This window comes from Ranitomeya imitator, chromosome 4 (assembly GCF_032444005.1).
Source record: "Ranitomeya imitator isolate aRanImi1 chromosome 4, aRanImi1.pri, whole genome shotgun sequence".
Classification (NCBI taxonomy): Eukaryota; Metazoa; Chordata; class Amphibia; order Anura; family Dendrobatidae; genus Ranitomeya; species Ranitomeya imitator.
Genome location: NC_091285.1, coordinates 723,344,928 through 723,417,016, shown reverse-complemented (window position 1 = coordinate 723,417,016; position 72,089 = coordinate 723,344,928). Strand labels below are relative to the sequence as shown.

Genomic DNA, 72,089 nt, shown 5'->3' with positions numbered 1-72,089 from the left:
GGAAAAATCGAGATATACCACGTCCAATGACTCACCGTGGTCCAGCCTATAGCTTACCTCTTCATAAAAACTGATTAGATTGGTTTGACAGGAGCGATTTCTCATAAACCCATGCTGATATGGAGTTAAACAGTTATTCTCATTGAGATAATCCAGAATAACATCCCTCAGAAACCCTTCAAATATTTTACCAACAATAGAGGTTAGACTTACTGGCCTATAATTTCCAGGTTCACTTTTAGAGCCCTTTTTGAATATTGGCACCACATTTGCTATGCGCCAGTCCTGCGGAACAGACCCTGTCGCTATAGAGTCACTAAAAATAAGAAATAATGGTTTATCTATTACATTACTTAGTTCCCTTAGTACTCGTGGGTGTATGCCATCCGGACCCGGAGATTTATCTATTTTAATCTTATTTAGCCGGTTTCGCACCTCTTCTTGGGTTAGATTGGTGACCCTTAATATAGGGTTTTCATTGTTTCTTGGGATTTCACCTAGCATTTCATTTTCCACCGTGAATACCGTGGAGAAGAAGGTGTTTAATATGTTAGCTTTTTCCTCGTCATCTACAACCATTCTTTCCTCACTATTTTTTAAGGGGCCTACATTTTCAGTTTTTATTCTTTTACTATTGATATAGTTGAAGAACAGTTTGGGATTAGTTTTACTCTCCTTAGCAATGTGCTTCTCTGTTTCCTTTTTGGCAGCTTTAATTAGTTTTTTAGATAAAGTATTTTTCTCCCTATAGTTTTTTAGAGCTTCAATGGTGCCATCCTGCTTTAGTAGTGCAAATGCTTTCTTTTTACTGTTAATTGCCTGTCTTACTTCTTTGTTTAGCCACATTGGGTTTTTCCTATTTCTAGTCCTTTTATTCCCACAAGGTATAAACCGCTTACACTGCCTATTTAGGATGTTCTTAAACATTTCCCATTTATTATCTGTATTCTCATTTCTGAGGATATTGTCCCAGTCTACCAGATTAAGGGCATCTCTAAGCTGTTCAAACTTTGCCTTCCTAAAGTTCAATGTTTTTGTGACTCCCTGACAAGTCCCCCTAGTGAAAGACAGGTGAAACTGCACAATATTGTGGTCGCTATTTCCTAAATGCCCAACCACCTGCAGATTTGTTATTCTGTCAGGTCTATTAGATAGTATTAGGTCTAAAAGTGCTGCTCCTCTGGTTGGATTCTGCACCAATTGTGAAAGATAATTTTTCTTGGTTATTAGCAGAAACCTGTTGCCTTTATGGGTTTCACAGGTTTCTGTTTCCCAGTTAATATCCGGGTAGTTAAAGTCCCCCATAACCAGGACCTCATTATGGGTTGCAGCTTCATCTATCTGCTTTAGAAGTAGACTTTCCATGCTTTCTGTTATATTTGGGGGTTTGTAACAGACCCCAATGAGAATTTTGTTACCATTTTTCCCTCCATGAATTTCAACCCATATGGACTCGACATCCTCATTCCCTTCGCTAATATCCTCCCTTAAAGTGGACTTTAGACAAGACTTTACATAGAGACAAACCCCTCCTCCTCTCCGATTTTTACGATCCTTTCTAAACAGACTGTAACCCTGTAAGTTAACTGCCCAGTCATAGCTTTCATCTAACCATGTCTCGGTTATTCCCACTATGTCAAAGTTACCTGTAGATATTTCTGCTTCTAGTTCTTCCATCTTGTTTGTCAGGCTTCTGGCGTTTGCGAGCATGCAGTTTAGAGGATTTTGTTTTGTTCCAATCTCCTCACTGTGGATTGTTTTAGAAATGTTCTTACCTCCCTTCTGAATATGTTTTCCTGGGTCGTCTTTGTTCGAGTCTAATGTTTTTCTTCCCGTCCCCTCTTCTTCTAGTTTAACGCCCTCCTGATGAGTGTAGCGAGTCTTCTGGCGAATGTGTGTTTCCCAGGTTTGTTGAGGTGTAGTCCGTCTCTGGCGAGGAGTCCATCATACCAGTAATTCACACCGTGGTCCAGGAATCCAAATCCTTGTTGTCTGCACCATCGTCTTAGCCAGTTGTTTGCATCAAGGATCCTGTTCCATCTCCTGGTGCCATGCCCGTCTACTGGAAGGATAGAAGAAAAAACTACCTGTGCATCCAGTTCCTTTACTTTCTTCCCCAACTCTTCAAAGTCCTTGCAGATTGTCGGTAGGTCCTTCCTTGCCGTGTCATTGGTGCCAACATGTATCAGAAGAAATGGGTGGACGTCCTTGGAGCTGAAGAGCTTTGGTATCCTATCGGTCACATCCTTGATCATCGCACCTGGAAGGCAGCATACTTCTCTTGCAGTTATGTCCGGTCTGCAGATGGCTGCTTCTGTGCCTCTCAGTAGTGAGTCTCCCACCACCACCACTCTTCGTTGCTTCTTGGCTGTACTTTTTGCTGTCACTTGTTGCTGTGTGCCCTTTTCTTTTTTGCTTGCTGGTATTGCTTCATTCTTAGGTGTGCCATCTTCATCCTCTACAAAGATTTGATATCGGTTCTTCAGTTGTGTGGTTGGTGATTTCTCCATGGTCTTCTTGCTTCTTTTGGTCACATGCTTCCACTCATCTGCTTTTGGAGGTTCCCTGACACTTTTTTCACCTTCTGTGACCAGTAGAGATGCTTCTGTTCTGTCTAGAAAGTCTTCATTCTCTTTGATGAGTTTCAAAGTTGCTATTCTTTCTTCCAGACCCCGCACCTTTTCTTCTAAAAGAGCCACTAGTCTACACTTCTGACAGGTGAAATTGGATTCTTCTTCTGGTCGATCTGTGAACATGTAGCACATGCTGCAGCTCACCATGTAGGTTGTCACATCTGCCATGTTGCTCCTAGATCCTGCTGACTTGCTGTGTGTTTTCCTTCTTGTGTAATCTACTCAGCCAAGCTCTCTTGCAATAATGTCCTACAGGCAAAAATTTGGTGGTTTGGTGATGCTTTCGAAGCAGCTGGTCCCGGCTGTACCCAACGATCTTCTAGCTTAGGGAGACTTCGCTTCTCCCAGAAGGCACCTGGAATATGCAAATTAGCCTCCTGAAGCTTGAATCCCTGGTTTGGTGATGCTTTCGAAGCAGCTGGTCCCGGCTGTACCCAACGATCTTCTAGCTTAGGGAGACTTCGCTTCTCCCAGAAGGCACCTGGAATATGCAAATTAGCCTCCTGAAGCTTGAATCCCTGGTTTGGTGATGCTTTCGAAGCAGCTGGTCCCGGCTGTACCCAACGATCTTCTAGCTTAGGGAGACTTCGCTTCTCCCAGAAGGCACCTGGAATATGCAAATTAGCCTCCTGAAGCTTGAATCCCTGGTTTGGTGATGCTTTCGAAGCAGCTGGTCCCGGCTGTACCCAACGATCTTCTAGCTTAGGGAGACTTCGCTTCTCCCAGAAGGCACCTGGAATATGCAAATTAGCCTCCTGAAGCTTGAATCCCTGGTTTGGTGATGCTTTCGAAGCAGCTGGTCCCGGCTGTACCCAACGATCTTCTAGCTTAGGGAGACTTCGCTTCTCCCAGAAGGCACCTGGAATATGCAAATTAGCCTCCTGAAGCTTGAATCCCTGGTTTGGTGATGCTTTCGAAGCAGCTGGTCCCGGCTGTACCCAACGATCTTCTAGCTTAGGGAGACTTCGCTTCTCCCAGAAGGCACCTGGAATATGCAAATTAGCCTCCTGAAGCTTGAATCCCTGGTTTGGTGATGCTTTCGAAGCAGCTGGTCCCGGCTGTACCCAACGATCTTCTAGCTTAGGGAGACTTCGCTTCTCCCAGAAGGCACCTGGAATATGCAAATTAGCCTCCTGAAGCTTGAATCCCTTCCTCTCTCCTCCACTAGATGACAGTAATGAGCCTGTTCTTCCGCTCTCCTCCACTAGATGACAGTAATGAGCCTTTTCATCCTCTCTCCACCACTAGATGACAGTAATGAGCCTGTTCTTCCTCTCTCCTCCACTAGATGACAGTAATGAGCCTGTTCTTCCTCTCTCCTCCACAAGATGACAGTAATGAGTCTGTTCTTCCTCTCTCCTCCACTAGATGACAGTAATGAGCCTGTTCTTCCACTCTCCTCCACAAGATGACAGTAATGAGTCTGTTCTTCCTCTCTCCTCCACTAGATGACAGTAATGAGCCTGTTCTTCCTCTCTCCTCCACTAGATGACAGTAATGAGTCTGTCCTTCCTCTCTCCTCCACTAGATGGCAGTAATGAGCCTGTTCTTCCTCTCTCCTCCACTAGTTGACAGTAATGAGCCTGTTCTTCCTCTCTCCTCCACTAGATGACAGTAATGAGCCTGTTCTTCCTCTCTCCTCCACTAGATGACAGTAATGAGCCGGTTCTTCCTCTCTCCTCCACTAGATGACAGTAATGAGCCTGTTCTTGCCCTCTCCTCCACTAGATGACAGTAATGAGCCTGTTCTTCCTCTCTCCTCCACTAGATGACAGTAATGAGCCTTTTCATCCTCTCTCTTCCACTAGATAACAGTAATGAGCCTGTTCTTCCTCTCTCCTCCACTAGATGACAGTAATGAGCCTGTTCTTCCTCTCTCCTCCACTAGATGACAGTAATGAGCCTGTTCTTCCTCTCTCCTCCACTAGATGACAGTAATGAGCCTGTTCTTCCTCTCTCCTCCACTAGATGACAGTAATGAGCCTGTTCTTCCGCTCTCCTCCACTAGATGGCAGTAATGAGCCTGTTCTTCCTCTGTCCTCCACTAGATGACAGTAATGAGCCTGTTCTTCCTCTCTCCTCCACTAGATGACAGTAATGAGCCTTTTCTTCCTCTCTCCTCCACTTGATGACAGTAATGAGCCTGTTCTTGCTCTCTCCTCCACTAGATGACAGTAATGAGCCTGTTCTTCCTCTCTCCTCCACTAGATGACAGTAATGAGCCTTTTCATCCTCTCTCTTCCACTAGATGACAGTGATGAGCCTGTTCTTCCTCTCTCCTCCACTAGATGACAGTAATGAGCCTGATCTTCCACTCTCCTCCACTAGATGACAGTAATGAGCCTGTTCTTCCTCTCTCCTCCACTTGATGACAGTAATGAGCCTGTTCTTGCTCTCTCCTCCACTAGATGACAGTAATGAGCCTGTTCTTCCTCTCTCCTCCACTAGATGACAGTAATGAGCCTTTTCATCCTCTCACTTCCACTAGATGACAGTAATGAGCCTGTTCTTCCTCTCTCCTCCACTAGATGACAGTAATGAGCCTGATCTTCCACTCTCCTCCACTAGATGACAGTAATGAGCCTGTTCTTCCTCTCTCCTCCACTAGATGACAGTGATGAGCCTGTTCTTCCTCTCTCCTCCACTAGATGACAGTAATGAGCCTGATCTTCCACTCTCCTCCACTAGATGACAGTAATGAGCCTGTTCTTCCTCTCTCCTCCACTAAATGACAGTAATGAGCCTGTTCTTCCTCTCTCCTCCACTAGATGACAGTAATGAGTCTGTTCTTCCTCTCTCCTCCACTAGATGACAGTAATGAGTCTGTTCTTCCTCTCTCCTCCACTAGATGACAGTAATGAGCCTGTTCTTCCACTCTCCTCCACTAGATGACAGTAATGAGCCTGTTCTTCCTCTCTCCTCCACTAGATGACAGTAATGAGCCTGCTCTTCCTCTCTCCTCCACTAGATGACAGTGATGAGCCTGTTCTTCCTCTCTCCTCCACTAGATGACAGTAATGAGCCTGATCTTCCACTCTCCTCCACTAGATGACAGTAATGAGCCTGTTCTTCCTCTCTCCTCCACTAGATTACAGTAATGAGCCTGTTCTTCCTCTCTCCTCCACTAGATGACAGTAATGAGCCTGTTCTTCCTCTCTCCTCCACTAGATGACAGTAATGAGCCTGTTCTTCCTCTCTCCTCCACTAGATGACAGTAATGAGTCTGTTCTTCCTCTCTCCTCCACTAGATGACAGTAATGAGCCTAGTCTTCCTCTCTCCTCCACTAGATGACAGTAATGAGCCTGTTCTTCCTCTATCCTCCACTAGATGACAGTAATAAGCCTGTTCTTCCTCTCTCCTCCACTAGATGACAGTAATGAGTCTGTTCTTGCTCTCTCCTCCACTAGATGACAGTAATGAGCCTGTTCTTCCTCTCTCCTTCACTAGATGACAGTAATGAGCCGGTTCTTCCTCTCTGCTCCACTAGATGACAGTGATGAGCCAGTTCTTCCTCTCTCCTCCACTAGATGACAGTAATGAGCCTGTTCTTCCTCTCTCCTCCACTTGATGACAGTAATGAGCCTGTTCTTGCTCTCTCCTCCACTAGATGACAGTAATGAGCCTGCTCTTCCTCTCTCCTCCACTAGATGACAGTGATGAGCCTGTTCTTCCTCTCTCCTCCACTAGATGACAGTAATGAGCCTGATCTTCCACTCTCCTCCACTAGATGACAGTAATGAGCCTGTTCTTCCTCTCTCCTCCACTAGATTACAGTAATGAGCCTGTTCTTCCTCTCTCCTCCACTAGATGACAGTAAAGAGCCTGCTCTTCCTCTCTCCTCCACAAGATGACAGTGATGAGCCAGTTCTTCCTCTCTCCTCCACTAGATGACAGTAATGAGCCTGTTCTTCCTCTCTCCTCCACTTGATGACAGTAATGAGCCTGTTCTTGCTCTCTCCTCCACTAGATGACAGTAATGAGCCTGCTCTTCCTCTCTCCTCCACTAGATGACAGTGATGAGCCTGTTCTTCCTCTCTCCTCCACTAGATGACAGTAATGAGCCTGATCTTCCACTCTCCTCCACTAGATGACAGTAATGAGCCTGTTCTTCCTCTCTCCTCCACTAGATTACAGTAATGAGCCTGTTCTTCCTCTCTCCTCCACTAGATGACAGTGATGAGCCTGTTCTTCCTCTCTCCTCCACTAGATGACAGCACTGAGCCTGTTCTTCCTCTCTCCTCCACTAGATGACAGTAATGAGCCTGTTCTTCCTCTCTCCTCCACTAGATGACAGTAATGAGCCTGTTCTTCCTCTCTCCTCCACTAGATGACAGTAATGAGTCTGTTCTTCCTCTCTCCTCCACTAGATGACAGTAATGAGCCTAGTCTTCCTCTCTCCTCCACTAGATGACAGTAATGAGCCTGTTCTTCCTCTATCCTCCACTAGATGACAGTAATAAGCCTGTTCTTCCTCTCTCCTCCACTAGATGACAGTAATGAGCCTTTTCATCCTCTCTCCTCCACCTAGATGACAGTAATGAGCCTGTACTTCCTCTCTCCTCCACTAGATGACAGTAATGAGCATGTTCTTCCTGTCTCCTCCACTAGATGACAGTAATGAGCCTGTTCTTCCTCTCTCCTCCACTAGATGACAGTAATGAGCATGTTCTTCCTGTCTCCTCCACTAGATGACAGTGATGAGCCTGTTCTTCCTCTCTCCTCCACTAGATGACAGTAATGAGCCTGTTCTTCCTCTCTCCTCCACTAGATGACAGTAATGAGCCTGTTCTTCCTCTATCCTCCACTAGATGACAGTAATAAGCCTGTTCTTCCTCTCTCCTCCACCTAGATGACAGTAATGAGCCTGTACTTCCTCTCTCCTCCACTAGATGACAGTAATGAGCATGTTCTTCCTGTCTCCTCCACTAGATGACAGTAATGAGCCTGTACTTCCTCTCTCCTCCACTAGATGACAGTAATGAGCATGTTCTTCCTGTCTCCTCCACTAGATGACAGTAATGAGCCTGTTCTTCCTCTCTCCTCCACTAGATGACAGTAATGAGCATGTTCTTCCTGTCTCCTCCACTAGATGACAGTAATGAGCCTGTTCTTCCTCTCTCCTCCACTAGATGACAGTAATGAGCATGTTCTTCCTGTCTCCTCCACTAGATGACAGTGATGAGCCTGTTCTTCCTCTCTCCTCCACTAGATGACAGTAATGAGCCCGTTCTTCCTCTCTCCTCCACTAGATGGCAGTAACGACCATTTCTTCCTCTCTCCTCCACTAGATGACAGTAATGAGCCTGTTCTTCCTCTCTCCTCCACTAGATGACAGTGATGAGCCTGTTCTTCCACTCTCCTCCACTAGATGACAGTAATGAGCCTGTTCTTCCTCTCTCCTCCACTAGATGACAGTAATGAGCCTGTTCTTCCTCTCTCCTCCACTAGATGACAGTAATGAGCCTAGTCTTCCTCTCTCCTCCACTAGATGACAGTAATGAGCCTGTTCTTCCTCTCTCCTCCACTAGATGACAGTGATGAGCCTGTTCTTCCTCTCTCCTCCACTAGATGACAGTAATGAGCCTGATCTTCCACTCTCCTCCACTAGATGACAGTAATGAGCCTGTTCTTCCTCTCTCCTCCACTAAATGACAGTAATGAGCCTGTTCTTCCTCTCTCCTCCACTAGATGACAGTAATGAGTCTGTTCTTCCTCTCTCCTCCACTAGATGACAGTAATGAGTCTGTTCTTCCTCTCTCCTCCACTAGATGACAGTAATGAGCCTGTTCTTCCACTCTCCTCCACTAGATGACAGTAATGAGCCTGTTCTTCCTCTCTCCTCCACTAGATGACAGTAATGAGCCTGCTCTTCCTCTCTCCTCCACTAGATGACAGTGATGAGCCTGTTCTTCCTCTCTCCTCCACTAGATGACAGTAATGAGCCTGATCTTCCACTCTCCTCCACTAGATGACAGTAATGAGCCTGTTCTTCCTCTCTCCTCCACTAGATTACAGTAATGAGCCTGTTCTTCCTCTCTCCTCCACTAGATGACAGTAATGAGCCTGTTCTTCCTCTCTCCTCCACTAGATGACAGTAATGAGCCTGTTCTTCCTCTCTCCTCCACTAGATGACAGTAATGAGTCTGTTCTTCCTCTCTCCTCCACTAGATGACAGTAATGAGCCTAGTCTTCCTCTCTCCTCCACTAGATGACAGTAATGAGCCTGTTCTTCCTCTATCCTCCACTAGATGACAGTAATAAGCCTGTTCTTCCTCTCTCCTCCACTAGATGACAGTAATGAGTCTGTTCTTGCTCTCTCCTCCACTAGATGACAGTAATGAGCCTGTTCTTCCTCTCTCCTTCACTAGATGACAGTAATGAGCCGGTTCTTCCTCTCTGCTCCACTAGATGACAGTGATGAGCCTGTTCTTCCTCTCTCCTCCACTAGATGACAGTAAAGAGCCTGCTCTTCCTCTCTCCTCCACAAGATGACAGTGATGAGCCAGTTCTTCCTCTCTCCTCCACTAGATGACAGTAATGAGCCTGTTCTTCCTCTCTCCTCCACTTGATGACAGTAATGAGCCTGTTCTTGCTCTCTCCTCCACTAGATGACAGTAATGAGCCTGCTCTTCCTCTCTCCTCCACTAGATGACAGTGATGAGCCTGTTCTTCCTCTCTCCTCCACTAGATGACAGTAATGAGCCTGATCTTCCACTCTCCTCCACTAGATGACAGTAATGAGCCTGTTCTTCCTCTCTCCTCCACTAGATTACAGTAATGAGCCTGTTCTTCCTCTCTCCTCCACTAGATGACAGTAAAGAGCCTGCTCTTCCTCTCTCCTCCACAAGATGACAGTGATGAGCCAGTTCTTCCTCTCTCCTCCACTAGATGACAGTAATGAGCCTGTTCTTCCTCTCTCCTCCACTTGATGACAGTAATGAGCCTGTTCTTGCTCTCTCCTCCACTAGATGACAGTAATGAGCCTGCTCTTCCTCTCTCCTCCACTAGATGACAGTGATGAGCCTGTTCTTCCTCTCTCCTCCACTAGATGACAGTAATGAGCCTGATCTTCCACTCTCCTCCACTAGATGACAGTAATGAGCCTGTTCTTCCTCTCTCCTCCACTAGATTACAGTAATGAGCCTGTTCTTCCTCTCTCCTCCACTAGATGACAGTGATGAGCCTGTTCTTCCTCTCTCCTCCACTAGATGACAGCACTGAGCCTGTTCTTCCTCTCTCCTCCACTAGATGACAGTAATGAGCCTGTTCTTCCTCTCTCCTCCACTAGATGACAGTAATGAGCCTGTTCTTCCTCTCTCCTCCACTAGATGACAGTAATGAGTCTGTTCTTCCTCTCTCCTCCACTAGATGACAGTAATGAGCCTAGTCTTCCTCTCTCCTCCACTAGATGACAGTAATGAGCCTGTTCTTCCTCTATCCTCCACTAGATGACAGTAATAAGCCTGTTCTTCCTCTCTCCTCCACTAGATGACAGTAATGAGTCTGTTCTTGCTCTCTCCTCCACTAGATGACAGTAATGAGCCTGCTCTTCCTCTCTCCTCCACAAGATGACAGTGATGAGCCAGTTCTTCCTCTCTCCTCCACTAGATGACAGTAATGAGCCTGTTCTTCCTCTCTCCTCCACTTGATGACAGTAATGAGCCTGTTCTTGCTCTCTCCTCCACTAGATGACAGTAATGAGCCTGTTCTTCCTCTCTCCTCCACTAGATGACAGTAATGAGCCTTTTCATCCTCTCTCCTCCACCTAGATGACAGTAATGAGCCTGTACTTCCTCTCTCCTCCACTAGATGACAGTAATGAGCATGTTCTTCCTGTCTCCTCCACTAGATGACAGTAATGAGCCTGTTCTTCCTCTCTCCTCCACTAGATGACAGTAATGAGCATGTTCTTCCTGTCTCCTCCACTAGATGACAGTGATGAGCCTGTTCTTCCTCTCTCCTCCACTAGATGACAGTAATGAGCCTGTTCTTCCTCTCTCCTCCACTAGATGACAGTAATGAGCCTGTTCTTCCTCTATCCTCCACTAGATGACAGTAATAAGCCTGTTCTTCCTCTCTCCTCCACCTAGATGACAGTAATGAGCCTGTACTTCCTCTCTCCTCCACTAGATGACAGTAATGAGCATGTTCTTCCTGTCTCCTCCACTAGATGACAGTAATGAGCCTGTACTTCCTCTCTCCTCCACTAGATGACAGTAATGAGCATGTTCTTCCTGTCTCCTCCACTAGATGACAGTAATGAGCCTGTTCTTCCTCTCTCCTCCACTAGATGACAGTAATGAGCATGTTCTTCCTGTCTCCTCCACTAGATGACAGTAATGAGCCTGTTCTTCCTCTCTCCTCCACTAGATGACAGTAATGAGCATGTTCTTCCTGTCTCCTCCACTAGATGACAGTGATGAGCCTGTTCTTCCTCTCTCCTCCACTAGATGACAGTAATGAGCCCGTTCTTCCTCTCTCCTCCACTAGATGGCAGTAACGACCATTTCTTCCTCTCTCCTCCACTAGATGACAGTAATGAGCCTGTTCTTCCTCTCTCCTCCACTAGATGACAGTGATGAGCCTGTTCTTCCACTCTCCTCCACTAGATGACAGTAATGAGCCTGTTCTTCCTCTCTCCTCCACTAGATGACAGTAATGAGCCTGTTCTTCCTCTCTCCTCCACTAGATGACAGTAATGAGCCTAGTCTTCCTCTCTCCTCCACTAGATGACAGTAATGAGCCTGTTCTTCCTCTCTCCTCCACTAGATGACAGTAATGAGCCTGTTCTTCCTCTCTCCTCCACTAGATGACAGTGATGAGCCTGTTCTTCCTCTCTCCACTAGATGACAGTAATGAGCCTGTTCTTCCTCTCTCCTCCACTAGATGACAGTAATGAGCCTAGTCTTCCTCTCTCCTCCACTAGATGACAGTAATGAGCCCGTTCTTCCTCTCTCCTCCACTAGATGACAGTAATGAGCCTGTTCTTCCTCTCTCCTCCACTAGATGACAGTAATGAGCCTGTTCTTCCTCTCTCCTCCACTAGATGACAGTAATAAGCCTGTTCTTCCTCTCTCCTCCACTAGATGACAGTAATGAGCCTGATCTTCCACTCTCCTCCACTAGATGACAGTAATGAGCCTGTTCTTCCTCTCTCCTCCACTAGATGACAGTAATGAGCCTGTTCTTCCTCTCTCCTCCACTAGATGACAGTAATGAGCCTGTTCTTCCTCTCTCCTCCACCAGATGACAATAATGAGTCTGTTCTTCCTCTCTCCTCCACTAGATGACAGTAATGAGCCTGTTCTTCCTCTCTCCTCCACTAGATGAAATTAATGAGCCTGTTCTTCATCTCTCCTCCACTAGTTGACAGTAATGAGCCTGTTCTTCCTCTTTCCTCCACTAGATGACAGTGATGAGCCTGTTCTTCCACTCTCCTCCACTAGATGACAGTAATGAGCCTGTTCTTCCTCTCTCCTCCACTAGATGGCAGTAATGAGCCTGTTCTTCCTCTCTCCTCCACTAGATGACAGTACTGACCCTGTTCTTCCTCTCTCCTCCACTAGATGACAGTAATGAGCCCGTTCTTCCTCTCTCCTCCACTAGATGACAGTAATGAGCATGTTCTTCCTGTCTCCTCCACTAGATGACAGTAATGAGCCTGTTCTTCCTCTCTCCTCCACTAGATGACAGTACTGACCCTGTTCTTCCTCTCTCCTCCACTAGATGACAGTAATGAGCCCGTTCTTCCTCTCTCCTCCACTAGATGACAGTAATGAGCATGTTCTTCCTCTCTCCTCCACTAGATGACAGTGATGAGCCTGTTCTTCCTCTCTCCTCCACCTAGATGACAGTAATGAGCCTGTTCTTCCTCTCTCCTCCACTAGATGACAGTAATGAGCCTGTTCTTCCTCTCTCCTCCACTAGATGACAGTAATGAGCCTGTATCTTCCTCTCTCGTCCACTAGATGACAGTGATGAGCCTGTTCTTCCTCTATCCTCCACTAGATGACAGTAATAAGCCTGTTCTTCCTCTCTCCTCCACTAGATGACAGTAATGAGTCTGTTCTTGCTCTCTCCTCCACTAGATGACAGTAATGAGCCTGCTCTTCCTCTCTCCTCCACAAGATGACAGTGATGAGCCAGTTCTTCCTCTCTCCTCCACTAGATGACAGTAATGAGCCTGTTCTTCCTCTCTCCTCCACTTGATGACAGTAATGAGCCTGTTCTTGCTCTCTCCTCCACTAGATGACAGTAATGAGCCTGTTCTTCCTCTCTCCTCCACTAGATGACAGTAATGAGCCTTTTCATCCTCTCTCCTCCACCTAGATGACAGTAATGAGCCTGTACTTCCTCTCTCCTCCACTAGATGACAGTAATGAGCATGTTCTTCCTGTCTCCTCCACTAGATGACAGTAATGAGCCTGTTCTTCCTCTCTCCTCCACTAGATGACAGTAATGAGCATGTTCTTCCTGTCTCCTCCACTAGATGACAGTGATGAGCCTGTTCTTCCTCTCTCCTCCACTAGATGACAGTAATGAGCCTGTTCTTCCTCTCTCCTCCACTAGATGACAGTAATGAGCCTGTTCTTCCTCTCTCCTCCACCTAGATGACAGTAATGAGCCTGTACTTCCTCTCTCCTCCACTAGATGACAGTAATGAGCATGTTCTTCCTGTCTCCTCCACTAGATGACAGTAATGAGCCTGTACTTCCTCTCTCCTCCACTAGATGACAGTAATGAGCATGTTCTTCCTGTCTCCTCCACTAGATGACAGTAATGAGCCTGTTCTTCCTCTCTCCTCCACTAGATGACAGTAATGAGCATGTTCTTCCTGTCTCCTCCACTAGATGACAGTAATGAGCCTGTTCTTCCTCTCTCCTCCACTAGATGACAGTAATGAGCATGTTCTTCCTGTCTCCTCCACTAGATGACAGTGATGAGCCTGTTCTTCCTCTCTCCTCCACTAGATGACAGTAATGAGCCCGTTCTTCCTCTCTCCTCCACTAGATGGCAGTAACGACCATTTCTTCCTCTCTCCTCCACTAGATGACAGTAATGAGCCTGTTCTTCCTCTCTCCTCCACTAGATGACAGTGATGAGCCTGTTCTTCCACTCTCCTCCACTAGATGACAGTAATGAGCCTGTTCTTCCTCTCTCCTCCACTAGATGACAGTAATGAGCCTAGTCTTCCTCTCTCCTCCACTAGATGACAGTAATGAGCCTGTCCTTCCTCTCTCCTCCACTAGATGACAGTAATGAGCCTGTTCTTCCTCTCTCCTCCACTAGATGACAGTGATGAGCCTGTTCTTCCTCTCTCCTCCACTAGATGACAGTAATGAGCCTGTTCTTCCTCTCTCCTCCACTAGATGACAGTAATGAGCCTGTTCTTCCTCTCTCCTCCACTAGATGACAGTAATGAGCCTGTTCTTCCTCTCTCCACTAGATGACAGTAATGAGCCTGTTCTTCCTCTCTCCTCCACTAGATGACAGTAATGAGCCTAGTCTTCCTCTCTCCTCCACTAGATGACAGTAATGAGCCCGTTCTTCCTCTCTCCTCCACTAGATGACAGTAATGAGCCTGTTCTTCCTCTCTCCTCCACTAGATGACAGTAATGAGCCTGTTCTTCCTCTCTCCTCCACTAGATGACAGTAATAAGCCTGTTCTTCCTCTCTCCTCCACTAGATGACAGTAATGAGCCTGTTCTTCCTCTCTCCTCCACTAGATGACAGTAATGAGCCTGTTCTTCCTCTCTCCTCCACCAGATGACAATAATGAGTCTGTTCTTCCTCTCTCCTCCACTAGATGACAGTAATGAGCCTGTTCTTCCTCTCTCCTCCACTAGATGAAATTAATGAGCCTGTTCTTCATCTCTCCTCCACTAGTTGACAGTAATGAGCCTGTTCTTCCTCTTTCCTCCACTAGATGACAGTGATGAGCCTGTTCTTCCTCTCTCCTCCACTAGATGACAGTAATGAGCCTGTTCTTCCTCTCTCCTCCACTAGATGGCAGTAATGAGCCTGTTCTTCCTCTCTCCTCCACTAGATGACAGTACTGACCCTGTTCTTCCTCTCTCCTCCACTAGATGACAGTAATGAGCCCGTTCTTCCTCTCTCCTCCACTAGATGACAGTAATGAGCATGTTCTTCCTGTCTCCTCCACTAGATGACAGTAATGAGCCTGTTCTTCCTCTCTCCTCCACTAGATGACAGTACTGACCCTGTTCTTCCTCTCTCCTCCACTAGATGACAGTAATGAGCCCGTTCTTCCTCTCTCCTCCACTAGATGACAGTAATGAGCATGTTCTTCCTCTCTCCTCCACTAGATGACAGTAATGAGCATGTTCTTCCTGTCTCCTCCACTAGATGACAGTAATGAGCCTGTTCTTCCTCTCTCCTCCACTAGATGACAGTACTGACCCTGTTCTTCCTCTCTCCTCCACTAGATGACAGTAATGAGCCCGTTCTTCCTCTCTCCTCCACTAGATGACAGTAATGAGCATGTTCTTCCTGTCTCCTCCACTAGATGACAGTAATGAGCCTGTTCTTCCTCTCTCCTCCACTAGATGACAGTACTGACCCTGTTCTTCCTCTCTCCTCCACTAGATGACAGTAATGAGCCCGTTCTTCCTCTCTCCTCCACTAGATGACAGTGATGAGCCTGTTCTTCCTCTCTCCACTAGATGACAGTAATGAGCCTGTTCTTCCTCTCTCCTCCACTAGATGACAGTAATGAGCCTAGTCTTCCTCTCTCCTCCACTAGATGACAGTAATGAGCCCGTTCTTCCTCTCTCCTCCACTAGATGACAGTAATGAGCCTGTTCTTCCTCTCTCCTCCACTAGATGACAGTAATGAGCCTGTTCTTCCTCTCTCCTCCACTAGATGACAGTAATAAGCCTGTTCTTCCTCTCTCCTCCACTAGATGACAGTAATGAGCCTGTTCTTCCTCTCTCCTCCACTAGATGACAGTAATGAGCCTGTTCTTCCTCTCTCCTCCACCAGATGACAATAATGAGTCTGTTCTTCCTCTCTCCTCCACTAGATGACAGTAATGAGCCTGTTCTTCCTCTCTCCTCCACTAGATGAAATTAATGAGCCTGTTCTTCATCTCTCCTCCACTAGTTGACAGTAATGAGCCTGTTCTTCCTCTTTCCTCCACTAGATGACAGTGATGAGCCTGTTCTTCCTCTCTCCTCCACTAGATGACAGTAATGAGCCTGTTCTTCCTCTCTCCTCCACTAGATGGCAGTAATGAGCCTGTTCTTCCTCTCTCCTCCACTAGATGACAGTACTGACCCTGTTCTTCCTCTCTCCTCCACTAGATGACAGTAATGAGCCCGTTCTTCCTCTCTCCTCCACTAGATGACAGTAATGAGCATGTTCTTCCTGTCTCCTCCACTAGATGACAGTAATGAGCCTGTTCTTCCTCTCTCCTCCACTAGATGACAGTACTGACCCTGTTCTTCCTCTCTCCTCCACTAGATGACAGTAATGAGCCCGTTCTTCCTCTCTCCTCCACTAGATGACAGTAATGAGCATGTTCTTCCTCTCTCCTCCACTAGATGACAGTGATGAGCCTGTTCTTCCTCTCTCCTCCACCTAGATGACAGTAATGAGCCTGTTCTTCCTCTCTCCTCCACTAGATGACAGTAATGAGCCTGTTCTTCCTCTCTCCTCCACTAGATGACAGTAATGAGCCTGTATCTTCCTCTCTCGTCCACTAGATGACAGTGATGAGCCTGTTCTTCCTCTCTCCTCCACTAGATGACAGTAATGAGCCTGTTCTTCCTCTCTGCTCCACTAGATGACAGTAATGAGCCTGTTCTTCCTGTCTCCTCCACTAGATGACAGAAATGAGCCTGTTCTTCCTGTCTCCTCCACTAGATGACAGTAATGAGCCTGTTCTTCCTCTCTCCTCCACTAGATGACAGTAATGAGCCTGTTCTTCCTGTCTCCTCCACTAGATGACAGTAATGAGCCTGTTCTTCCTCTCTCCTCCACTAAATGACATTGATGAGCCTGTTCTTCCTCTCTCCTCCACTAGATGACAGTAATGAGCCTGCTTTTCCTCTCTCCTCCACTAGATGACAGTAATGAGCCTGTTCTTCCTCTCTCCTCCACTAGATGACAGCACTGAGCCTGTTCTTCCTCTCTCCTCCACTAGATGACAGCAATGAGCCTGTTCTTCCTCTCTCCTCCACTAGATGACAGCACTGAGCCTGTTCTTCCTCTCTCCTCCACTAGATGACAGCACTGAGCCTGTTCTTCCTCTCACCTCCACTAGATGACAGTAATGAGCCTGTTCTTCCTATCTCCTCCACTAGATGACAGGGATGAGCCAGTTTTTCCTCTCTCCTCCACTAGATGACAGTAATTAGCCTGTTCTTCCTCTCTCCTCCACTAGATGACAGTAATGAGCCTGTTCTTCCTCTCTCCTCCACTAGATGACAGTAATGAGCCTGTTCTTCCTCTCTCCTCCACTAGATGACAGTGATGAGTCTGTTCTTCCTCTCTCCTCCACTAGATGACAGCACTGAGCCTGTTCTTCCTCTCTCCTCCACTAGATGACAGTAATGAGCCTGTTCTTCGTCTCTCCCCCACTAGATGACAGTAATGAGTCTGTTCTTCCTCTCTCCTCCACTAGATGACAGTAATGAGCATAGTCTTCCTCTCTCCTCCACTAGATGACAGTAATGAGCCTGTTCTTCCTCTCTCCTCCACTAGATGACAGTGATGAGCCTGTTCTTCCTCTCTCCACTAGATGACAGTAATGAGCCTGTTCTTCCTCTCTCCTCCACTAGATGACAGTAATGAGCCTAGTCTTCCTCTCTCCTCCACTAGATGACAGTAATGAGCCCGTTCTTCCTCTCTCCTCCACTAGATGACAGTAATGAGCCTGTTCTTCCTCTCTCCTCCACTAGATGACAGTAATGAGCCTGTTCTTCCTCTCTCCTCAACTAGATGACAGTAATGAGCCTGTTCTTCCTCTCTCCTCCACTAGATGACAGTAATGAGCCTGATCTTCCACTCTCCTCCACTAGATGACAGTAATGAGCCTGTTCTTCCTCTCTCCTCCACTAGATGACAGTAATGAGCCTGTTCTTCCTCTCTCCTCCACTAGATGACAGTAATGAGCCTGTTCTTCCTCTCTCCTCCACTAGATGACAGTAATGAGCCTGTTCTTCCTCTCTCCTCCACTAGATGACAGTAATGAGCCTGTTCTTCCTCTCTCCTCCACTAGATGACAGTAATGAGCCTGTTCTTCCTCTCTCCTCCACTAGATGACAGTAATGAGCCTGTTCTTCTCTCTCCTCCACTAGATGACAGTAATGAGCCTGTTCTTCCTCTCTCCTCCACTAGATGACAGTAATGAGCCTGTTCTTCCTCTCTCCTCCACTAGATGACAGTAATGAGCCTGTTCTTCTCTCTCCTCCACTGGATGACAGTAATGAGCCTGTTCTTCCTCTCTCCTCCACTAGATGACAGTAATGAGCCTGTTCTTCCTCTCTCCTCCACTAGATGACAGTAATGAGCCTGATCTTCCACTCTCCTCCACTAGATGACAGTAATGAGCCTGTTCTTCCTCTCTCCTCCACTAGATGACAGTAATGAGCCTGATCTTCCACTCTCCTCCACTAGATGACAGTAATGAGCCTGTTCTTCCTCTCTCCTCCACTAGATGACAGTAATGAGCCTGTTCTTCCTCTCTCCTCCACTAGATGACAGTAATGAGCCTGTTCTTCCTCTCTCCTATACTAGATGACAGTAATGAGCCTGTTCTTCCTCTCTCGTCCACTAGATGACAGTAATGAGCCTGTTCTTCCTCTCTCCTCCACTAGATGACAGTACTGACCCTGTTCTTCCTCTCTCCTCCACTAGATGACAGTGATGAGCCTGTTCTTCCTCTCTCCTCCACTAGGTGACAGTAATGAGCCTGTTCTTCCTCTCTCCTCCACTAGATGACAGTACTGACCCTGTTCTTCCTCTCTCCTCCTCTAGATGACAGTGATGAGCCTGTTCTTCCTCTCTCCTCCACTAGATGACAGTAATGAGCCTGTTCTTCCTCTCTCCTCCACTAGATGACAGTAATGAGCCTGTCCTTCCTCTCTCCTCCACTAGATGACAGTAATGAGCCTGTTCTTCCTCTCTCCTCCACTAGATGACAGTAATGAGCCTGTTCTTCCTCTCTCCTCCACTAGATGACAGTAATGAGCCTGTTCTTCCTCTCTCCTCCACTAGATGACAGTAATGAGCCTGTTCTTCCTCTCTCCTCCACTAGATGACAGCAATGAGCCTGTTCTTCCTCTCTCCTCCACTAGATGACAGTAATGAGCCTGTTCTTCCTCTCTCCTCCACTAGATGACAGTAATGAGCCTGTTCTTCCTCTCTCCTCCACTAGATGACAGTAATGAGCCTGTTCTTCCTCTCTCCTATACTAGATGACAGTAATGAGCCTGTTCTTCCTCTCTCGTCCACTAGATGACAGTAATGAGCCTGTTCTTCCTCTCTCCTCCACTAGATGACAGTAATGAGCCTGTTCTTCCTCTCTCCTCCACTAGATGACAGTGATGAGCCTGTTCTTCCTCTCTCCTCCACTAGATGACAGTAATGAGCCTGTTCTTCCTCTCTCCTCCACTAGATGACAGTAATGAGCCTGTTCTTCCTCTCTGCTCCACTAGATGACAGTAATGAGCCTGTTCTTCCTCTCTCCTCCACTAGATGACAGTAATGAGCCTGTTCTTCCTGTCTCCTCCACTAGATGACAGTAATGAGCCTGTTCTTCCTCTCTCCTCCACTAGATGACAGTGATGAGTCTGTTCTTCCTCTCTGCTCCACTAGATGACAGTAATGAGCCTGTTCTTCCTCTCTCCTCCACTAGATGACAGTAATGAGCCTGTTCTTCCTCTCTCCTCCACTAGATGACAGCACTGAGCCTGTTCTTCCTCTCACCTCCACTAGATGACAGTAATGAGCCTGTTCTTCCTCTCTCCTCCACTAGATGACAGTAATGAGCCTGTTCTTCCTCTCTCCTCCACTAGATGACAGTGATGAGTCTGTTCTTCCTCTCTCCTCCACTAGATGACAGCACTGAGCCTGTTCTTCCTCTCTCCTCCACTAGATGACAGTAATGAGCCAGTTCTTCCTCTCTCCTCCACTAGATGACAGTAATGAGCCTGTTCTTCCTCTCTCCTCCACTAGATGACAGTGATGAGCCAGTTCTTCCTCTCTCCTCCACTAGATGACAGTAATGAGCCTGTTCTTCCTCTCTCCTCCACTAGATGACAGTAATGAGCCTGTTCTTCCTCTCTCCTCCACTAGATGACAGTAATGAGCCTGTTCTTCCTCTGTCCTATACTAGATGACAGTAATGAGCCTGTTCTTCCTCTCTCCTCCACTAGATGACAGTAATGAGCCTGTTCTTCCTCTCTCCTCCACTAGATGACAGTACTGACCCTGTTCTTCCTCTCTCCTCCACTAGATGACAGTAAGGAGCCTGTTCTTCCTCTCTCGTCCACTATATGACAGTGATGAGCCTGTTCTTCCTCTCTCCTCCACTAGATGACAGTAATGAGCCTGTTCTTCCTCTCTCCTCCACTAGATGACAGTAATGAGCCTAGTCTTCCTCTCTCCTCCACTAGATGAAAGTACTGACCCTGTTCTTCCTCTCTCGTCCACTAGATGACAGTAATGAGCCCGTTCTTCCTCTCTCCTCCACTAGATGACAGTAATGAGCCTGTTCTTCCTCTCTCCTCCACTAGATGACAGTAATGAGCCTGTTCTTCCTCTCTTCTCCACTAGATGACAGTACTGACCCTGTTCTTCCTCTCTCCTCCACTAGATGACAGTAATGAGCCTGTTCTTCCTCTCTCCTCCACCTAGATGACAGTAATGAGCCCGTTCTTCCTCTCTCCTCCACTAGATGACAGTAATGAGCCTGTTCTTCCTCTCTCCTCCACTAGATGACAGTAATGAGCCTGTTCTTCCTCTCTCCTCCACTAGATGACAGTAATGAGCCTGTTCTTCCTCTCTCCTCCACTAGATGACAGTAATGAGCCTGTTCTTCCTCTCTCCTCCACTAGATGACAGTAATGAGCCTGCTCTTCATCTCTCCTCCACTAGATGACAGTAATGAGCCTGTTCTTCCTCTCTCCTCCACTAGATGACAGTAATGAGCCTGTCCTTCCTCTCTCCTCCACTAGATGACAGTAATGAGCCTGTTCTTCCTCTCTCCTCCACTAGATGACAGTAATGAGCCTGCTCTTCCTCTCTCCTCCACTAGATGACAGTAATGAGCCTGTTCTTCCTCTCTCCTCCACTAGATGACAGTAATGAGCCTGTTCTTCCTCTCTCCTCCACTAGATGACAGTAATGAGCCTGTTCTTCCTCTCTCTTCCACTAGATGACAGCGATTAGCCTGTTCTTCCTCTCTCCTCCACTAGATGACAGTAATGAGCCTGTTCTTCCTCTCTCTTCCACTAGATGACAGTAATGAGCCCGTTCTTCCTCTCTCCTCCACTAGATGACAGCACTGAGCCTGTTCTTCCTCTCTCCTCCACTAGATGACAGTAATGAGCCTGTTCTTCCTCTCTCCTCCACCTAGATGACAGTAATGAGCCCGTTCTTCCTCTCTCCTCCACTAGATGACAGTAATGAGCCTGTTCTTCCTCTCTCCTCCACTAGATGACAGTAATGAGCCTGTTCTTCCTCTCTCTTCCACTAGATGACAGCGATTAGCCTGTTCTTCCTCTCTCCTCCACTAGATGACAGCAATGAGCCTGTTCTTCCTCTCTGCTCCACTAGATGACAGTAATGAGCCTGTTCTTCCTCTCTCCTCCACTAGATGACAGTAATGAGCCTGTTCTTCCTCTCTCTTCCACTAGATGACAGCAATTAGCCTGTTCTTCCTCTCTCCTCCACTAGATGACAGTAATGAGCCTGTTCTTCCTCTCTCTTCCACTAGATGACAGTAATGAGCCTGTTCTTCCTCTCTCCTCCACTAGATGACAGCACTGAGCCCGTTCTTCCTCTCTCCTCCACTAGATGACAGCACTGAGCCTGTTCTTCCTCTCTCCTCCACTAGATGACAGTAATGAGCCTGTTCTTCCTCTCTCCTCCACTAGATGACAGTAATGAGCCTCTTCTTCCTCTCTCCTCCACTAGATGACAGTGATGAGTCTGTTCTTCCTCTCTCCTCCACTAGATGACAGCACTGAGCCTGTTCTTCCTCTCTCCTCCACTAGATGACAGCAATGAGCCTGTTCTTCCTCTCTCCTCCACTAGATGACAGTAATGAGCCTGTTCTTCCTCTCTCCTCCACTAGATGACAGTAATGAGCCTGTTCTTCCTCTCTCGTCCACTAGATGACAGTGATGAGCCTGTTCTTCCTCTCTCCTCCACTAGATGACAGTAATGAGCCTGTTCTTCCTCTCTCCTCCACTAGATGACAGTAATGAGCCTGTTCTTCCTCTCTCCTCCACTAGATGACAGTAATGAGCCTGTTCTTCCTCTCTCGTCCACTAGATGACAGTAATGAGCCTGTTCTTCCTCTCTCCTCCACTAGATGACAGTACTGACCCTGTTCTTCCTCTCTCCTCCTCTAGATGACAGTGATGAGCCTGTTCTTCCTCTCTCCTCCACTAGATGACAGTAATGAGCCTGTTCTTCCTCTCTCCTCCACTAGATGACAGTAATGAGCCTGTCCTTCCTCTCTCCTCCACTAGATGACAGTAATGAGCCTGTTCTTCCTCTCTCCTCCACTAGATGACAGTAATGAGCCTGTTCTTCCTCTCTCCTCCACTAGATGACAGCAATGAGCCTGTTCTTCCTCTCTCCTCCACTAGATGACAGTAATGAGCCTGTTCTTCCTCTCTCCTCCACTAGATGACAGTAATGAGCCGTTTCTTCCTCTCTCGTCCACTAGATGACAGTAATGAGCCTGTTCTTCCTCTCTCGTCCACTAGATGACAGTAATGAGCCTGTTCTTCCTCTCTCCTCCACTAAATGACAGTAATGAGCCTGTTCTTCCTCTCTCCTCCACTAGATGACAGTAATGAGCCTGTTCTTCCTCTCTCGTCCACTAGATGACAGTAATGAGCCTGTTCTTCCTCTCTCCTCCACTAGATGACAGTAATGAGCCTGTTCTTCCTCTCTCCTCCACTAGATGACAGTGATGAGCCTGTTCTTCCTCTCTCCTCCACTAGATGACAGTAATGAGCCTGTTCTTCCTCTCTCCTCCACTAGATGACAGTAATGAGCCTGTTCTTCCTCTCTCCTCCACTAGATGACAGTAATGAGCCTGTTCTTCCTCTCTCCTCCACTAGATGACAGTAATGAGCCTGTTCTTCCTCTCTCCTCCACTAGATGACAGTAATGAGCCTGTTCTTCCTCTCTCCTCCACTAGATGACAGTGATGAGCCTGTTCTTCCTCTCTCCTCCACTAGATGACAGTGATGAGCCTGTTCTTCCTCTCTCCTCCACTAGATGACAGTAATGAGCCTGTTCTTCCTCTCTCCTCCACTAGATGACAGTAATGAGCCTGTTCTTCCTCTCTCCTCCACTAGATGACAGTGATGAGCCTGTTCTTCCTCTCTCCTCCACTAGATGACAGTAATGAGCCTGTTCTTCCTCTCTCCTCCACTAGATGACAGTAATGAGCCTGTTCTTCCTCTCTCCTCCACTAGATGACAGTGATGAGCCTGTTCTTCCTCTCTCGTCCACTAGATGACAGTAATGAGCCTGTTCTTCCTCTCTCCTCCACTAAATGACAGTAATGAGCCTGTTCTTCCTCTCTCCTCCACTAGATGACAGTAATGAGCCTGTTCTTCCTCTCTCGTCCACTAGATGACAGTAATGAGCCTGTTCTTCCTCTCTCCTCCACTAGATGACAGTAATGAGCCTGTTCTTCCTCTCTCCTCCACTAGATGACAGTGATGAGCCTGTTCTTCCTCTCTCCTCCACTAGATGACAGTAATGAGCCTGTTCTTCCTCTCTCCTCCACTAGATGACAGTAATGAGCCTGTTCTTCCTCTCTCCTCCACTAGATGACAGTAATGAGCCTGTTCTTCCTCTCTCCTCCACTAGATGACAGTAATGAGCCTGTTCTTCCTCTCTCCTTCACTAGATGACAGTAATGAGCCTGTTCTTCCTCTCTCCTCCACTAGATGACAGTAATGAGCCTGTTCTTCCTCTCTCCTCCACTAGATGACAGTAATGAGCCTGTTCTTCCTCTCTCCTCCACTAGATGACAGTAATGAGCCTGTTCTTCCTCTCTTCTCCACTAGATGACAGTAATGAGCCTGTTCTTCCTCTCTCCTCCACTAGATGACAGTAATGAGCCTGTTCTTCCTCTCTCCTCCACTAGATGACAGTAATGAGTCTGTTCTTCCTCTCTCCTCCACTAGATGACAGTAATGAGCCTGTTCTTCCTCTCTCCTCCACTAGATGACAGTGATGAGCCTGTTCTTCCTCTCTCCTCCACTAGATGACAGTGATGAGCCTGTTCTTCCTCTCTCCTCCACTAGATGACAGTAATGAGCCGTTTCTTCCTCTCTCGTCCACTAGATGACAGTAATGAGCCTGCTCTTCCTCTCTCCTCCACTAGATGACAGTAATGAGCCTGTTCTTCCTCTCTCCTCCACTAGATGACAGTGATGAGCCTGTTCTTCCTCTCTCCTCCACTAGATGACAGTGATGAGCCTGTTCTTCCTCTCTCCTCCACTAGATGACAGAAATGAGCCGTTTCTTCCTCTCTCGTCCACTAGATGACAGTAATGAGCCTGCTCTTCCTCTCTCCTCCACTAGATGACAGTAATGAGCCTGTTCTTCCTCTCTCCTCCACTAGATGACAGTGATGAGCCTGTTCTTCCTCTCTCCTCTACTAGATGACAGTAATGAGCCTGTTCTTTCTCTCTCCTCCACTAGATGACAGTGATGAGCCTGTTCTTCCTCTCTCCTCCACTAGATGACAGTAATGAGCCTGTTCTTCCTCTCTCCTCCACTAGATGACAGTAATGAGCCTGCTCTTCCTCTCTCCTCCACTAGATGACAGTAATGAGCCTGTTCTTCCTCTCTCCTCCACTAGATGACAGTGATGAGCCTGTTCTTCCTCTCTCCTCCACTAGATGACAGTAATGAGCCTGTTCTTCCTCTCTCGTCCACTAGATGACAGTAATGAGCCTGTTCTTCCTCTCTCCTCCACTAGATGACAGTAATGAGCCTGCTCTTCCTCTCTCCTCCACTAGATGACAGTAATGAGCCTGTTCTTCCTCTCTCCTCCACTAGATGACAGTAATGAGCCTGCTCTTCCTCTCTCCTCCACTAGATGACAGTAATGAGCCTGTTCTTCCTCTCTCCTCCACTAGATGACAGTAATGAGCCTGCTCTTCCTCTCTCCTCCACTAGATGACAGTAATGAGCCTGTTCTTCCTCTCTCCTCCACTAGATGACAGTGATGAGCCTGTTCTTCCTCTCTCCTCCACTAGATGACAGTAATGAGCCTGTTCTTCCTCTCTCCTCCACTAGATGACAGTGATGAGCCTGTTCTTCCTCTCTCCTCCACTAGATGACAGAAATGAGCCGTTTCTTCCTCTCTCGTCCACTAGATGACAGTAATGAGCCTGTTCTTCCTCTCTCCTCCACTAGATGACAGTAATGAGCCTGCTCTTCCTCTCTCCTCCACTAGATGACAGTAATGAGCCTGTTCTTCCTCTCTCCTCCACTAGATGACAGTAATGAGCCTGTTCTTCCTCTCTCGTCCACTAGATGACAGTAATGAGCCTGTTCTTCCTCTCTCCTCCACTACATGACAGCAATGAGCCTGTTCTTCCTCTCCTCCACTACATGACAGCAATGAGCCTGTCCTTCCTCTCTCCTCCACTACATGACAGCAATGAGCCTGTTCTTCCTCTCCTCCACTACATGACAGTAATGAGCCTGTTCTTCCTCTCTCCTCCACTAGATGACAGCAATGAGCCTGTTCTTCCTCTCTCCTCCACTAGATGACAGCAATGAGCCTGTTCTTCCTGTCTCCTCCACTAGATGACAGCAATGAGCCTGTTCTTCCTCTCTCCTCCACTAGATGACAGTAATGAGCCTGTTCTTCCTCTCTCCTCCACTAGATGACTGTAATGAGCCTGTTCTTCCTGTCTCCTCCACTAGATGACAGTAATGAGCCTGTTCTTCCTCTCTCCTCCACTAGATGACAGCAATGAGCCTGTTCTTCCTCTCTCCTCCACTAGATGACAGTGATGAGCCTGTTCTTCCTGTCTCCTCCACTAGATGACAGTAATGAGCCTGTTCTTCCTGTCTCCTCCACTAGATGACAGTAATGAGCCTGTTCTTCCTGTCTCCTCCACTAGATGACTGTAATGAGCCTGTTCTTCCTGTCTCCTCCACTAGATGACAGTAATGAGCCTGTTCTTCCTCTCTCCTCCACTAGATGACAGCAATGAGCCTGTTCTTCCTGTCTCCTCCACTAGATGACAGTAATGAGCCTGTTCTTCCTGTCTCCTCCACTAGATGACAGTAATGAGCCTGTTCTTCCTGTCTCCTCCACTAGATGACAGTAATGAGCCTGTTCTTCCTCTCTCCTCCACTAGATGACAGTAATGAGCCTGTTCTTCCTGTCTCCTCCACTAGATGACAGTAATGAGCCTGTTCTTCCTCTCACCTCCACTAGATGACAGTAATGAGCCTGTTCTTCCTCTCTCCTCTACTAGATGACAGTATATGAGCCTGTTCTTCCTCTCTCCTCCACTAGATGACAGTAATGAGCCTGTTCTTCCTCTCTCCTCCACTAGATGACAGCAATGAGCCTGTTCTTCCTCTCTCCTCCACTAGATGACAGTGATGAGCCTGTTCTTCCTCTCTCCTCCACTAGATGACAGTAATGAGCCTGTTCTTCCTCTCTCCTCCACTAGATGACAGTAATGAGCCTGTTCTTCCTCTCTCCTCCACCTAGATGACAGTAATGAGCCTGTTCTTCCTCTCTCCTCCACTAGATGACAGTAATGAGCCTGTTCTTCCTCTCTCCTCCACTAGATGACAGTAATGAGCCTGTTCTTCCTCTCTCCTCCACCTAGATGACAGTAATGAGCCTGTTCTTCCTCTCTCCTCCACTAGATGACAGTGATGAGCCTGTTCTTCCTCTCTCCTCCACCTAGATGACAGTAATGAGCCTGTTCTTCCTCTCTCCTCCACTAGATGACAGTAATGAGCCTGTTCTTCCTCTCTCCTCCACTAGATGACAGTAATGAGCCTGTTCTTCCTCTCTCCTCCACCTAGATGACAGTAATGAGCCTGTTCTTCCTCTCTCCTCCACTAGATGACAGTAATGAGCCTGTTCTTCCTCTCTCCTCCACTAGATGACAGTGATGAGCCTGTTCTTCCTCTCTCCTCCACTAGATGACAGTAATGAGCCTGTTCTTCCTCTCTCCTCCACTAGATGACAGTGATGAGCCTGTTCTTCCTCTCTCCTCCACTAGATGACAGAAATGAGCCGTTTCTTCCTCTCTCGTCCACTAGATGACAGTAATGAGCCTGTTCTTCCTCTCTCCTCCACTAGATGACAGTAATGAGCCTGCTCTTCCTCTCTCCTCCACTAGATGACAGTAATGAGCCTGTTCTTCCTCTCTCCTCCACTAGATGACAGTAATGAGCCTGTTCTTCCTCTCTCGTCCACTAGATGACAGTAATGAGCCTGTTCTTCCTCTCTCCTCCACTACATGACAGCAATGAGCCTGTCCTTCCTCTCTCCTCCATTACATGACAGCAATGAGCCTGTTCTTCCTCTCCTCCACTACATGACAGTAATGAGCCTGTTCTTCCTCTCTCCTCCACTAGATGACAGCAATGAGCCTGTTCTTCCTCTCTCCTCCACTAGATGACAGCAATGAGCCTGTTCTTCCTCTCTCCTCCACTAGATGACAGTGATGAGCCTGTTCTTCCTGTCTCCTCCACTAGATGACAGCAATGAGCCTGTTCTTCCTCTCTCCTCCACTAGATGACAGTAATGAGCCTGTTCTTCCTCTCTCCTCCACCTAGATGACAGTAATGAGCCTGTTCTTCCTCTCTCCTCCACTAGATGACAGTAATGAGCCTGTTCTTCCTGTCTCCTCCACTAGATGACAGTAATGAGCCTGTTCTTCCTCTCTCCTCCACTAGATGACAGTAATGAGCCTGTTCTTCCTGTCTCCTCCACTAGATGACAGTAATGAGCCTGTTCTTCCTCTCACCTCCACTAGATGACAGTAATGAGCCTGTTCTTCCTCTCTCCTCTACTAGATGACAGTATATGAGCCTGTTCTTCCTCTCTCCTCCACTAGATGACAGTAATGAGCCTGTTCTTCCTCTCTCCTCCACTAGATGACAGCAATGAGCCTGTTCTTCCTCTCTCCTCCACTAGATGACAGTGATGAGCCTGTTCTTCCTCTCTCCTCCACTAGATGACAGTAATGAGCCTGTTCTTCCTCTCTCCTCCACTAGATGACAGTAATGAGCCTGTTCTTCCTCTCTCCTCCACCTAGATGACAGTAATGAGCCTGTTCTTCCTCTCTCCTCCACTAGATGACAGTAATGAGCCTGTTCTTCCTCTCTCCTCCACTAGATGACAGTAATGAGCCTGTTCTTCCTCTCTCCTCCACCTAGATGACAGTAATGAGCCTGTTCTTCCTCTCTCCTCCACTAGATGACAGTAATGAGCCTGTTCTTCCTCTCTCCTCCACTAGATGACAGTGATGAGCCTGTTCTTCCTCTCTCCTCCACTAGATGACAGTAATGAGCCTGTTCTTCCTCTCTCCTCCACTAGATGACAGTGATGAGCCTGTTCTTCCTCTCTCCTCCACTAGATGACAGAAATGAGCCGTTTCTTCCTCTCTCGTCCACTAGATGACAGTAATGAGCCTGTTCTTCCTCTCTCCTCCACTAGATGACAGTAATGAGCCTGCTCTTCCTCTCTCCTCCACTAGATGACAGTAATGAGCCTGTTCTTCCTCTCTCCTCCACTAGATGACAGTAATGAGCCTGTTCTTCCTCTCTCGTCCACTAGATGACAGTAATGAGCCTGTTCTTCCTCTCTCCTCCACTACATGACAGCAATGAGCCTGTCCTTCCTCTCTCCTCCATTACATGACAGCAATGAGCCTGTTCTTCCTCTCCTCCACTACATGACAGTAATGAGCCTGTTCTTCCTCTCTCCTCCACTAGATGACAGCAATGAGCCTGTTCTTCCTCTCTCCTCCACTAGATGACAGCAATGAGCCTGTTCTTCCTCTCTCCTCCACTAGATGACAGTGATGAGCCTGTTCTTCCTGTCTCCTCCACTAGATGACAGCAATGAGCCTGTTCTTCCTCTCTCCTCCACTAGATGACAGTAATGAGCCTGTTCTTCCTCTCTCCTCCACTAGATGACAGTAATGAGCCTGTTCTTCCTGTCTCCTCCACTAGATGACAGTAATGAGCCTGTTCTTCCTGTCTCCTCCACTAGATGACAGTAATGAGCCTGTTCTTCCTGTCTCCTCCACTAGATGACAGTAATGAGCCTGTTCTTCCTGTCTCCTCCACTAGATGACAGCAATGAGCCTGTTCTTCCTCTCTCCTCCACTAGATGACAGCAATGAGCCTGTTCTTCCTGTCTCCTCCACTAGATGACAGCAATGAGCCTGTTCTTCCTGTCTCCTCCACTAGATGACAGTAATGAGCCTGTTCTTCCTGTCTCCTCCACTAGATGACAGCAATGAGCCTGTTCTTCCTGTCTCCTCCACTAGATGACAGTGATGAGCCTGTTCTTCCTCTCTCCTCCACTAGATGACAGTAATGAGCCTGTTCTTCCTCTCTCCTCCACTAGATGACAGTAATGAGCCTGTTCTTCCTCTCTCCTCCACCTAGATGACAGTAATGAGCCTGTTCTTCCTCTCTCCTCCACTAGATGACAGTAATGAGCCTGTTCTTCCTCTCTCCTCCACTAGATGACAGTAATGAGCCTGTTCTTCCTCTCTCCTCCACTAGATGACAGTAATGAGCCTGTACTTCCTCTCTCCTCCACTAGATGACAGTAATGAGCCTGTTCTTCCTGTCTCCTCCACTAGATGACAGTAATGAGCCGGTTCTTCCTCTCTCCTCCACTAGATGACAGTAATGAGCCGGTTCTTCCTCTCTCCTCCACTAGATGACAGTAATGAGCCTGTTCTTCCTCTCTCCTCCACTAGATGACAGTAATGAGCCTGTTCTTCCTCTCTCCTCCACTTGATGACAGTAATGAGCCTGTTCTTCCTGTCTCCTCCACTAGATGACAGTAATGAGCCGGTTCTTCCTCTCTCCTCCACTAGATGACAGTAATGAGCCTGTTCTTCCTCTCTCCTCCACTAGATGACAGTAATGAGCCTGTTCTTCCTCTCTCCTCCACTAGATGACAGTGATGAGCCTGTTCTTCCTCTCTCCTCCACTAGATGACAGCAATGAGCCTGTTCTTCCTGTCTCCTCCACTAGATGACAGTAATGAGCCTGTTCTTCCTGTCTCCTCCACTAGATGACAGTAATGAGCCTGTTCTTCCTCTCTCCTCCACTAGATGACAGTAATGAGCCTGTTCTTCCTCTCTCCTCCACTAGATGACAGTAATGAGCCTGTTCATCCTCTCTCCTCCACTAGATGACAGTAATGAGCCTGTTCTTCCTCTCTCCTCCACTTGATGACAGTAATGAGCCTGTTCTTCCTGTCTCCTCCACTAGATGACAGTAATGAGCCTGTTCTTCCTCTCTCCTCCACTAGATGACAGTAATGAGCCTGTTCTTCCTCTCTCCTCCACTTGATGACAGTAATGAGCCTGTTCTTCCTGTCTCCTCCACTAGATGACAGTAATGAGCCGGTTCTTCCTCTCTCCTCCACTAGATGACAGTAATGAGCCTGTTCTTCCTCTCTCCTCCACTAGATGACAGTAATGAGCCTGTTCTTCCTGTCTCCTCCACTAGATGACAGTAATGAGCCTGTTCTTCCTCTCTCCTCCACTAGATGACAGTAATGAGCCTGTTCTTCCTCTCTCCTCCACTAGATGACAGCAATGAGCCTGTTCTTCCTCTCTCCTCCACTAGATGACAGTAATGAGCCTGTTCTTCCTCTCTCCTCCACTAGATGACAGTAATGAGCCGTTTCTTCCTCTCTCGTCCACTAGATGACAGTAATGAGCCTGCTCTTCCTCTCTCCTCCACTAGATGACAGTAATGAGCCTGCTCTTCCTCTCTCCTCCACTAGATGACAGTAATGAGCCTGTTCTTCCTCTCTCCTCCACTAGATGACAGCAATGAGCCTGTTCTTCCTCTCTCCTCCACTAGATGACAGTAATGAGCCTGTTCTTCCTCTCTCCTCCACTAGATGACAGTAATGAGCCCGTTCTTCCTCTCTCCTCCACTAGATGACAGCAATGAGCCTGTTCTTCCTCTCTCCTCCACTAGATGACAGTAATGAGCCTGTTCTTCCTCTCTCCTCCACTACATGACAGTAATGAGCCTGTTCTTCCTCTCTCCTCCACTAGATGACAGTAATGAGCCTGTTCTTCCTCTCTCCTCCACTAGATGACAGTAATGAGCCTGTTCTTCCTCTCTCCTCCACTAGATGACAGTAATGAGCCTGTTCTTCCTCTCTCCTCCACTAGATGACAGTAATGAGCCTGATCTTCCACTCTCCTCCACTAGATGACAGTAATGAGCCTGTTCTTCCTCTCTCCTCCACTAGATGACAGTAATGAGCCTGTTCTTCCTCTCTCCTCCACTAGATGACAGTAATGAGCCTGTTCTTCCTCTCTCCTCCACTAGATGACAGTAATGAGCCTGCTCTTCCTCTCTCCTCCACTAGATGACAGTAATGAGCCTGTTCTTCCTCTCTCCTCCACTAGATGACAGTAATGAGCCATTTCCGCTTTTGTTTTCCTCCGGGGGGCAGTGATGATAATGTTATTCACTCATGTGACAGGGGGCGTGTCTTCTCGTGTTGTCGTTGCTCTAGTAGCGCCCGGATTGGCTGGATTTTACGTCATTGACAGCGCTGTTGATCTTGGAATGTGATTGGTTATAAGTTGTCGTCGCTTTCGCGGAAGCCGCCATGTTGTTGGAGTTACTTGTGACGTGGGCGGCTGTTGTTGGGCAGTTTGCGCTATAGAGGCGTGTCCTTTTGGTGAAAGGGGCGTGGTGAAGTGCGGAAGCGGAGGGGGCGGGGCTGTTTATCTTCCTCTGTCAGTGTCAGCTGCGGCCGCCAACATGAAGTTCGTTTATAAGGAGGAGCACGCGTTCGAGAAGCGGCGGTCAGAGGGCGAGAAGATCCGGAAGAAGTACCCGGACCGGGTGCCGGTGAGCGGGGGCGGGGGGCGTGGCGGCGGAGGGGGACGGGGCCCCCCCGGGAGAGAGAGGAGGACGGGGCCCCCCCAGAGAGAGAGAAAGAGGAGGACGGGCCCCCCCAGAGAAAGAGGAGGACGGGCCCCCCCAGAGAAAGAGGAGGACGGGGCCCCCCAGAGAGAGAGGAGGACGGGGCCCCCCAGAGAGCGAGGAGGACGGGCCCCCCCACAGAGAGAGGAGGACGGGCCCCCCCCAGAGAGAGAGGAGGACGGGGCCCCCCAGAGAGCGAGGAGGACGGGCCCCCCCACAGAGAGAGGAGGACGGGCCCCCCCCAGAGAGAGAGGAGGACGGGGCCCCCCCAGAGAGGAGGACGGGGCCCCCCCAGAGAAAGAGGAGGACGGGCCCCCCCAGAGAGAGAGAAAGAGGAGGACGGGCCCCCCCAGAGAGAGGAGGAGGACGGGGCCCCCCCCCAGAGAGAGGAGGAGGACGGGGCCCCCCCCGGGAGAGAGAGAGGATGACGGGGGCCCCCCAGAGAGAGGATGACGGGGCCCCCCCAGAGAGAGAGGAGGACGGGGCCCCCCCCCCCCAGAGAGAGGAGGACGGGGCCCCCCCCCCCTCAGAGAGAGAGGAGGACGGGCCCCCCCCCAGAGAGAGAGGAGGACGGGCCCCCCCCCAGAGAGAGAGGAGGACGGGGCCCCCCCCAGAGAGAGAGGAGGACGGGGCCCCCCCAGAGAGAGAGAAAGAGGAGGACGGGCCCCCCCAGAGAAAGAGGAGGACGGGGCCCCCCCAGAGAGGAGAGGAGGACGGGCCCCCCCAGAGAAAGAGGAGGACGGGGCCCCCCCACAGAGAGAGGAGGACGGGCCCCCCCAGAGAGCGAGGAGGACGGGGCCCCCCCCACAGAGAGAGGAGGACGGGCCCCCCCCCAGAGAGAGAGGAGGACGGGGCCCCCCCAGAGAGGAGGACGGGGCCCCCCCCAGAGAGAGAGGAGGACGGGGCCCCCCCCAGAGAGAGAGAAAGAGGAGGGACGGGCCCCCCCAGAGAGAGGAGGAGGACGGGGCCCCCCCCCCAGAGAGAGGAGGAGGACGGGGCCCCCCCCCGGGAGAGAGAGAGGATGACGGGGGCCCCCCCAGAGAGAGGATGACGGGGCCCCCCCCCAGAGAGAGAGGAGGACGGGGCCCCCCCCCCCCAGAGAGAGGAGGACGGGGCCCCCCCCCCTCAGAGAGAGAGGAGGACGGGGCCCCCCCCCAGAGAGAGAGGAGGACGGGGCCCCCCCCCAGAGAGAGAGGAGGACGGGGCCCCCCCCCAGAGAGAGAGGAGGACGGGGGCCCCCCCCCCCCCCCCAGAGAGAGAGGAGGACGGAGCCCCCCCCCCCAGAGAGAGAGGAGGACGGGGCCCCCCCCCCAGAGAGAGGAGGAGGACGGGGCCCCCCCCCCAGAGAGAGGAGGAGGACGGGGCCCCCCCCCGGGAGAGAGAGAGGATGACGGGGCCCCCCCCAGAGAGAGGATGACGGGGCCCCCCCCAGAGAGAGAGAGGAGGACGGGGGCCCCCCAGAGAGAGAGGAGGACGGGGCCCCCCCCCCCCAGAGAGAGGAGGACGGGGCCCCCCCCCCTCAGAGAGAGAGGAGGACGGGGCCCCCCCCAGAGAGAGAGGAGGACGGGCCCCCCCCCCAGAGAGAGAGGAGGACGGGCCCCCCCCCAGAGAGAGAGGAGGACGGGCCCCCCCCCAGAGAGAGAGGAGGACGGGCCCCCCCCAGAGAGAGAGGAGGACGGGGCCCCCCCACAGAGAGAGGAGGACGGGGGCCCCCCCCCAGAGAGGAGGACGGGGCCCTCCCCAGAGAGAGAGGAGGACGGGGGCCCCCCCCAGAGAGAGAGGAGGACGGGCCCCCCCCCCCGAGAGAGGAGGAGGACGGGGGCCCCCCCCAGAGAGAGGAGGACGGGGGCCCCCCCCAGAGAGAGAGAGGAGGACGGGGTCCCCCAGAGAGAGAGAGAGGAGGACGGGGGCCCCCCCAGATAGAGAGGAGGACGGGGGCCCCCCCCAGATAGAGAGGAGGACGGGGCCCCCCCAGAGATAGAGAAAGAGAGGAGGACGGGGCCCCCCGAGAGAGACAGGAGGACGGGGCCCCCCCCAGAGAGAGGAGGAGGACGGGGCCCCCAGAGAGAGAGGAGGAGGACGGGCCCCCCCCCCCCAGAGAGAGAGGAGGAGGACGGCCCCCCCCCCCCAGAGAGAGAGAGGCGGACGGCCCCTCCCCCCCCCCCCCCCAGAGAGAGAGGAGGATGGGTCGCCCCCCCCCAACCCCCCCCTCCCCCCCCCCCCCCCCCATTCCCAGACAGGCGGAGAGAGGGACGGAGCTCCCGAGAATGTGGCACGGAGCTGAGTTAATGGCCGTTGGTTCTTCCTTGACAGGTGATTGTGGAGAAGGCTCCTAAAGCGAGGATTGGAGGACCTTGACAAGAAGAAATACCTGGTGCCCTCCGATTTGACAGGTATCAGTGCTGCCCCCTACACCCCACCCCCCACCCCACTGTCACCACTGCTGACTGATCAACCCCTTCTGGTCAGTCGGCCAGTTCTACTTTCTCATCAGGAAAAGGATTCACTTACGTGCAGAGGACGCCCTGTTCTTCTTCGTCAACAACGTGATCCCCCCAACAAGCGCCACCATGGGACAACTCTATCAGGTGAGCTTGAATAGCAGAGCTGGAAGTGTACAGTACAGGAATAGTAGATACAGGACAGGATGGAGGTGTAGTGTAGAGCTGTGTGTACAGTACAGGAATAGTAGATACAGGACAGGATGGAGGTGTAGTGTAGAGCTGTGTACAGTACAGGAATAGTAGATACAGGACAGGATGGAGGTGTAGTGTAGAGCTGTGTACAGAACAGGAATAATAGATACAGGACAGGATGGAGGTGTAGTGTAGAGCTGTGTGTACAGTACAGGAATAGTAGATACAGGACAGGATGGAGGTGTAGTGTAGAGCTGTGTGTAACAGTACAGGAATAGTAGATACAGGACAGGATGGAGGTGTAGTGTAGAGCTGTGTACAGTACAGGAATAGTAGATACAGGACAGGATGGAGGTGTAGTGTAGAGCTGTGTGTACAGTACAGGAATAGTAGATACAGGACAGGATGGAGGTGTAGTGTAGAGCTGTGTACAGTACAGGAATAGTAGATACAGGACAGGATGGAGGTGTAGTGTAGAGCAGTGTGTACAGTACAGGAATAGTAGATACAGGACAGGATGGAGGTGTAGTGTAGAGCTGTGTGTACAGGAATAGTAGATACAGGACAGGATGGAGTTGTAGTGTAGAGCTGTGTGTACAGTACAGGAATAGTAGATGCAGGACAGGATGGAGGTGTAGTGTAGAGCTGTGTGTACAGTACAGGAATAGTAGATACAGGACAGGATGGAGGTGTAGTGTAGAGCTGTGTGTACAGTACAGGAATAGTAGATGCAGGACAGGATGGAGTTGTAGTGTAGAGCTGTGTGTACAGTACAGGAATAGTAGATACAGGACAGGATGGAGGTGTAGTGTAGAGCTGTGTACAGTACAGGAATAGTAGATACAGGACAGGATGGAGGTGTAGTGTAGAGCTGTGTGTACAGTACAGGAATAGTAGATACAGGACAGGATGGAGGTGTAGTGTAGAGCTGTGTGTACAGTACAGGAATAGTAGATACAGGACAGGATGGAGGTGTAGTGTAGAGCTGTGTACAGTACAGGAATAGTAGATACAGGACAGGATGGAGGTGTAGTGTAGAGCTGTGTACAGTACAGGAATAGTAGATACAGGACAGGATGGAGGTGTAGTGTAGAGCTGTGTACAGTACAGGAATAGTAGATACAGGACAGGATGGAGGTGCAGTGTAGAGCTGTGTATAGTACAGGAATAGTAGATACAGGACAGGATGGAGGTGTAGTGTAGAGCTGTGTGTACAGTACAGGAATAGTAGATACAGGACAGGATGGAGGTGTAGTGTAGAGCTGTGTGTACAGTACAGGAATAGTAGATGCAGGACAGGATGGAGGTGTAGTGTAGAGCTGTGTGTACAGTACAGGAATAGTAGATACAGGACAGGATGGAGGTGTAGTGTAGAGCAGTGTGTACAGTACAGGAATAGTAGATGCAGGACAGGATGGAGGTGTAGTGTAGAGCTGTGTGTACAGTACAGGAATAGTAGATACAGGACAGGATGGAGGTGTAGTGTAGAGCAGTGTGTACAGTACAGGAATAGTAGATGCAGGACAGGATGGAGGTGTAGTGTAGAGCTGTGTGTACAGTACAGGAATAGTAGATACAGGACAGGATGGAGGTGTAGTGTAGAGCTGTGTGTACAGTACAGGAATAGTAGATGCAGGACAGGATGGAGGTGTAGTGTAGAGCTGTGTGTACAGTACAGGAATAGTAGATACAGGACAGGATGGAGGTGTAGTGTAGAGCTGTGTGTACAGTACAGGAATAGTAGATACAGGACAGGATGGAGGTGTAGTGTAGAGCTGTGTGTACAGTACAGGAATAGTAGATACAGGACAGGATGGAGGTGTAGTGTAGAGCTGTGTGTACAGTACAGGAATAGTAGATACAGGACAGGATGGAGGTGTAGGGTAGAGCTGTGTACAGTACAGGAATAGTAGATACAGGAGTGTGTACAGTACAGGAATAGTAGATACAGGACAGGATGGAGGTGTAGTGTAGAGCTGTGTGTACAGTACAGGAATAGTAGATACAGGACAGGATGGAGGTGTAGTGTAGAGCTGTGTACAGTACAGGAATAGTAGATACAGGACAGGATGGAGGTGTAGTGTAGAGCTGTGTACAGTACAGGAATAGTAGATACAGGACAGGATGGAGGTGTAGTGTAGAGCTGTGTGTACAGTACAGGAATAGTAGATACAGGACAGGATGGAGGTGTAGTGTAGAGCTGTGTACAGTACAGGAATAGTAGATACAGGACAGGATGGAGGTGTAGTGTAGAGCAGTGTGTACAGTACAGGAATAGTAGATACAGGACAGGATGGAGGTGTAGTGTAGAGCTGTGTGTACAGGAATAGTAGATACAGGACAGGATGGAGTTGTAGTGTAGAGCTGTGTGTACAGTACAGGAATAGTAGATGCAGGACAGGATGGAGGTGTAGTGTAGAGCTGTGTGTACAGTACAGGAATAGTAGATACAGGACAGGATGGAGGTGTAGTGTAGAGCTGTGTGTACAGTACAGGAATAGTAGATGCAGGACAGGATGGAGTTGTAGTGTAGAGCTGTGTGTACAGTACAGGAATAGTAGATGCAGGACAGGATGGAGGTGTAGTGTAGAGCTGTGTGTACAGTACAGGAATAGTAGATACAGGACAGGATGGAGGTGTAGTGTAGAGCAGTGTGTACAGTACAGGAATAGTAGATGCAGGACAGGATGGAGGTGTAGTGTAGAGCTGTGTGTACAGTACAGGAATAGTAGATACAGGACAGGATGGAGGTGTAGTGTAGAGCTGTGTGTACAGTACAGGAATAGTAGATACAGGACAGGATGGAGGTGTAGTGTAGAGCAGTGTGTACAGTACAGGAATAGTAGATGCAGGACAGGATGGAGGTGTAGTGTAGAGCTGTGTGTACAGTACAGGAATAGTAGATACAGGACAGGATGGAGGTGTAGTGTAGAGCAGTGTGTACAGTACAGGAATAGTAGATGCAGGACAGGATGGAGGTGTAGTGTAGAGCTGTGTGTACAGTACAGGAATAGTAGATACAGGACAGGATGGAGGTGTAGTGTAGAGCTGTGTGTACAGTACAGGAATAGTAGATGCAGGACAGGATGGAGTTGTAGTGTAGAGCTGTGTGTACAGTACAGGAATAGTAGATGCAGGACAGGATGGAGGTGTAGTGTAGAGCAGTGTGTACAGTACAGGAATAGTAGATACAGGACAGGATGGAGGTGTAGTGTAGAGCTGTGTGTACAGTACAGGAATAGTAGATGCAGGACAGGATGGAGGTGTAGTGTAGAGCTGTGTGTACAGTACAGGAATAGTAGATACAGGACAGGATGGAGGTGTAGTGTAGAGCTGTGTATACAGTACAGGAATAGTAGATACTGGACAGGATGGAGGTGTAGTGTAGAGCTGTGTACAGTACAGGAATAGTAGATACAGGACAGGATGGAGGTGTAGTGTAGAGCTGTGTATACAGTACAGGAATAGTAGATACAGGGCAGGATGGAGGTGTAGTGTAGAGCTGTGTGTACAGTACAGGAATAGTAGATACAGGACAGGATGGAGGTGTAGTGTAGAGCTGTGTGTACAGTACAGGAATAGTAGATACAGGACAGGATGGAGGTGTAGTGTAGAGCTGTGTATACAGTACAGGAATAGTAGATACTGGACAGGATGGAGATGTAGTGTAGAGCTGTGTACAGTACAGGAATAGTAGATACAGGACAGGATGGAGGTGTAGTGTAGAGCTGTGTACAGTACAGGAATAGTAGATACAGGACAGGATGGAGTTGTAGTGTAGAGCTGTGTGTACAGTACAGGAATAGTAGATACAGGACAGGATGGAGGTGTAGTGTAGAGCTGTGTGTACAGTACAGGAATAGTAGATACAGGACAGGATGGAGGTGTAGTGTAGAGCTGTGTATACAGTACAGGAATAGTAGATACTGGACAGGATGGAGATGTAGTGTAGAGCTGTGTACAGTACAGGAATAGTAGATACAGGACAGGATGGAGGTGTAGTGTAGAGCTGTGTACAGTACAGGAATAGTAGATACAGGACAGGATGGAGTTGTAGTGTAGAGCTGTGTGTACAGTACAGGAATAGTAGATACGGGACAGGATGGAGGTGTAGTGTAGAGCTGTATGTACAGTACAGGAATAGTAGATACAGGACAGGATGGAGGTGTAGTGTAGAGCTGTGTCCAGTACAGGAATAGTAGATACAGGACAGGATGGAGGTGTAGTGTAGAGCTGTGTACAGTACAGGAATAGTAGATACGGGACAGGATGGAGGTGTAGTGTAGAGCTGTGTGTACAGTACAGGAATAGTAGATACAGGACAGGATGGAGTTGTAGTGTAGAGCTGTGTGTACAGTACAGGAATAGTAGATACAGGACAGGATGGAGGTGTAGTGTAGAGCTGTGTACAGTACAGGAATAGTAGATACAGGACAGGATGGAGGTGTAGTGTAGAGCTGTGTACAGTACAGGAATAGTAGATACAGGACAGGATGGAGGTGTAGTGTAGAGCTGTGTACAGTACAGAAATAGTAGATACAGGGCAGGATGGAGGTGTAGTGTAGAGCTGTGTACAGTACAGGAATAGTAGATACAGGACAGGATGGAGGTGTAGTGTAGAGCTGTGTACAGTACAGGAATAGTAGATACAGGACAGGATGGAGGTGTAGTGTAGAGCTGTGTACAGTACAGGAATAGTAGATACAGGACAGGATGGAGGTGTAGTGTAGAGCTGTGTGTACAGTACAGGAATAGTAGATACAGGGCAGGATGGAGGTGTAGTGTAGAGCCGTGTACAGTACAGGAATAGTAGATACAGGACAGGATGGAGGTGTAGTGTAGAGCTGTGTACAGTACAGGAATAGTAGATACAGGACAGGATGGAGGTGTAGTGTAGAGCTGTGTGTACAGTACAGGAATAGTAGATACAGGACAGGATGGAGGTGTAGTGTAGAGCTGTGTGTACAGGAATAGTAGATACAGGACAGGATGGAGGTGCAGTGTAGAGCTGTGTACAGTACAGGAATAGTAGATACAGGACAGGATGGAGGTGTAGTGTAGAGCTGTGTGTACAGTACAGGAATAATAGATACAGGACAGGATGGAGGTGTAGTGTAGAGCTGTGTACAGTACAGGAATAGTAGATACAGGACAGGATGGAGGTGTAGTGTAGAGCTGTGTACAGTACAGGAATAGTAGATACAGGTCAGGATGGAGGTGTAGTGTAGAGCTGTGTACAGTACAGGAATAGTAGATACAGGGAAGGATGGAGGTGTAGTGTAGAGCTGTGTATACAGTACAGGAATAGTAGATACTGGACAGGATGGAGATGTAGTGTAGAGCTGTGTACAGTACAGGAATAGTAGATACAGGGCAGGATGGAGGTGTAGTGTAGAGCTGTGTGTACAGTACAGGAATAGTAGATACAGGACAGGATGGAGGTGTAGTGTAGAGCTGTGTGTACAGTACAGGAATAGTAGATACAGGACAGGATGGAGGTGTAGTGTAGAGCTGTGTACAGTACAGGAATAGTAGATACTGGACAGGATGGAGATGTAGCGTAGAGCTGTGTACAGTACAGGAATAGTAGATACGGGACAGGATGGAGGTGTAGTGTAGAGCTGTGTACAGTCCAGGAATAGTAGATACGGGACAGGACGGAGGTGTAGTGTAGAGCTGTGTGTACAGTACAGGAATAGTAGATACGGGACAGGATGGAGGTGTAGTATAGAGCCGTGTGTACAGTACAGGAATAGTAGATACAGGACAGGATGGAGGTGTAGTGTAGAGCTGTGTACAGTACAGGAATAGTAGATACAGGACAGGATGGAGGTGTAGTGTAGAGCTGTGTGTACAGTACAGGAATAGTAGATACAGGACAGGATGGAGGTGTAGTGTAGAGCTGTGTGTACAGTACAGGAATAGTAGATACAGGACAGGATGGAGGTGTAGTGTAGAGCTGTGTGTACAGTACAGGAATAGTAGATACAGGACAGGATGGAGGTGTAGTGTAGAGCTGTGTACAGTACAGGAATAGTAGATACAGGACAGGATGGAGGTGTAGTGTAGAGCCGTGTGTACAGTACAGGAATAGTAGATACAGGACAGGATGGAGGTGTAGTGTAGAGCTGTGTACAGTACAGGAATAGTAGATACAGGACAGGATGGAGGTGTAGTGTAGAGCTGTGTGTACAGTACAGGAATAGTAGATACAGGACAGGATGGAGGTGTAGTGTAGAGCCGTGTGTACAGTACAGGAATAGTAGATACAGGACAGGATGGAGGTGTAGTGTAGAGCTGTGTACAGTACAGGAATAGTAGATACAGGACAGGATGGAGGTGTAGTGTAGAGCTGTGTACAGTACAGGAATAGTAGATACAGGACAGGATGGAGGTGTAGTGTAGAGCTGTGTGTACAGTACAGGAATAGTAGATACAGGACAGGATGGAGGTGTAGTGTAGAGCTGTGTGTACAGTACAGGAATAGTAGATACAGGACAGGATGGAGGTGTAGTGTAGAGCTGTGTACAGTACAGGAATAGTAGATACAGGACAGGATGGAGGTGTAGTGTAGAGCTGTGTGTACAGTACAGGAATAGTAGATACAGGACAGGATGGAGGTGTAGTGTAGGGCTGTGTACAGTACAGGAATAGTAGATACAGGACAGGATGGAGGTGTAGTGTAGAGCTGTGTACAGTACAGGAATAGTAGATACAGGACAGGATGGAGGTGTAGTGTAGAGCCGTGTGTACAGTACAGGAATAGTAGATACAGGACAGGATCGAGGTGTAGTGTAGAGCTGTGTATAGTACAGGAATAGTAGATACAGGACAGGATGGAGGTGTAGTGTAGAGCGGTGTACAGTACAGGAATAGTAGATACAGGACAGGATGGAGGTGTAGTGTAGAGCTGTGTGTACAGTACAGGAATAGTAGATACAGGACAGGATGGAGGTGCAGTGTAGAGCTGTGTGTACAGTACAGGAATAGTAGATACAGGACAGGATGGAGGTGTAGTGTAGAGCTGTGTGTACAGTACAGGAATAGTAGATACAGGACAGGATGGAGGTGTAGTGTAGAGCTGTGTGTACAGTACAGGAATAGTAGATACAGGACAGGATGGAGGTGTAGTGTAGAGCTGTGTATAGTACAGGAATAGTAGATACAGGACAGGATGGAGGTGTAGTGTAGAGCTGTGTACAGTACAGGAATAGTAGATACAGGACAGGATGGAGGTGTAGTGTAGAGCTGTGTGTACAGTACAGGAATAGTAGATACAGGACAGGATGGAGGTGTAGTGTAGAGCTGTGTACAGTACAGGAATAGTAGATACAGGACAGGATGGAGGTGTAGTGTAGAGCTGTGTGTACAGTACAGGAATAGTAGATACAGGACAGGATGGAGGTGTAGTGTAGAGCTGTGTGTACAGTACAGGAATAGTAGATACAGGACAGGATGGAGGTGTAGTGTAGAGCTGTGTATAGTACAGGAATAGTAGATACAGGACAGGATGGAGGTGTAGTGTAGAGCTGTGTACAGTACAGGAATAGTAGATACAGGACAGGATGGAGGTGTAGTGTAGAGCTGTGTGTACAGTACAGGAATAGTAGATACAGGACAGGATGGAGGTGTAGTGTAGAGCTGTGTACAGTACAGGAATAGTAGATACAGGACAGGATGGAGGTGTAGTGTAGAGCTGTGTGTACAGTACAGGAATAGTAGATACAGGACAGGATGGAGGTGTAGTGTAGAGCTGTGTGTACAGTACAGGAATAGTAGATACAGGACAGGATGGAGGTGTAGTGTAGAGCTGTGTGTACAGTACAGGAATAGTAGATACAGGACAGGATGGAGGTGCAGTGTAGAGCTGTGTACAGTACAGGAATAGTAGATACAGGACAGGATGGAGGTGTAGTGTAGAGCTGTGTACAGTACAGGAATAGTAGATACAGGACAGGATGGAGGTGCAGTGTAGAGCTGTGTGTACAGTACAGGAATAGTAGATACAGGACAGGATGGAGGTGTAGTGTAGAGCTGTGTACAGTACAGGAATAGTAGATACTGGACAGGATGGAGGTGTAGTGTAGAGCTGTGTGTACAGTACAGGAATAGTAGATACAGGACAGGATGGAGGTGTAGTGTAGAGCTGTGTGTACAGTACAGGAATAGTAGATACAGGACAGGATGGAGGTGTAGTGTAGAGCTGTGTGTACAGTACAGGAATAGTAGATACAGGACAGGATGGAGGTGTAGTGTAGAGCTGTGTGTACAGTACAGGAATAGTAGATACGGGACAGGATGGAGGTGTAGTGTAGAGCTGTGTGTACAGTACAGGAATAGTAGATACGGGACAGGATGGAGGTGTAGTGTAGAGCTGTGTACAGTACAGGAATAGTAGATACGGGACAGGATGGAGGTGCAGTGTAGAGCTGTGTGTACAGTACAGGAATAGTAGATACAGGACAGGATGGAGGTGTAGTGTAGAGCTGTGTGTACAGTACAGGAATAGTAGATACAGGACAGGATGGAGGTGTAGTGTAGAGCTGTGTACAGTACAGGAATAGTAGATACAGGACAGGATGGAGGTGTAGCGTAGAGCTGTGTGTACAGTACAGGAATAGTAGATACAGGACAGGATGGAGGTGTAGCGTAGAGCTGTGTGTACAGTACAGGAATAGTAGATACAGGACAGGATGGAGGTGTAGCGTAGAGCTGTGTGTACAGTACAGGAATAGTAGATACAGGACAGGATGGAAGTGTAGTGTAGAGCTGTGTGTACAGTACAGGAATAGTAGATACAGGACAGGATGGAGGTGTAGCGTAGAGCTGTGTGTACAGTACAGGAATAGTAGATACGGGACAGGATGGAGGTGTAGTGTAGAGCTGTGTGTACAGTACAGGAATAGTAGATACAGGACAGGATGGAGGTGTAGTGTAGAGCTGTGTATAGTACAGGAATAGTAGATACAGGACAGGATGGAGGTGTAGTGTAGAGCTGTGTACAGTACAGGAATAGTAGATACAGGACAGGATGGAGGTGTAGTGTAGAGCTGTGTACAGTACAGGAATAGTAGATACAGGACAGGATGGAGGTGTAGTGTAGAGCTGTGTGTACAGTACAGGAATAGTAGATACAGGACAGGATGGAGGTGTAGTGTAGAGCTGTGTGTACAGTACAGGAATAGTAGATACAGGACAGGATGGAGGTGTAGTGTAGAGCTGTGTGTACAGTACAGGAATAGTAGATACGGGACAGGATGGAGGTGTAGTGTAGAGCTGTGTGTACAGTACAGGAATAGTAGATACGGGACAGGATGGAGGTGTAGTGTAGAGCTGTGTACAGTACAGGAATAGTAGATACGGGACAGGATGGAGGTGCAGTGTAGAGCTGTGTGTACAGTACAGGAATAGTAGATACAGGACAGGATGGAGGTGTAGTGTAGAGCTGTGTGTACAGTACAGGAATAGTAGATACAGGACAGGATGGAGGTGTAGTGTAGAGCTGTGTACAGTACAGGAATAGTAGATACAGGACAGGATGGAGGTGTAGCGTAGAGCTGTGTGTACAGTACAGGAATAGTAGATACGGGACAGGATGGAGGTGTAGTGTAGAGCTGTGTGTACAGTACAGGAATAGTAGATACGGGACAGGATGGAGGTGTAGTGTAGAGCTGTGTATAGTACAGGAATAGTAGATACAGGACAGGATGGAGGTGTAGTGTAGAGCTGTGTACAGTACAGGAATAGTAGATACAGGACAGGATGGAGGTGTAGTGTAGAGCTGTGTGTACAGTACAGGAATAGTAGATACTGGACAGGATGGAGGTGCAGTGTAGAGCTGTGTGTACAGTACAGGAATAGTAGATACAGGACAGGATGGAGGTGTAGTGTAGAGCTGTGTACAGTACAGGAATAGTAGATACAGGACAGGATGGAGGTGTAGTGTAGAGCTGTGTGTACAGTACAGGAATAGTAGATACAGGACAGGATGGAGGTGTAGTGTAGAGCTGTGTACAGTACAGGAATAGTAGATACAGGACAGGATGGAGGTGTAGTGTAGAGCTGTGTGTACAGTACAGGAATAGTAGATACAGGACAGGATGGAGGTGTAGTGTAGAGCTGTGTACAGTACAGGAATAGTAGATACAGGACAGGATGGAGGTGTAGTGTAGAGCTGTGCGTACAGTACAGGAATAGTAGATACGGGACAGGATGGAGGTGTAGTGTAGAGCTGTGTGTACAGTACAGGAATAGTAGATACTGGACAGGATGGAGGTGTAGTGTAGAGCTGTGTGTACAGGAATAGTAGATACGGGACAGGATGGAGGTGTAGTGTAGAGCTGTGTATACAGTACAGGAATAGTAGATACGGGACAGGATGGAGGTGTAGTGTAGAGCTGTGTACAGTACAGGAATAGTAGATACAGGACAGGATGGAGGTGTAGTGTAGAGCTGTGTGTACAGTACAGGAATAGTAGATACAGGACAGGATGGAGGTGCAGTGTAGAGCTGTGTATAGTACAGGAATAGTAGAGACGGGACAGGATGGAGGTGTAGTGTAGAGCTGTGTGTACAGTACAGGAATAGTAGATACAGGACAGGATGGAGGTGTAGTGTAGAGCTGTGTACAGTACAGGAATAGTAGATACAGGACAGGATGGAGGTGTAGTGTAGAGCTGTGTACAGTACAGGAATAGTAGATACAGGACAGGATGGAGGTGTAGTGTAGAGCTGTGTACAGTACAGGAATAGTAGATACAGGACAGGATGGAGGTGTAGTGTAGAGCTGTGTGTACAGTATAGGAATAGTAGATACAGGACAGGATGGAGGTGTAGTGTAGAGCTGTGTACAGTACAGGAATAGTAGATACAGGACAGGATGGAGGTGTAGTGTAGAGCTGTGTGTACAGTACAGGAATAGTAGATACAGGACAGGATGGAGGTGTAGTATAGAGCTGTGTACAGTACAGGAATAGTAGATACAGGACAGGATGGAGGTGTAGTGTAGAGCTGTGTACAGTACAGGAATAGTAGATACAGGACAGGATGGAGGTGTAGTGTAGAGCTGTGTGTACAGTACAGGAATAGTAGATACAGGACAGGATGGAGGTGTAGTGTAGAGCTGTGTGTACAGGAATAGTAGATACAGGACAGGATGGAGGTGTAGTGTAGAGCTGTGTGTACAGTACAGGAATAGTAGATACAGGACAGGATGGAGGTGTAGTGTAGAGCTGTGTGTACAGTACAGGAATAGTAGATACAGGACAGGATGGAGGTGTAGTGTAGAGCTGTGTGTACAGTACAGGAATAGTAGATACAGGACAGGATGGAGTTGTAGTGTAGAGCTGTGTACAGTACAGGAATAGTAGATACAGGACAGGATGGAGGTGTAGTGTAGAGCTGTGTACAGTACAGGAATAGTAGATACAGGACAGGATGGAGGTGTAGTGTAGAGCTGTGTGTACAGTACAGGAATAGTAGATACAGGACAGGATGGAGTTGTAGTGTAGAGCTGTGTGTACAGTACAGGAATAGTAGATACAGGACAGGATGGAGGTGTAGTGTAGGGCTGTGTGTACAGTACAGGAATAGTAGATACAGGACAGGATGGAGGTGTAGTGTAGAGCTGTGTGTACAGTACAGGAATAGTAGATACAGGACAGGATGGAGGTGTAGTGTAGAGCTGTGTACAGTACAGGAATAGTAGATACAGGACAGGATGGAGGTATAGTGTAGAGCTGTGTACAGGAATAGTAGATACAGGACAGGATGGAGGTGTAGTGTAGAGCTGTGTGTACAGTACAGGAATAGTAGATACAGGACAGGATGGAGGTATAGTGTAGAGCTGTGTATAGTACAGGAATAGTAGATACAGGACAGGATGGAGGTGTAGTGTAGAGCTGTGTGTACAGTACAGGAATAGTAGATACAGGACAGGATGGAGGTGTAGTGTAGAGCTGTGTGTACAGTACAGGAATAGTAGATACAGAACAGGATGGAGTTGTAGTGTAGAGCTGTGTACAGTACAGGAATAGTAGATACAGGACAGGATGGAGTTGTAGTGTAGAGCTGTGTGTACAGTACAGGAATAGTAGATACTGGACAGGATGGAGGTGTAGTGTAGAGCTGTGTACAGTACAGGAATAGTAGATACAGGACAGGATGGAGGTGTAGTGTAGAGCTGTGTGTACAGTACAGGAATAGTAGATACTGGACAGGATGGAGGTGTAGTGTAGAGCTGTGTGTACAGTACAGGAATAGTAGATACTGGACAGGATGGAGGTGTAGTGTAGAGCTGTGTACAGTACAGGAATAGTAGATACTGGACAGGATGGAGGTGTAGTGTAGAGCTGTGTGTACAGTACAGGAATAGTAGATACAGGACAGGATGGAGGTGTAGTGTAGAGCTGTGTGTACAGTACAGGAATAGTAGATACAGGACAGGATGGAGGTGTAGTGTAGAGCTGTGTGTACAGTACAGGAATAGTAGATACAGGACAGGATGGAGGTGTAGTGTAGAGCTGTGTCCAGTACAGGAATAGTAGATACAGGACAGGATGGAGGTGTAGTGTAGAGCTGTGTACAGTACAGGAATAGTAGATACGGGACAGGATGGAGGTGTAGTGTAGAGCTGTGTACAGTACAGGAATAGTAGATACGGGACAGGATGGAGTTGTAGTGTAGAGCTGTGTACAGTACAGGAATAGTAGATACAGGACAGGATGGAGGTGTAGTGTAGAGCTGTGTGTACAGTACAGGAATAGTAGATACAGGACAGGATGGAGGTGTAGTGTAGAGCTGTGTGTACAGTACAGGAATAGTAGATACAGGACAGGATGGAGGTGCAGTGTAGAGCTGTGTACAGTACAGGAATAGTAGATACAGGACAGGATGGAGGTGTAGTGTAGAGCTGTGTACAGTACAGGAATAGTAGATACTGGACAGGATGGAGGTGTAGTGTAGAGCTGTGTGTACAGTACAGGAATAGTAGATACAGGACAGGATGGAGGTGTAGTGTAGAGCTGTGTACAGTACAGGAATAGTAGATACAGGACAGGATGGAGGTGTAGTGTAGAGCTGTGTACAGTACAGGAATAGTAGATACAGGACAGGATGGAGGTGTAGTGTAGAGCTGTGTGTACAGTACAGGAATAGTAGATACAGGACAGGATGGAGGTGTAGTGTAGAGCTGTGTACAGTACAGGAATAGTAGATACAGGACAGGATGGAGGTGTAGTGTAGAGCTGTGTACAGTACAGGAATAGTAGATACAGGACAGGATGGAGGTGTAGTGTAGAGCTGTGTGTACAGTACAGGAATAGTAGATACTGGACAGGATGGAGGTGTAGTGTAGAGCTGTGTGTACAGTACAGGAATAGTAGATACTGGACAGGATGGAGGTGTAGTGTAGAGCTGTGTGTACAGTACAGGAATAGTAGATACAGGACAGGATGGAGGTGTAGTGTAGAGCTGTGTGTACAGTACAGGAATAGTAGATACAGGACAGGATGGAGGTGCAGTGTAGAGCTGTGTATAGTACAGGAATAGTAGATACAGGACAGGATGGAGGTGTAGTGTAGAGCTGTGTGTACAGTACAGGAATAGTAGATACAGGACAAGATGGAGGTGTAGTGTAGAGCTGTGTACAGTACAGGAATAGTAGATACAGGACAGGATGGAGGTGTAGTGTAGAGCTGTGTGTACAGTACAGGAATAGTAGATACAGGACAGGATGGAGGTGTAGTGTAGAGCTGTGTGTACAGTACAGGAATAGTAGATACAGGACAGGATGGAGGTGTAGTGTAGAGCTGTGTGTACAGTACAGGAATAGTAGATACAGGACAGGATGGAGGTGTAGTGTAGAGCTGTGTACAGTACAGGAATAGTAGATACAGGACAGGATGGAGGTGTAGTGTAGAGCTGTGTACAGTACAGGAATAGTAGATACAGGACAGGATGGAGGTGTAGTGTAGAGCTGTGTGTACAGTACAGGAATAGTAGATACAGGACAGGATGGAGGTGTAGTGTAGAGCTGTATGTACAGTACAGGAATAGTAGATACAGGACAGGATGGAGGTGTAGTGTAGAGCTGTGTGTACAGTACAGGAATAGTAGATACAGGACAGGATGGAGGTGTAGTGTAGAGCTGTGTACAGTACAGGAATAGTAGATACAGGACAGGATGGAGGTGTAGTGTAGAGCTGTGTGTACAGTACAGGAATAGTAGATACAGGACAGGATGGAGGTGTAGTGTAGAGCTGTGTACAGTACAGGAATAGTAGATACAGGACAGGATGGAGGTGTAGTGTAGAGCTGTGTGTACAGTACAGGAATAGTAGATACAGGACAGGATGGAGGTGTAGTGTAGAGCTGTGTGTACAGTACAGGAATAGTAGATACAGGACAGGATGGAGGTGTAGTGTAGGGCTGTGTACAGTACAGGAATAGTAGATACAGGACAGGATGGAGGTGTAGTGTAGAGCTGTGTGTACAGTACAGGAATAGTAGATACAGGACAGGATGGAGGTGTAGTGTAGAGCTGTGTACAGTACAGGAATAGTAGATACAGGACAGGATGGAGGTGTAGTGTAGAGCTGTGTGTATAGTACAGGAATAGTAGATACAGGACAGGATGGAGGTGTAGTGTAGAGCTGTGTGTACAGTACAGGAATAGTAGATACAGGACAGGATGGAGGTGCAGTGTAGAGCTGTGTATAGTACAGGAATAGTAGATACAGGACAGGATGGAGGTGTAGTGTAGAGCTGTGTGTACAGTACAGGAATAGTAGATACAGGACAAGATGGAGGTGTAGTGTAGAGCTGTGTACAGTACAGGAATAGTAGATACAGGACAGGATGGAGGTGTAGTGTAGAGATGTGTGTACAGTACAGGAATAGTAGATACAGGACAGGATGGAGGTGTAGTGTAGAGCTGTGTGTACAGTACAGGATTAGTAGATACAGGACAGGATGGAGGTGTAGTGTAGAGCTGTGTACAGTACAGGATTAGTAGATACAGGACAGGATGGAGGTGTAGTGTAGAGCTGTGTACAGTACAGGAATAGTAGATACAGGACAGGATGGAGGTATAGTGTAGAGCTGTGTGTACAGGAATAGTAGATACAGGACAGGATGGAGGTGTAGTGTAGAGCTGTGTGTACAGTACAGGAATAGTAGATACAGGACAGGATGGAGGTGTAGTGTAGAGCTGTGTACAGTACAGGAATAGTAGATACAGGACAGGATGGAGGTGTAGTGTAGAGCTGTGTGTACAGTACAGGAATAGTAGATACAGGACAGGATGGAGGTGCAGTGTAGAGCTGTGTACAGTACAGTAATAGTAGATACAGGACAGGATGGAGGTGTAGTGTAGAGCTGTGTGTACAGTACAGGAATAGTAGATACAGGACAGGATGGAGGTGTAGTGTAGAGCTGTGTGTACAGTACAGGAATAGTAGATACAGGACAGGATGGAGGTGTAGTGTAGAGCTGTGTACAGTACAGGAATAGTAGATACAGGACAGGATGGAGGTGCAGTGTAGAGCTGTGTACAGTACAGGAATAGTAGATACAGGACAGGATGGAGGTGTAGTGTAGAGCTGTGTACAGTACAGGAATAGTAGATACAGGACAGGATGGAGGTGTAGTGTAGAGCTGTCTACAGTACAGGAATAGTAGATACTGGACAGGATGGAGGTGTAGTGTAGAGCTGTGTGTACAGTACAGGAATAGTAGATACAGGACAGGATGGAGGTGTAGTGTAGAGCTGTGTGTACAGTACAGGAATAGTAGATACAGGACAGGATGGAGGTGTAGTGTAGAGCTGTGTGTACAGTACAGGAATAGTAGATACAGGACAGGATGGAGGTGTAGTGTAGAGCTGTGTACAGTACAGGAATAGTAGATACAGGACAGGATGGAGGTGTAGTGTAGAGCTGTGTACAGTACAGGAATAGTAGATACAGGACAGGATGGAGGTGTAGTGTAGAGCTGTGTACAGTACAGGAATAGTAGATACAGGACAGGATGGAGGTGTAGTGTAGAGCTGTGTACAGTACAGGAATAGTAGATACAGGACAGGATGGAGGTGTAGTGTAGAGCTGTGTGTACAGTACAGGAATAGTAGATACAGGACAGGATGGAGGTGTAGTGTAGAGCTGTGTACAGTACAGGAATAGTAGATACAGGACAGGATGGAGGTGTTGTGTAGAGCTGTGTACAGTACAGGAATAGTAGATACAGGACAGGATAGAGGTGTAGTGTAGAGCTGTGTACAGTACAGGAATAGTAGATACAGGACAGGATAGAGGTGTAGTGTAGAGCTGTGTACAGTACAGGAATAGTAGATACAGGACAGGATGGAGGTGTAGTGTAGAGCTGTGTACAGTACAGGAATAGTACATACAGGACAGGATGGAGGTGTAGTGTAGAGCTGTCTACAGTACAGGAATAGTAGATACAGGACAGGATGGAGGTGTAGTGTAGAGCTGTCTACAGTACAGGAATAGTAGATACAGGTCAGGATGGAGGTGTAGTGTAGAGCTGTCTACAGTACAGGAATAGTAGATACAGGACAGGATGGAGGTGTTGTGTAGAGCTGTGTGTACAGTACAGGAATAGTAGATACAGGACAGGATGGAGGTGTAGTATAGAGCTGTGTGTACAGTACAGGAATAGTAGATGCAGGACAGGATGGAGGTGTAGTGTAGAGCTGTCTACAGTACAGGAATAGTAGATACTGGACAGGATGGAGGTTTAGTGTAGAGCTGTGTGTACAGTACAGGAATAGTAGATACAGGACAGGATGGAGGTGTAGTGTAGAGCTGTGTACAGTACAGGAATAGTAGATACAGGACAGGATGGAGGTGTAGTGTAGAGCTGTGTACAGTACAGGAATAGTAGATACAGGACAGGATGGAGGTGTAGTGTAGAGCTGTGTGTACAGTACAGGAATAGTAGATACAGGACAGGATGGAGGTGTAGTGTAGAGCTGTGTACAGTACAGGAATAGTAGATACAGGACAGGATGGAGGTGTAGTGTAGAGCTGTGTGTACAGGAATAGTAGATACAGGACAGGATGGAGGTGTAGTGTAGAGCTGTGTGTACAGTACACGAATAGTAGATACGGGACAGGATGGAGGTGTAGTGTAGAGCCGTGTGTACAGTACAGGAATAGTAGATACTGGACAGGATAGAGGTGTTGTGTAGAGCTGTGTGTACAGTACAGGAATAGTAGATACAGGACAGGATGGAGGTGTAGTGTGGAGCTGTGTACAGTACAGGAATAGTAGATACAGGACAGGATGGAGGTGTAGTGTAGAGCTGTGTGTACAGTACAGGAATAGTAGATTCAGGACAGGATGGAGGTGTAGTGTAGAGCTGTGTACAGTACAGGAATAGTAGATACAGGGCAGGATGGAGGTGTAGTGTAGAGCTGTGTGTACAGTACAGGAATAGTAGATACAGGACAGGATGGAGGTGTAGTGTAGAGCTGTGTACAGTACAGGAATAGTAGATACTGGACAGGATGGAGGTGTAGTGTAGAGCTGTGTGTACAGTACAGGAATAGTAGATACTGGACAGGATAGAGGTGTTGTGTAGAGCTGTGTGTACAGTACAGGAATAGTAGATACAGGACAGGATGGAGGTGTAGTGTAGAGCTGTGTGTACAGTACAGGAATAGTAGATACAGGACAGGATGGAGGTGTAGTGTAGAGCTGTGTGTACAGTACAGGAATAGTAGATACAGGGCAGGATGGAGGTGTAGTGTAGAGCTGTGTGTACAGTACAGGAATAGTAGATACAGGACAGGATGGAGGTGTAGTGTAGAGCTGTGTACAGTACAGGAATAGTAGATACTGGACAGGATGGAGGTGTAGTGTAGAGCTGTGTGTACAGTACAGGAATAGTAGATACTGGACAGGATAGAGGTGTTGTGTAGAGCTGTGTGTACAGTACAGGAATAGTAGATACAGGACAGGATGGAGGTGTAGTGTAGAGCTGTGTGTACAGTACAGGAATAGTAGATACAGGACAGGATGGAGGTGTAGTGTAGAGCTGTGTACAGTACAGGAATAGTAGATACAGGACAGGATGGAGGTGTAGTGTAGAGCTGTCTACAGTACAGGAATAGTAGATACAGGACAGGATGGAGGTGTAGTGTAGAGCTGTGTACAGTACAGGAATAGTAGATACAGGACAGGATGGAGGTGTAGTGTAGAGCTGTGTGTACAGTACAGGAATAGTAGATACAGGACAGGATGGAGGTGTAGTATAGAGCTGTGTGTACAGTACAGGAATAGTAGATGCAGGACAGGATGGAGGTGTAGTGTAGAGCTGTCTACAGTACAGGAATAGTAGATACTGGACAGGATGGAGGTTTAGTGTAGAGCTGTGTGTACAGTACAGGAATAGTAGATACAGGACAGGATGGAGGTGTAGTGTAGAGCTGTGTACAGTACAGGAATAGTAGATACAGGACAGGATGGAGGTGTAGTGTAGAGCTGTGTACAGTACAGGAATAGTAGATACAGGACAGGATGGAGGTGTAGTGTAGAGCTGTGTGTACAGTACAGGAATAGTAGATACAGGACAGGATGGAGGTGTAGTGTAGAGCTGTGTACAGTACAGGAATAGTAGATACAGGACAGGATGGAGGTGTAGTGTAGAGCTGTGTGTACAGGAATAGTAGATACAGGACAGGATGGAGGTGTAGTGTAGAGCTGTGTGTACAGTACACGAATAGTAGATACGGGACAGGATGGAGGTGTAGTGTAGAGCCGTGTGTACAGTACAGGAATAGTAGATACTGGACAGGATGGAGGTGTTGTGTAGAGCTGTGTGTACAGTACAGGAATAGTAGATACAGGACAGGATGGAGGTGTAGTGTGGAGCTGTGTACAGTACAGGAATAGTAGATACAGGACAGGATGGAGGTGTAGTGTAGAGCTGTGTGTACAGTACAGGAATAGTAGATACAGGACAGGATGGAGGTGTAGTGTAGAGCTGTGTACAGTACAGGAATAGTAGATACAGGGCAGGATGGAGGTGTAGTGTAGAGCTGTGTGTACAGTACAGGAATAGTAGATACAGGACAGGATGGAGGTGTAGTGTAGAGCTGTGTACAGTACAGGAATAGTAGATACTGGACAGGATGGAGGTGTAGTGTAGAGCTGTGTGTACAGTACAGGAATAGAAGATACTGGACAGGATGGAGGTGTTGTGTAGAGATGTGTGTACAGTACAGGAATAGTAGATACAGGACAGGATGGAGGTGTAGTGTAGAGCTGTGTGTACAGTACAGGAATAGTAGATACAGGACAGGATGGAGGTGTAGTGTAGAGCTGTGTGTACAGTACAGGAATAGTAGATACAGGACAGGATGGAGGTGTAGTGTAGAGCTGTGTGTACAGTACAGGAATAGTAGATACAGGACAGGATGGAGGTGTAGTGTAGAGCTGTGTACAGTACAGGAATAGTAGATACAGGACAGGATGGAGGTGTAGTGTAGAGCTGTATGTACAGTACAGAAATAGTAGATACAGGACAGGATGGAGGTGTAGTGTAGAGCCGTGTGTACAGTACAGGAATAGTAGATACAGGACAGGATGGAGGTGTTGTGTAGAGCCGTGTGTACAGTACAGGAATAGTAGATACAGGACAGGATGGAGGTGTAGTGTAGAGCTGTGTACAGTACAGGAATAGTAGATACAGGACAGGATGGAGGTGTAGTGTAGAGCTGTGTGTACAGTACAGGAATAGTAGATACGGGACAGGATGGAGGTGTAGTGTAGAGCTGTGTGTACAGTACAGGAATAGTAGATACAGGACAGGATGGAGGTGTAGTGTAGAGCTGTGTGTACAGTACAGGAATAGTAGATACTGGACAGGATGGAGGTGTAGTGTAGAGCTGTGTACAGTACAGGAATAGTAGATACAGGACAGGATGGAGGTGTAGTGTAGAGCTGTGTACAGTACAGGAATAGTAGATACAGGACAGGATGGAGGTTTAGTGTAGAGCTGTGTGTACAGTACAGGAATAGTAGATACAGGACAGGATGGAGGTGTAGTGTAGAGCTGTGTGTACAGTACAGGAATAGTAGATACAGGACAGGATGGAGGTGTAGTGTAGAGCTGTGTGTACAGTACAGGAATAGTAGATACAGGACAGGATGGAGGTGTAGTGTAGAGCTGTATGTACAGTACAGGAATAGTAGATACAGGATGGAGGTGTAGTGTAGAGCTGTGTGTACAGTACAGGAATAGTAGATACAGGACAGGATGGAGGTGTAGTGTAGAGCTGTGTGTACAGTACAGGAATAGTAGATACTGGACAGGATGGAGGTGTAGTGTAGAGCTGTGTACAGTACAGGAATAGTAGATACAGGACAGGATGGAGGTGTAGTGTAGAGCTGTGTGTACAGTACAGGAATAGTAGATACAGGACAGGATGGAGGTTTAGTGTAGAGCTGTGTGTACAGTACAGGAATAGTAGATACAGGACAGGATGGAGGTGTAGTGTAGAGCTGTGTGTACAGTACAGGAATAGTAGATACAGGACAGGATGGAGGTGTAGTGTAGAGCTGTGTGTACAGTACAGGAATAGTAGATACAGGACAGGATGGAGGTGTAGTGTAGAGCTGTATGTACAGTACAGGAATAGTAGATACAGGATGGAGGTGTAGTGTAGAGCTGTGTGTACAGTACAGGAATAGTAGATACAGGACAGGATGGAGGTGTAGTGTAGAGCTGTGTACAGTACAGGAATAGTAGATACAGGACAGGATGGAGGTGTAGTGTAGAGCTGTGTACAGTACAGGAATAGTAGATACAGGACAGGATGGAGGTGTAGTGTAGAGCTGTGTACAGTACAGGAATAGTAGATACAGGACAGGATGGAGGTGTAGTGTAGAGCTGTGTGTACAGTACAGGAATAGTAGATACAGGACAGGATGGAGGTGTAGTGTAGAGCTGTGTACAGGAATAGTAGATACAGGACAGGATGGAGGTGTAGTGTAGAGCTGTGTGTACAATACAGTAATAGTAGATACGGGACAGGATGGAGGTGTAGTGTAGAGCTGTGTGTACAGTACAGGAATAGTAGATACAGGACAGGATGGAGGTGTAGTGTAGAGCTGTGTGTACAGTACAGGAATAGTAGATACGGGACAGGATGGAGGTGTAGTGTAGAGCTGTGTACAGTACAGGAATAGTAGATACAGGACAGGATGGAGGTGTAGTGTAGAGCTGTGTACAGTACAGGAATAGTAGATACAGGACAGGATGGAGGTGTAGTGTAGAGCTGTGTGTACAGTACAGGAATAGTAGATACAGGACAGGATGGAGGTGTAGTGTAGAGCTATGTGTACAGTACAGGAATAGTAGATACAGGACAGGATGGAGGTGTAGTGTAGAGCTGTGTACAGTACAGGAATAGTAGATACAGGACAGGATGGAGGTGTAGTGTAGAGCTGTGTGTACAGTACAGGAATAGTAGATACAGGACAGGATGGAGGTGTAGTGTAGAGCTGTGTACAGTACAGGAATAGTAGATACAGGACAGGATGGAGGTGTAGTGTAGAGCTGTGTGTACAGGAATAGTAGATACAGGACAGGATGGAGGTGTAGTGTAGAGCTGTGTGTACAGTACACGAATAGTAGATACGGGACAGGATGGAGGTGTAGTGTAGAGCCGTGTGTACAGTACAGGAATAGTAGATACTGGACAGGATAGAGGTGTTGTGTAGAGCTGTGTGTACAGTACAGGAATAGTAGATACAGGACAGGATGGAGGTGTAGTGTGGAGCTGTGTACAGTACAGGAATAGTAGATACAGGACAGGATGGAGGTGTAGTGTAGAGCTGTGTGTACAGTACAGGAATAGTAGATACAGGACAGGATGGAGGTGTAGTGTAGAGCTGTGTACAGTACAGGAATAGTAGATACAGGGCAGGATGGAGGTGTAGTGTAGAGCTGTGTGTACAGTACAGGAATAGTAGATACAGGACAGGATGGAGGTGTAGTGTAGAGCTGTGTACAGTACAGGAATAGTAGATACTGGACAGGATGGAGGTGTAGTGTAGAGCTGTGTGTACAGTACAGGAATAGAAGATACTGGACAGGATGGAGGTGTTGTGTAGAGCTGTGTGTACAGTACAGGAATAGTAGATACAGGACAGTATGGAGGTGTAGTGTAGAGCTGTGTGTACAGTACAGGAATAGTAGATACAGGACAGGATGGAGGTGTAGTGTAGAGCTGTGTGTACAGTACAGGAATAGTAGATACAGGACAGGATGGAGGTGTAGTGTAGAGCTGTGTACAGTACAGGAATAGTAGATACAGGACAGGATGGAGGTGTAGTGTAGAGCTGTCTACAGTACAGGAATAGTAGATACAGGACAGGATGGAGGTGTAGTGTAGAGCTGTCTACAGTACAGGAATAGTAGATACAGGTCAGGATGGAGGTGTAGTGTAGAGCTGTGTACAGTACAGGAATAGTAGATACAGGACAGGATGGAGGTGTAGTGTAGAGCTGTGTGTACAGTACAGGAATAGTAGATACAGGACAGGATGGAGGTGTAGTATAGAGCTGTGTGTACAGTACAGGAATAGTAGATGCAGGACAGGATGGAGGTGTAGTGTAGAGCTGTCTACAGTACAGGAATAGTAGATACTGGACAGGATGGAGGTTTAGTGTAGAGCTGTGTGTACAGTACAGGAATAGTAGATACAGGACAGGATGGAGGTGTAGTGTAGAGCTGTGTACAGTACAGGAATAGTAGATACAGGACAGGATGGAGGTGTAGTGTAGAGCTGTGTGTACAGTACAGGAATAGTAGATACAGGACAGGATGGAGGTGTAGTGTAGAGCTGTGTGTACAGTACAGGAATAGTAGATACAGGACAGGATGGAGGTGTAGTGTAGAGCTGTGTGTACAGTACAGGAATAGTAGATACAGGACAGGATGGAGGTGTAGTGTAGAGCTGTGTACAGTACAGGAATAGTAGATACAGGACAGGATGGAGGTGTAGTGTAGAGCTGTCTGTACAGTACAGGAATAGTAGATACAGGACAGGATGGAGGTGTAGTGTAGAGCTGTGTGTACAGTACAGGAATAGTAGATACAGGACAGGATGGAGGTGTAGTGTAGAGCTGTGTGTACAGTACAGGAATAGTAGATACAGGACAGGATGGAGGTGTAGTGTAGAGCTGTATGTACAGTACAGGAATAGTAGATACAGGATGGAGGTGTAGTGTAGAGCTGTGTGTACAGTACAGGAATAGTAGATACAGGACAGGATGGAGGTGTAGTGTAGAGCTGTGTGTACAGTACAGGAATAGTAGATACAGGATGGAGGTGTAGTGTAGAGCTGTGTGTACAATACAGTAATATTAGATACAGGACAGAATGGAGGTGTAGTGTAGAGCTGTGTACAGTACAGGAATAGTAGATACAGGACAGGATGGAGGTGTAGTGTAGAGCTGTGTACAGTACAGGAATAGTAGATACAGGACAGGATGGAGGTGTAGTGTAGAGCTGTGTACAGTACAGGAATAGTAGATACAGGACAGGATGGAGGTGTAGTGTAGAGCTGTGTGTACAGGAATAGTAGATACAGGACAGGATGGAGGTGTAGTGTAGAGCTGTGTGTACAGTACAGGAATAGTAGATACAGGACAGGATGGAGGTGTAGTGTAGAGCTGTGTACAGTACAGGAATAGTAGATACAGGACAGGATGGAGGTGTAGTGTAGAGCTGTGTGTACAGTACAGGAATAGTAGATACAGGACAGGATGGAGGTGTAGTGTAGAGCTGTGTACAGGAATAGTAGATACAGGACAGGATGGAGGTGTAGTGTAGAGCTGTGTGTACAATACAGTAATAGTAGATACGGGACAGGATGGAGGTGTAGTGTAGAGCTGTGTGTACAGTACTGGAATAGTAGATACAGGACAGGATGGAGGTGTAGTGTAGAGCTGTGTACAGTACAGGAATAGTAGATACGGGACAGGATGGAGGTGTAGTGTAGAGCTGTGTACAGTACAGGAATAGTAGATACGGGACAGGATGGAGGTGTAGTGTAGAGCTGTGTACAGTACAGGAATAGTAGATACAGGACAGGATGGAGGTGTAGTGTAGAGCTGTGTGTACAGTACAGGAATAGTAGATACAGGACAGGATGGAGGTGTAGTGTAGAGCTGTGTGTACAGTACAGGAATAGTAGATACAGGACAGGATGGAGGTGTAGTGTAGAGCTGTGTGCAGTACAGGAATAGTAGATACAGGACAGGATGGAGGTGTAGTGTAGAGCTGTGTACAGTACAGGAATAGTAGATACAGGACAGGATGGAGGTGTAGTGTAGAGCTGTGCGTACAGTACAGGAATAGTAGATACAGGACAGGATGGAGGTGTAGTGTAGAGCTGTGTACAGTACAGGAATAGTAGATACAGGACAGGATGGAGGTGTAGTGTAGAGCTGTGTGTACAGTACAGGAATAGTAGATACAGGACAGGATGGAGGTGTAGTGTAGAGCTGTGTACAGTACAGGAATAGTAGATACAGGACAGGATGGAGGTGTAGGGTAGAGCTGTGTGTACAGTACAGGAATAGTAGATACAGGACAGGATGGAGGTGTAGTGTAGAGCTGTGTGTACAGTACAGGAATAGTAGATACAGGACAGGATGGAGGTGTAGTGTAGAGCTGTGTGTACAGTACAGGAATAGTAGATACAGGACAGGATGGAGGTGTAGTGTAGAGCTGTGTGTACAGTACAGGAATAGTAGATACAGGACAAGATGGAGGTGTAGTGTAGAGCTGTGTGTACAGTACAGGAATAGTAGATACAGGACAAGATGGAGGTGTAGTGTAGAGCTGTGTACAGTACAGGAATAGTAGATACAGGACAGGATGGAGGTGTAGTGTAGAGCTGTGTGTACAGTACAGGAATAGTAGATACAGGACAGGATGGAGGTGTAGTGTAGAGCTGTGTGTACAGTACAGGAATAGTAGATACAGGACAGGATGGAGATGTAGTGTAGAGCTGTGTGTACAGTACAGGAATAGTAGATACTGGACAGGATGGAGATGTAGTGTAGAGCTGTGTGTACAATACAGTAATAGTAGATACAGGACAGGATGGAGGTGTAGTGTAGAGCTGTGTACAGTACAGGAATAGTAGATACAGCACAGGATGGAGGTGTAGTGTAGAACTGTGTACAGTACAGGAATAGTAGATACGGGACAGGATGGCGGTGTAGTGTAGAGCTGTGTGTACAGTACAGGAATAGTAGATACAGGACAGGATGGAGGTGTAGTGTAGAGCTGTGTGTACAGTACAGGAATAGTAGATACTGGACAGGATGGAGGTGTAGTGTAGAGCTGTGTGTACAGTAAGGAATAGTAGATACAGGACAGGATGGAGGTGTAGTGTAGAGCTGTGTGTACAGGAATAGTAGATACAGGACAGGATGGAGGTGCAGTGTAGAGCTGTGTGTACAGTACAGGAATAGTAGATACAGGACAGGATGGAGGTGTAGTGTAGAGCTGTGTGTACAGTACAGGAATAGTAGATACAGGACAGGATGGAGGTGTAGTGTAGAGCTGTGTGTACAGTACAGGAATAGTAGATACAGGACAGGATGGAGGTGTAGTGTAGAGCTGTGTACAGGAATAGTAGATACAGGACAGGATGGAGGTGTAGTGTAGAGCTGTGTGTACAATACAGTAATAGTAGATACGGGACAGGATGGAGGTGTAGTGTAGAGCTGTGTGTACAGTAGAGGAATAGTAGATACAGGACAGGATGGAGGTGTAGTGTAGAGCTGTGTGTACAGTACAGGAATAGTAGATACAGGACAGGATGGAGGTGTAGTGTAGAGCTGTGTGTACAGTAGAGGAATAGTAGATACAGGACAGGATGGAGGTGTAGTGTAGAGCTGTGTGTACTGTACAGGAATAGTAGATACAGGACAGGATGGAGGTGTAGTGTAGAGCTGTGTGTACTGTACAGGAATAGTAGATACAGGACAGGATGGAGGTGTAGTGTAGAGCTGTGTGTACAGTACAGGAATAGTAGATACAGGACAGGATGGAGGTGTAGTGTAGAGCTGTGTGTACAGTACAGAAATAGTAGATACAGGACAGGATGGAGGTGTAGTGTAGAGCTGTGTGTACAGTACAGGAATAGTAGATACAGGACAGGATGGAGGTGTAGTGTAGAGCTGTGTGTACTGTACAGGAATAGTAGATACAGGACAGGATGGAGGTGTAGTGTAGAGCTGTGTGTACAGTACAGGAATAGCAGATACAGGACAGGATGGAGGTGTAGTGTAGAGCTGTGTGTACAGTACAGGAATAGTAGATACAGGACAGGATGGAGGTGTAGTGTAGAGCCGTGTACAGGAATAGTAGATACAGGACAGGATGGAGGTGTAGTGTAGAGCTGTGTGTACAGGAATAGTAGATACAGGACAGGATGGAGGTGTAGTGTAGAGCTGTGTGTACAGTACAGGAATAGTAGATACAGGACAGGATGGAGGTGTAGTGTAGAGCTGTGTACAGTACAGGAATGGTAGATACGGGACAGGATGGAGGTGTAGTGTAGAGCTGTGTGTACAGTACAGGAATAGTAGATACAGGACAGGATGGAGGTGTAGTATAGAGCTGTCTACAGTACAGGAATAGTAGATACGGGACAGGATGGAGGTGTAGTGTAGAGCTGTGTACAGTACAGGAATAGTAGATACAGGACAGGATGGAGGTGTAGTGTAGAGCTGTGTACAGGAATAGTAGATACAGGACAGGATGGAGGTGTAGTGTAGAGCTGTGTGTACAGTACAGGAATAGTAGATACAGGACAGGATGGAGGTGTAGTGTAGAGCTGTGTACAGTATAGGAATAGTAGATATAGGACAGGATGGAGGTGTAGTGTAGAGCTGTGTGTACAGTACAGGAATAGTAGATACAGGACAGGATGGAGGTGTAGTGTAGAGCTGTGTGTACAGTACAGGAATAGTAGATACTGGACAGGATGGAGGTGTAGTGTAGAGCTGTGTGTACAGTACAGGAATAGTAGATACGGGACAGGATGGAGGTGTAGCGTAGAGCTGTGTGTACAGTACAGGAATAGTAGATACAGGACAGGATGGAGGTGTAGTGTAGAGCTGTGTACAGTACAGGAATAGTAGATACGGGACAAGATGGAGGTGTAGCGTAGAGCTGTGTGTACAGTACAGGAATAGTAGATACAAGACAGGATGGAGGTGTAGTGTAGAGCTGTGTACAGTACAGGAATAGTAGATACAGGATGGAGGTGTAGTGTAGAGCTGTGTGTACAGTACAGGAATAGTAGATACAGGACAGGATGGAGGTGTAGTGTAGAGCTATGTACAGTACAGGAATAGTAGATACAGGACAGGATGGAGGTGTAGTGTAGAGCTGTGTACAGTACAGGAATAGTAGATACAGTACAGGATTGAGGTGTTGTGTAGAGCTGTGTACAGTACAGGAATAGTAGATACAGGACAGGATGGAGGTGTAGTGTACTGTTTTGGCGTAGTGCAGAAATGACAGAGCTTGTAGTACTGACCTCTCTGCTCCTTCTTTCTAGGAACACCATGAAGAGGACTGCTTCCTGTACATTGCATACAGTGATGAGAGTGTGTACGGGCAGTAATCATTACCCCTCTTCCTATTTCCTTTTGATGGTTTTTCATCGGCTCTTTTTACCTGCTCACTTCAGTTTTCCTCTTTAATCCTGTAATCTTGGTTTAATTGCCCCTTTGGGGCTCTTCATATTGGGGTTGTAGACTTTTCTCCCCTTTTTTTTCAGCCCTATTATGGGTTGTTAGTAATAAAATAACTTGCCATGTTCTGTGTTCCACTTGTGTGTGTGTTTGTGTATAAGGTGTCACGATTCACACTGTGACCGTCACCCCTACATCACGGGTCAGGGTGACTTTAGGCCAACAGATGGCTATCACATGTGCAGGGGGGCTTATCTTAGTTATCCCTCCACTGCTAACAATGTGATGAAAAAACCACACACAAGGCTATTGACCTCTTAGTTTACAGCAGGGGCTTATTCTAGGTATCCCACTGCTTTTCAATATACCACGAACTGCAGGGATTCATGTATATCCCGCTTACAGTTCCACTTAACACTTGCAGCTCTCTGTCGCCCCCCTTACTCTCAGGTCAGATTAGGTACTGCTCCCTGGGTAATTAGTCGCCGGACAGGCTGCCTGCTATGTACTGGCTATTGGGCACGCTGCAGCGAAGCGATAAACTTCTCCCACTCAGGCAGGAACAATAATTATCAACGCCGCAGTCGCTACAACATCACCCCAAAAACCTGCACATGGTATCACTGCCACCAGCTTCGATTAAACGGGTCCGAAGCTAACCCAACACAGTAGTGTAATTCCCTTCAGAAGACTTGGGGTACGTTTTTAGAGCATGGGGAAAGAACTGGCCTGAAATAATATACCCCACAAAATTTAGGCAGTGCTTTATCAAAATATTTTACAAAGATGTTACAAATGAGACAATTGCAAATATGTACAAGGTAATTATAACATAAAGGGGATTAAAGGAGAAAGGATAACACTCACATGTTCTCAGTTCATTGCATTGCAGACAACCAGGCTAGTGGAGTTTCCATACGTCCCAGTTCATTGGACGTGCTCAGGGCTCTCCAGGAAAAAGGCAAGAAGAGGAACTGCTGGTGAGCCTGCCACAAACTTAAAACCTGCAGCTAGTGACATCACAGAAAGGCTGGCTTATCCAGACCCTCCTCTCTCTACATTCTGAGTACTTCAACCTTAAATTTATCTACTTTCTATAACTTCGCTTCAAAACATGTCATAGCCATAACAAACCCACCATTCATCTCGGATTAACGTGGACATTCTAATAAGATCAAATATGTCCTATCTGGGATACATGTTTACAGAGAAATCCGTACTTTACCAGATGGAGTTAGAAGCCCGTGTTTAGAGTGATGGGTAGATCCACTGAGGGAGATTAAGAATATATATTTTCGTGTTCTTAAACGGTTTGCATAATATCTTACAAAAACAGAACAAAGAACTTCCATGGATTCTAGAGACTTAGAATCCAGTTCTAGCCGGTCACTTTCCACTGCAGGGGTGCCGGTCATAAATACCTTTGCTCTCCGAGCTAGAGGTAATAAACTCTTCTTCCCCCATACCTTGGAAAGGGAAGCTCTTGGCTGAGTGAAAGGGAAGGGGGGCTTTTTAGCCCGCAGCCTGCTAGCAAGAGAAATTACTTATATGGTATTTCATACCATCTCGTGACATCTCCCCCTTTTGGTGTGCGCTAGGGAGGTAGAACCCCACGGTATGCCTCCATGCGCACCTCAGTGTGTTCACCCTGGCAGGACAGTCCATCTGCATTCCCATGCTCTGCCCGTTTTGTGTTCAATGGTGAAGTCAAACTGCTGAAAGGCACATGGCGTTTAGCCAGCGCAGAGGGTCGTGGTCGGTCACAACAGTGAAGGGGCAACCGTACAATTAGGGCTGCAAGCGCTGCAGGGCCCAGACTATGGCCAGGCACTCCTTCTTGATGGTGGAGTAGGCCACTTCCCTCGGCAAAAGTTTCCGGCTCAGGTATAACACTGGGTGCTCTTGGTCCTCCGCGTCAACCTGGCTGAGCACAGCACCAAGGCCAAACTCGCTGGCGTCGGTCTACACCAAGAACGGTCGACTGCTTTCAACACAGGGGCGTTGCACAGTGCGGTTTTCAACACCTGGAAGGCCCCCTCAAAGCCATCTGTCCAGTTGATAATGTGGGGTAGCTTCTTCCTGGTGAGGTCTGTCAAAGGTTTTGCCAGGCTACTATAGTACTGTACAAAGCGCCTATAGTACCCTGCAGAGCCCAAGAAGGACATCACCTGTTTCTTGGTCACGGGAGTGGGCCAGTTCACGATCGCGCCCACTTTCTCAGGCTCTGGCTTTAGGGTGTTTCCGCCTACCCGGTGCCCCAGGTAGTGGACCTCCCTCATGCCCATCTGGCACTTTCCAGGTTTGATAGTCAGTCCTGCTTGGTGAATTCGTCTGAGCACCTCCTTGAGATGCTGCAGGTGTTCCTTCCAGGAGGAACTGAAGATGTCAATGTCATCCAAGTATGCTACGGCGTACTCCAGTCCCTGAAGCAGGAGGTTGACCATCCGCTGGAAAGTGGCAGGGGCATTCTTCATGCCGAAGGGCATGACCGTGGACTCGTACAGTCCGAAGGGCGTGATAAAGGCGGACTTCTCCTGCGCCTCGGGGCTCAGGGGAATCTGCCAGTATCCTCTACTCAGATCCATTGTTGTTAGGTAATCTGTGCCAGCTAACCTATCCAGCAGCTCCTCGATGCGCGGCATTGGGTGCGCGTCAGAGGCTGTGATGGTGTTGAGCCCCCTGTAGTCCACGCAGAACTGGGTGGTCTGGTCTTTCTTTGGCATGAGAACTACAGGTGAGGCCCACGCGCTCTTTGACCGTCGAATCACCCCCAGCTGTAACATCTCATCGATCTTTTGGCGCATAATCTGCTGCACCTGGTCAGAGATTCGATAGGGTGTTCGCCGTAGTGGGGCGTGATTCCCGGTGTCCACCTCGTGGACTGCTAACTCAGTCCTCCCATGTCGGTTGGAGAACACGACCCGGAAGGGTTCCAGTGTGGTTTGCAACTGCAACCGCTGTGGTTGTTAGCGAGGCGCTTACCTCCACGTCCTCGATGGACCCACTGGCCTTGGCTTGGGCCAGCATGTCCAGGAGGGTCTCTTCCTCCCCGTCTTCGGGCAAGCTGCAGATCGGTAGGACGAAAGGTTCACGTTCGTGATGAGCCTTCATCATTTTGACATGAAAGGCCTTTTGCCTACCCCGAGCATGGTCAAGCGTGACCACGTAGGTGACCAGGTTGAGCTGTTGGTGGACGACGTACGGGCCCTCCCAGGCTGCCTGAAGCTTATCTGTTGGTACGGGGACCAGCACCCACACCTTTTGACCCACGTGGTAGGTCCGCTCCCGGGCGTTCTGGTCGTACCAGTGCTTCTGGTCAGCCTGAGCCTGCGTCATGTTGTCATGCACCAACTGCGTCAAGGTCTGCATCTTGTCACGGAAGCGCATGACATACTCCACTATGGACACTTCAGAAGGGTTCAGGCTCTTCTTCCCAGGATTCTCTTACCACCCCAAGGGGTCCCCGGACTCGCCTGCCATACAGGAGCTCGAAGGGAGAGAACCCCGTCGAGGCCTGTGGAACCTCTCGTTAAGCGAACAGCAGGTGTGGGAGGTACTGCTCTGTTGTGAATTCTGTGGCAGAGCTCCCTCCTGTGGTCACAAGTGGTACTTCGGCTGATTCTCTCTGGGAGCTTCCGTTTGTGGAGGAAACTGGTACTGCTGCTTCTGAGTTTCCTCCCTCAGGTGATCTGGTGAGGTCGTTAGGTGCTTCTCTACTTAACCCCACCTAATGCTTTGATTCATGCTTCCTGTCAATGTTCCAGTGTTGGACTTGTGTTTCTCTGGATCATTCCTGTGGCCTGCTGCTCTGCATAGCTAAGTGCTTCTTTGCTATTTGTTGCTATTTTTTCTGTCCAGCTTGTCTATTTGTTTTGCTGGAAGCTCTGGGACGCAAAGGGTGTACCTCCGTGCCGTTAGTTCGGTACGGAGGGTCTTTTTGCCCCTTTGCGTGGTTTTCTTTAGGGTTTTGTGTAGACCGCAAAGTTATCTTTCCTATCCTCGTTCTGTCTAGAATATCGGGCCTCACTTTGCTGAATCTATTATTTTGGGTTATTGTCAGATCACTGTATGTGCTCTGACCTCCATGTCCATTGTGATACTGAATTGCCTCTCATAACACTGCTCCCAGTCGCGCCCTTGTGTCTCAACCAGCATGCGTAGCATCTGTTTGAGGGTACCATTGAAGCGTTCACACAAGCCATTGGTCTGTGGGTGATACGCACTCGATACCAGGTGCTTCACCTGCATTCTCTTACAGAGAGCCTCCATTAGGCGAGACATAAATTGGGTCCCTTGATCAGTAAGCATTTCCCTGGGAAATCCTACACGTGAAAAGATGGCCAACAGGGCATCCGCCACCTTATCTGCCCTAGTTGAGGACAGAGCTACTGCCTCTGGATACCGGGTAGCGTAGTCTACCACAGTAAGGATATATCGCTTTCCAGAGCTGCTGGGGATGGCCAGCGGGCCCACAATGTCCACCGCGATCCTCTGGAAAGGCTCCTCTATCACTGGCAAAGGGATCAGGGGAGCCTTAATAGCAGGCCCCGCCTTCCCCACTCTGACAGGTGACACAGGAGCGGCAGTAGTTTGACACATCTGTCCCCATCTTAGGCCAATAGAAGTGTTGAGACAGCCGGGCCTTAATTTTGCTGATCCCCAAGTGTCCAGCTAGCGGGATCTCATGGGCAAGCCGTAACAACTCGCCCCGGAATTGCTGCGGGACAACCAGCTGTCTTTCCCTCAACCACTCCTTTTGTGATTCTCCGGGTACTGTCTCCCGATACAACCTTCCTCGTTCCCAGAACACCCTCTCCTTATCAGTCTCAGAGAAGAGCGTCCCGGCGAGTTGTCTCAAACTCTCTAGGCTCGCATCTGTGTGCAGAGCGGCCTGAAACTCCTGGCTAGGGGAAGCCAAAAGCGACGTCAGGGTCCCTTCCCCACGGGAACCCTCTTGGACCTGCTCTGGGTCCACCTCTGGTTCAGTCACAGTGATGACTGAGGAGGGTCCGGAAGGCAGACAGTTATCTGCGTTCCGGGCACTCTGCGGGTGACAGCAGCTACGTAGGCTGTCTCCCCGGGGGTTTCTACAGACCCATCAGCCGGCGCTGCTATGGGCTCTACCTCCCCATCCACCCCCAACACTCCAGGGGCAGTGCTACTTATGGGCCAGTTACCTTCCTCGGTGGCACTGGTCACTTTCATGGCATCACCTTCCTCACGGTTCCCATGCATCTCCCCATTTCCTGTAGCACCGACACTTGCCCCTGTTAGGGGTTCCTCAGCCGTCTCACTCCGCAGAGCGACGTGGCTGGGCACGCCTGTACCTATGGACACATTAACCTTCACAGAAAAATCATTATCAGGTTCAGCTGGCACAGGTACAACATTTTCACCATCAATCCTAGGGAAAAAATGGTTATTAGATGCATCATTACAAGATAAAGCATGGTCAGGTAACACATGCGATTTCCCATCATCATCATCATCAGGGTTAACGTTACCCTCATTAGTAGATTGGGGAGGGGTATCAGGAACGTAGTATGCATACATCCTCCCCAAATCAGTCCCCAACAAAACATCAGTGGGCAAATTATCAGACAGCCCCACTTCCTTCACCCCACTCCCGGCACCCCAATCAAGATAAACCCGGGCCATCGGTAAGGGACAGCTGATGCCCCCAATCCCCGTGACAGGGTTTTCCCCGGAATGATTTCTTAAGGGGCCGCCAGTTTGGGTCGGATGAGGGTTCGTTCAGCCCTGGTGTCCTTGAGGCCTGTAGCAACATGGCCTCCCACAGTGACGTGCTGTACGTTGTCACACACCCTCCCAACCACACCACCCACCAAAAGAACTGCTGCATTAGGCCCTGGGGCCTTGGCTTGGGGGTTCTTCGGCTTGGCTGGACAGTAGGTACTGATAAGACCAGGCCGATTGCAGAAGTAACACTGGTGAGGATCGGTGGTAGGTCTGGTGTTGTTGGCCACGGGGGCAGGACCTTTGGCGTGTTGGCTGGCAGGGGTACTGGCATTGGTTGCAGGCTTACCCCCTCTCCAGCTGGTGGTGACTGGCTTCCGCACTTCCGATCTACGGTTGGCCTCATAGATATCGACAATCTGCTTTCGTCACGTCTTTGGGTTCTCTGTCCATCACGAACTGTCGCACCTCAGCTGGGCAAAGATGAAAGAACTGGTCTTTGATCATCAGGTCTCGCAGCTGTGCAAAGGTGGTCACTGACAGTCCTTGGGTCCACTGGTCAAAGTGGGTCCCCAGTCCATGCACCACATCACTGTAACTGTCGTGTGGGCCACGTTGGAGGGTCCGGAACTTTCTATGGTACACCTCGGGTGTAAGCTGGTACTTGGCTATCAGAGCCTGCTTGATGGCCTCATAGTCTCCATCTTGTTCTTGAGGGAGGGCAGCAAACGCCTCCAGAGCTTTACCTCTCAGCCCTGGTGTCAGGTATCGTGCCCATTCATCTGTAGGCAGCTGGTACTGTCTGCAGGCTTTCTCAAAGGCCCGCAGAAAAGTGTCCAAGTCCCCGACCTTTTCCATAACAGGAAAATAATCGGCCCGGGGCTTCGGTGTCTGAGCGCTGCTGGGTTCACGGTTGGTCTGGGACAACCCCTGCATTTGCAGTCGGGCCATCTGCAGCTGGTACTCCCGCTCCGCTTGGGCCTCTCGCTCGGCTCGCTGGGCCTGGGCCTCTCGCTCGGCTCTCAGCCTCTCGCTCGGCTCGCTCATGGTATTGCTGAATCAGCTGCCGACGTCCCTCATGGTCGTCAGTGGGGAATTCTTTCAAGGCAGGCGGGGGTCCAATTCGCCCGGATTGCTAACAGGGCCAGCATTCAGTGGTTGGACCTCTGCTGCAGCACCATGTTCGCTTGTGCTGGCTTCTGCGGCTACTGAGCTCTGAGAGTGGTCTAGAGCGGCTTCCCATTGCACCAGATCTGCAACCAGTTGGGCTTTGTTTTTGCTTGCAAAGTCAATGTGCTGTGACTTGCATAAGGCAACAAGGGTGTCTCTGGTCTGCTGCTCATAAAAGACTTCTCCCAGCCCAACCATGGTTGCCAAATAAAAGATAAGATAGAAAAACGAAGAGAAAGGGAGGGGATAATTACCAGTACACAATTGTCTCAAGACTAATAAACACTGAGTTCGATCTCCAAACTTATTTGCGCAGAGTCCTCGCAAGAACTTTGCAAGTTTTTAGTGAGAGGAATGATCACGCAATCCAAATCACTAATGCTCTAAGATCCCACCGCCTTGCCACCAATTTGTCACGATTCACACCGTGACCGTCACCCCTACGTCACGGGTCAGGGTGACTTTAGGCCAACAGATGGCTATCACATGTGCAGGGGGGCTTATCTTAGTTATCCCTCCACTCCACAATGTGATGAAACAACACACACAAGGCTATTGACTTCTTAGTTTACAGCAGGGGCTTATTCTAGGTATCCCACTGCTTTTCAATATACCACGAACTGCAGGGATTTATGTATATCCTACTTACAGTTCCACTCAACACTTGCAGCTCTCTGGCGCCCCCCTTACTCTCAGGTCAGATTAGGTACTGCACCCTGGGTAATTAGTCGCCAGACAGGCTGCCTGCTATGTACTGGCTATTGGGCACGCTGCAGCGACGCAATAAACTACTCCCACTCAGGCAGGAGCAATAATTATCAACGCCGCAGTCGCTACAACATCACCCCAAAAACCTGCACATGGTATCACTGCCACCAGCTTCGATTAAACGGGTCCGAAGCTAACCCAACACAGTAGCGTAATTCCCTTCAGAAGACTTGGGGTACGTTTTTAGAGCATGGGGAAAGAACTGGCATGAAATAATATACCCCACAAAATTTAGGCAGTGCTTTATCAAAATATTTTACAAAGATGTTACAAATGAGACAATTGCAAATATGTACAAGGTAATTATAACATAAAGGGGATTAAAGGAGAAAAGATAACACTCACATGTTCTCAGTTCATTGCATTGCAGACAACCAGGCTAGTGGAGTTTCCATACGTCCCAGTTCATTTGACGTGCTCAGGGCTCTCCAGGAAAAACGCAAGAAGAGGAACTGCTGGTGAGCCTGCCAAAAACTTAAAACCTGCAGCTAGTGACATCACAGAAAGGGTGGCTTATCCAGACCCTCCTCTCTCTACATTCTGAGTACTTCAACCTTAAATTTATCTACTTTCTATAACTTCGCTACAAAACATGTCATAGTCATAACAAACCCAGCATTCATCTCGGATTAACGTGGGCATTCTAATGAGATCAAATATGTCCTATCTGGGATACATATTTACAGAGAAATCCCTACTTCTTTACCAGATGGAGTTAGAAGCCCGTGTTTAGAGTGATGGGTAGATCCACCGAGGGAGATTAAGAATATATTTTTTCGTGTTCTTAAACGGTTTGCGTAATATCTTACAAAAACAGAACAAAGAACTTCCATGGATTCTAGAGACTTAGAATCCAGTTCTAGCCGGTCACTTTCCACTGCAGGGGTGCAGGTCATAAATACCTTTGCTCTCCGAGCTAGAGGTAATAAACTCTTCTTCCCCCATACCTTGGAAAGGGAAGGGGGGCTTTTTAGCCCACAGCCTGCTAGCAAGAGAAACTACTAATATGATATTTCATACCATATCGTGACATAAGGGAAGAAAAATGTTGACAACTGTCAAAGATCACAACCGGGGAGCTACGTTTTACCCACCTGTCATATTTTTGTCACACACAGCCCTCCGCTGCCCACTGTCGTCAGGACAATCACACAATTGACAAACGATTTGAGGCTGCAGCTGTCTCTATTACGGCTGGTTAATTACTCGCTGCCACTATCATTTTCCGGCCGATTGGATGCCGTTTTAGGTAGCGTATGGTTTTAGGAGTGTGGTTTACAGAACAAAAGAAAAAGCACTATTAAATTTTATGATTAATCCATATTCATTAGCAGGTTTTAGATAACATATACAAAAGATTTTACAAAGGGGCAAATAAAAACTGCATATATGTCACGATTCACACCGTGACCGTCACCCCCCACGTCACGTGTCGGGGTGACTTTAGGCCAAAAGACGTCTATCACATGTGCAGGGGGGCTTATTTTACTTATCCCTCCACTCCACAATGTGATGAAAAAAACACACACAAGGCTATTGACCTCATAGTTTACAGCAAGGGCTTATTTAAGGTATCCCACTGCTCTTCAATATACCACGAACTGCAGGGATTTATGTGTATCCCACTTATAGTTCCACTTGAAACTTGCAGCTCTCTGGCGCCCCCCTTACTCTCAGGTCAGATTAGGTACTGCACCTCGGGTAGTTAGTCGCCAGAATAGCTGCCTGCTATGTACTGGCTATTGGGCATGCTGCAGCGACGCGATTAACTACTCCCACTCAGGCCGGAACAATAATTATCAGCGCCGCAGTCGCTACAACGTCACCCAAAGGCCGGCACACGGTAAGCTGCCACCAGCTTCGATTAAATGGGTCCGAAGCTAACCCAAAACAGTAGCGTAATTCCCTTCAGAAGACTTGGGGTACGTTTTAGAGCAGGAAGAACGACTCTAGTATTAAATATCGATGGTGGAGTAGGCCACTTTCCTCGGAAAAAGTTTCTGGCTCAGGTACAACACGGGGTG

The 72,089-nt window shown here is 48.0% G+C and overlaps 1 protein-coding gene across 1 annotated transcript; it reads left to right on the top strand.

The window, feature by feature from the left end:
• Window positions 1–31,806: 31,806 nt before the first annotated feature.
• Window positions 31,807–62,562, top strand: GABARAP (GABA type A receptor-associated protein). The gene is given in 5 exon segments (XM_069767632.1): window positions 31,807–31,969; window positions 34,358–34,390; window positions 34,392–34,437; window positions 34,514–34,632; window positions 62,295–62,562. Coding segments are annotated over 5 exon segments (354 nt in total). The 5' UTR covers window positions 31,807–31,879; the 3' UTR covers window positions 62,361–62,562.
• The last annotated feature ends 9,527 nt before the right edge of the window (window positions 62,563–72,089 follow it).